Raw genomic sequence first — 72,089 nt, 5'->3', positions numbered from 1 at the left:
TGAATGCTCTTGATGTTTTATTGTTATTGATGCTGCTATATTCTTGATCAACGTAGAGGAGCTTATGTATTGTGTATGTTTTCCGCATTAGTACATGATCAGGATAATCTCTGTGAATATGTGTCATATTATTCAAAATTTCTACACACAGTGCATTCTGATCATCATGGAAAAGTGGTGTACTTCCACGATGATCGTGAAAAAAATGAACTAGAGACCTCGCGTCTGTTTTAAAAACATATGCGATGACAACGTGAACTTATTTTTTATGCAAATTACGCGTTAAATTTAGGGAATGAAGTGCTAATTAGATTTTTTCTCGACATCCAGGTGAAAATGGAATTTGTTTGGCAAGACCAGACGCATGATGACAATGATATAGAAGCTTTCGCTGATGCAGGGTGCCGAAATGCATTACAGGCATGCGGATTGCTCAAATTCTTTCTAAGTCCACATCTCCGATCACAACCTGATTTGCTGGAGCTACTGATTTGGGCCTAGAATGCCACAGATGGGAAATTCATCATCCGAGACCGGGATATCGAGTTTGACTCTACCAACATATATTTTTAACCGAGCTATCCCATCGAAGTGAGAGGCCCATTCTGGAGGGGCAGCAACCCGAGGGAGATTCCTTAGAGGTGTTGATGGCTCAAGTGTGCCCATGAGCACACAAGACAAGGAGTGGGAAGGTGGCAATCCCAACAGTGGACGACATGGTCCTCCATGCTATGCTTTTCATGGTGACACGGGTAGCGGGCTCCCAAGCCCAACATGAGGCTTCGAAGACCCATCTCTGGCTAGCTCTTGAGTGTCTCAATCCCACCATGTTTAACTAGGCAGAGACGATGACGACGAACATGAAGAGGCAACTCACCAACTACCATCGAGGAGAGACGAAGCAGTTTGGTTATGGATCCATCTTAGTCCCGCTCATGCTGGAGCAGGTGCCGGCACTGCAGTTACAGGACATGGATTTGGATTTACCTAGACCACGTGAGATAAGGGCCACACGATGGGCTCACGTCATGCCACGAGGAGGTGGCAGACGACCGGTGGCGTGGGGGACATTTTTCCGAGAGTGGCTGGAGCGCCAAACGATCTTCATGGAGGATTGGCCATATGACGGCATGGAATTCTGCGAAGATCCTGACATGCAACTTCCCGTTGGAGAGCAGTGGGATGATGGTGGTCAGACACTTGATCACACATTTTTTTTATTTTTTTTTATGATGTTTTTTTACTTTTTCATGTATATGTCCTAATGAAGAACGCTATGGTATGTAGATGTACGACCAGTGAGACCCGTCGGGTTGGCTCCAAAGGCGTGGAGGGATGCGTAGGGCATTGCAGCACTAGCCCTGGCTCCTCCAGTAGATGATACGGTGGAGACAGTGGCCCGAAACCTTGAGGGCCTCATAGCAGGGATTCCCGATTAGATGGGGATCGAGGAGGTCCCCATATCATTCTAGATCCACACAGTAGGAGTGGAACCCAGAATGCACTGCTTGTTGAGGTGGGTGGCATGGGCGGTGGTATGCTATAGGGATCATAACCCACCACAGTAGACACCTAGGTTTTTTATTTCCTACTGGTGATTTTTTGAGAGACATGTGTCTCAGATGTATGGAGAACACAGACTCTATTTGGACATGTACACTTATTTTTTGAGCGCCTCGGTACACCACACGAGATATATATATATATATATATATATATATATATATATATATATATATATATATATATATTCCTATGGTTTATTATTGTGTTTTACATGCTTCTTGTATGTTGTTTTGATTACATGTTACACAAATGTCTGTCTAATACATGATTAGCCATTGCATCAGTTAACATGTTTAATCATCGTGGAATATGCTAATATGTAATGAAATCAAAATTCCTCTCTAACAATTTAACACGTAAATACAACCTTAAAATCCGATGGTCTCTGATGGAATATAGCCCGTTGAGTTGGTGGACGACAAGCTGAGAGTCCAAGTTCACAACTAATGTACGAATACCGAGATTAATCACCTCGGCCAATAACTCAATTACAACACTATATTCAGCGACATTGTTCGTGGTACAACCTAAACAAACACCTTGAAGGTCTATCAACTCACCATGAGGATCGTAGATCACCCATGCCGCAGAGGACAAGTTACGGGTACTGCAGCAGGCACCATTAGTGAAACCAACGTAATGTGCACCAGACATCTGCACAAGAAGCAAAAGACAAAATGAGTGGCGATCACACCTTCACACCAAGCCAAAAACATGAAAACACACACACAACACACTTGCTAAAGAGACACGTATGTACAAACCAAAGTGCATGGAATTCACACATAATACGTTTTCAAGTAAAGACCATTTCGGGGCTTATCAAGAGGATTCCCTTCATAATCAATTAGCTCGTAGGCCCCTTTCTGCAAAAATCTCTTTACAATATAAGGCCCGTGCCACATGGGCTCGAATTTGCCTACCCCTAGCTTATCATTCGCTTGATCGTAGAGTAGGACTAAATCTCCCTCAACAAAAGAATGAGGATGGACAGTATGATCGAAGTGAGTTTTCACTCTCTTCTTCTGTGCTTCGATAGCTAGAGAGGCTAGCCGATGAGTCTCGTCCAACCGTTCTAGGTAAAGAAGGCATTCTTCTACCGGAGTAGTGTTGGGGAGTAATTCGACGGCCAATTTCAAAGAAGGGATCTTGCACTCGATTGGAAGGGTAGCCTCTAGTCCATAAACTAATTGAAATGGAGTGAAACCAGTGGTGTCCTTCACAGAAGTTCGGTAGGCCCACAAGGCGGAGAACAACATCAAGTGCCAGTTAGACTTGTGCATGCCAATGGTACATTGAAGCATCGTAACTAGAACCTTGTTGACGGCTTCTACTTGGCCATTGGCCTGAGGATAGTATGGAGTCGAACTATCATGTCGTAAGCCTAGCTAGGTTGTTAGCTTAGTCATCATGTGATTATGGAAATGCTTCCCATGATCAGTGACGATAGCCTGAGGGACTCCGAACCATGAAATAACATGATTAAACAAGAATTTCACCACTGTGTGACCATCTTGAGATAATGTGGGCATCACCTCGGCCCATTTTGTGAAGTAATAAACAGAAACAATGATATACCCATGCCCCCCGGTCGAGCGAGGGTTACAGGTCATATAATCAATGCCCCATTTTGCAAAAGGGCCGATGGTGACAACAAGGTGCAATGGAGTGGGAGGCGCACACATCGTCCGCTGGTAGATCTCGCACTCATGACAGGAGTGGATAGCAAGAATGAAATCCTTAAAGATGGAGGGCCAGAAATAACCGGCACGGAGGATCTTTTAAGCAGTATCATATCCAGACATGTGACCACCACAGGCGCCAGAATGGCAGTCATTTAAAACTAGCTCAGCTTCCTCGAATGTTAAGCATCGGTGGAGAACAGAGTTGGCACCGAGATGGTATAGGGTGTCCCCAAAAATACGATAGGGCTGAGACTAATGACGAATCCGTTGTCGAGCATCGTTAGACACATTGGGATGAAAAGAGGACATCTGCAGATACACAATGATATCCCTATACCAGGGATCGAGGGTGCTAATTAGGAACAGAGTTTCGACCGGGATATGGTCCTCTTATCGAGAGGGCGGGGTAGGAGATGGCAAAGAGCAAAGCAACTCAGAAAAAACGAGGGATTTCTTAGACTTGGCGGTGGTGAATTCCAAGTCAAACTCTTGGAGGATAACAATCCACTTCTAGTACTTGCCCCCCAGCAACTGACGTGATAGAACGTACGTCATCAGGTTGCAACCAGAAACCACTGTTGTAGTACGCAACAAGATATAATGGCGGAAATGTTGGACGACACAAACGGCGGCCAATGCCAACTTCTCGATGTAAGCGTATCGAGTTTCCATATCTAGAAGATTGTGGCTGAGATAATATATAACATGCTCAGTGTCATCATCGTCATCTTGAACAAGAACCATGCCAATAGTGGTATCGGTAGCGGCCAAATACAGAGTGTAGTCGTGATGATAATTTGAAGGACACAACAACGAAGCTAAAACAAAGAGACCCTTGAGATGCTCAAAGGACTCTTGAGCAGTGGCATCCCAATGAAAAGGGGTATCTCGCTTTAATAACTGTGTGAAACCTTTAGCCACCTCGGCATAGTTGGGGATGAATCATCTTAAAAAATTCGCTTTGGCCTGTAAGCTCTGCAAGTGCTGCAAAGAAGCAGGGGGAGGAAGATTCAAAATAGCCTCGAATTTAAGGGTATCCAAACGGATGCCCTCTTGGGAGACGATAAACCCGAGTAGTCTGCATGACTCAACGCAGAAGACACACTTATGAGGATTAAGCCTGATGCGATAGTGTCGATAGCAGAGAAAGATTTCGCGAAGATGAGAAGGATGGTCCTAGCGCTTGGCTGAATGAGCTGGTAGATCATCCGGGTAGGGTTGTACAATGTGTCGAATGTCATGGAATTAATAAGACATTGCACATTGGAAGGTAGCACCGGTGTTATTCAAACCGAAAGGGAGCTTTTTGTAGGAAAAAGTGCCACACGGACAGATAAAGGCAATCTTATGCTGATCTACGGGCGCAATATTGATCTAGTTATATCCAGAAAAGCCATCCATGAATGAATACATTTCGCTCCCAGCACACTCATCAATGAGCTGGTCAATGAAGGGTGTGGGGAAGTTATCTTTGGGACAGGCCCGGTTAATATCATGGTAATCAACACAGACTCGAATAGTACCCTAGTTTTTAGTCACAGGGACAATATTGGAGACCTAATCTGTGAGTGGGATGGGGTAAATAAAACCAACCTTAAGAAGCTTTTCAACTTCCACTTTAATAGCTGCAAACTTTTGGGGTTGCACAGGGCATAGACGTTGGTGAACAAGCTTAGCACCTAGATACATAGGTATCTCATGCACCATTATGCTAGGATCAATGCCGGGAATTTCTTCGTAGGACCGAGCAAAGACATCACAAAATTTGCGAAAAAGATCCGTATAGAGTTGAATTTCCTCCAGAGTACAAGTTACTCCGATATGAATATGCTCGACAATCCCTGGTTTCAAAAAGATGTCGATGGGCTGGGTCTGTGTGATGTTTCCCATATTTCCTTCAGAAGATACTTAATAAACTTGAATGGGTGTCTGAAGGGGTTGGGATGGGAGACAAGGAGCAAACCGCTCGAGACAGGTAATCATTTCCCAGTGGGCAGGGAGAAATGAGGAACGATGGTGATGATCAGACCATGGGGGTTCCTTGAGAGACATAGTCTCAATAATAGCTTCATCAGAAGGAAATATTTCCTTTAAAGGATCTGAAGAAGCGTCATCTCCAAGCCAAGGGGAATGAGTGTACGAGTCAAGAGATTTGCACGAAGCAGTAGATTCAGGAGGTGGAGCCGATGCAAAAACAATTTCGATGTAGTTTAGCTCGGCAGGACTCAACGGCATCTCATCGCCCCAAGATTCTACTTGATCAGTGGGGGGGAGAACCCACAGATCAAAGCAAATGAAAATCATATTGATAGGAGCGATGTTAGGAGGTGGGAGTGAAAAAAACCCATCAGGGCAGGATCTTTAAAAATTCCAACTCCCACACTCTCATATGGAACGGAGGTATGCTCCACAAAGGGCACGTTGCCTTCAGAAGAGGAGGCGAAGAAGGACAGTTGGTCTACTGTGACGATCTTCCCCTAATGAGGGAAATGAATAACATGAAATAGAGAGGAATCCACGGCTCGCATGGCGTATGTCCAACTGCGTCCTAAAAGGAGGTTGTAGGTAAGATTAGCATCAACTACTTCAACTTCCACTTCGACCGTCTTCCCTTCCAAAGTAATGGCCAAACGTTGGAGTATATTGTAAGGGTGAGACTCTCTCCCATCAAAGGCTTCCAAGGTTGTAGGAGACTGGCTCGGAGTTGGAGAACCAATAGCCTTCCAACAAGCAACAAACATGATGCAAGCTGAAGCACCTTCATCAATGACTGTACGATGAATCGTTTTGGAATTGATGATGACCTGAATGAGGAAGAAAATTTGGTGAGGGAGTCTCGGTATATGGCTTTCCAGGTCAAAAGTAATCATATCCGAGTCAGCCGGGTCTATGCCACAGATAGCCGATAGCAAGGACTTCCTCTGATAGGGGTAGCTCTGGAGTACTTCTAAGGCGGACATAGCTGACGAAGCTTGGGCTAAGTCCTCAATGATGTTATAGTGCTGGGCAGCATGAGCATTAGGGTTGTAAGAAGATTTCTGGAATACACCTTTAGGAGGGGGTCGGACGGGTGTCTCAGTGCTAGGTCTCTCGATATGGAGCGGACCAGAACTGGATGGAGGAGCACTAGAGGGGACCTCCGGCTCTTTCTTGGCTGGTGACAGACACTCTTTTGCTTGAGTACTAATGTGGATGGGAATCATCCCAGCCATGAATACTTGAGAACCAAAGGGAGAAGAGGATTGGCATGGATCAGCCACCATTTGCGTTTGCTGTGAGGGAAAAGGTTCTTTGAGCAAAGCAGGAGTCCCGAGAGAACCTTTCAACAAACGACTAACTTCAGACCGCCTTGGGCAGTCTTTGGTACAGTGATCCTTGTCACAGATAAGACAAGGGCACTTGGGCTTGCGTTTGGCACCTTCCTCGGGTGGAGGCTTAGGGGAATCTTGCTTAGGTTGATCTGCTTTATTCTTTCCTTTTCCCTTCTTCTTTCCTTTCGAGGCTTTGTTCGCCGTGGTGGACTGAACGGCATTAACCTCGGAAGTACTACCAGAATTGGATACAGCCTAAGAAGTATTTTCATTCAGAGCATTCGACTTTTGCTTCCTAGGGTTCATGGAAGTTTTCTTTGAAGGCAGATTAACAGAACCGATGACACCGTCAACAAATGGTGTTGGGGGGGCTTTGGAAGTTCCGGGTCTTGGGGCATCAAGCAAGTAATCATATAGCGTATCGGACTGGGAGTAAACCAAGTCAAGGTACTGAGCGCGCACAATAACCTGCTCTTCAGTTACACATGCCCCCATAGCAATGTCCTGTGCCATCAGACCGACAAATGAGGTCATGAACCAGTCGGTGAGAAGCTGGTCGGGAATCCAAAACTAATCAAATGACGATGCCATCTCCATTCATGGATATGATCAGAGATATGGGTAGTCGTTTCTGTTTCAAGGATGTCAGGATGTGTGTGCCCATTTCATATCGAATCGACAACTAAAAATGAGTTTAAAATGCCATAGCCAATGAGTTAAAATCCTAAAAAGATCCGCAAGATAACTCAATATACCATTTAGCAGCAGAGCCAGTGAGAGTCCTTTGAAAAAGGTGGAGCCGGATTGAATAATCAAGCCACGAATTCGATGAAGACCATAGATGATAAGTCATGACGTGAGCCTGGGGATCATCTCCAACTTTACCATCGAATTTGGGAAAATCAACGGGAATCTTAGTTGGGATCGGGGACCAATACAGATTATGAAGAATAGGATCATTTGTCAGTTTGGACACATCCGGTAATTCCAATGTTTCTAAAAAGGGTAACTGAGGGTTAAAGGACATCTGAGGCCGCAGGTAGTAGGTGGTACTAGAGTTCCAGCCCGCTTCTGGTCGCCCCCATTGATTTTGTCTGGATGGACTTGGCCCCGGAGGGTTTTTTCTGAAGGGATTTTGTCCATAGGGGTTATAGGATGGCTGACCCTGGATTCACCCCCAGCATTCCATTGGTTACCAACTTGGCCTGAAGGAGCAACATAAGGTTGCTGGTAATTCTGATAAGGACTCACCTACAGTTGTTGATAATTTTGATACAGGGCAAATTGAGTTTTCCCTTGGGATTTTTGGAAACCATAAGGCGGCTGGGCTCCAAACTGAACCTGAGAGGCAAGCTATGTTTGATAGGTCAGTTGGGATTGAGATCCAACCTGTGTTTGAAGATCGGATTGGGTCTGGAGCCCAGCCTGGGCCTACTCAACCGGGCACTCAAATGATTGTTGCTTCTGCCAGCTCAATGGGCGATATTCCGTCAGAGATCATCGGATTTTAAGGTTGTATACACGTGTTAAATTGTTAGAGAGGAATTTTGATTTCATTACATATCAGCATATTCCATGACGATTAAACATGTTAACTGATGCATTGGCTAATCATGTATTAGACAAACATTTGCGTAACATGTAATCAAAACAACATATAAGAAGCATGTAAAACACAATAATAAACCATAGGAATATGTATGTATATATATATATATATATCTTGTGTGGCGCACCGAGGCGCTCAAAAAATAAATGTACATGTCAAAATAGAGTCTGTGTTCTCCATACATCTGAGACACATGTCTCTCAAAAAATCACCAGCAGGAAATAAAAAACCTAGGTGTCTACTGCAGTGGGTTATACTCCCTATAGCATACCACCGCCCGTGCCACCCGCCTCAACAAGCAGTGCACTTTGGGTTCCACTCCTACTGTGTGGATCTGGAATGCTATGGAGACCTCCTCGATCCCCATGTAATCGGTAATCTCTGTTGTGAGGCCCTCAAGGTTTCTGGCCACAGTCTCCACTGTATCATCTACTGGAGGAGCCAGGGCTAGTGCTGCATTGCCCTGCGCATCCCTCCACGTCTTTGGAGCCAACCCAACGGGTCTCACTGGTCCTACATCTACATACCATAGTGTTCGTCATTACATCTGGTTGTGAACCTGGACTCTCAGCTTGTCGTCCACCAGCTCAACGGGCGATATTCCGTCAAAGACTATTGGATTTTAAGGTTGTATTTACGTGTTAAATTGTTAGAGAAGAATTTTGATTTCATTATATATCGGCATATTCCACGATGATTAAACACGTTAACTGATGCATTGGCTAATCATGTATTAGACAGACATTTGTGTAACATGTAATCAAAACAGCATACAAGAAGCATGTAAAACACAATAATAAACCATAGGAATATATATATATATATATATATATATATATATATATATATATATATATATATATATATATATATATACATATACATATACATATATATATATATATATATATATCTCATGTGGCGCACTAAGGCACTCAAAAAATAAGTGTACATGTCCAAATAGAGTCTTTGTTCTCCATACATCTGAGACACATGTCTCTCAAAAAATCACCAACAGGAAATAAAAAACCTAGGTGTCTACTGCGGTGGGTTATGCTCCCTATAGCATACCACCGCCCGTGCCACCCACCTCAACAAGTGGTGCACTCTGGGTTCCACTCCTACTGTGTGGATCTAGAATGCTATGGGGACCTCCTCGATCCCCATGTAATCTGGAATCCCTGTTGTGAGGCCCTCAAGGTTTCGGGCCACTGTCTCCACCATATCATCTGCTGGAGGAGTCAAAGCTAGTGCTACAATGCCTTGTGCATCCCTCCGTGCCTCTGGAGCCAACCCGACGGGTTTCACTGGTCCTACACTTGCATGCCATAGCGTTCGTCATTAGGACATATACATGAAAAAGTAAAAAACATCATAAAAATAGAAATAAAAATAAAAATAAAAAAAATGTGTGATCAAGTGTCTTACCACCATCATCCCACTACTCTCCAGCGGGCAGCTGCATGTCAGGATCTCCGCGGAAGTCCATGTCGGCATATGGCCAATCCTCCACGAAGATCATCTGGCACTCTAGCCACTCTCGAAACAATTCCCCCCATGCCACCAGTCGTCCGCCACCTCCTTGTGGCATGACGTGAGCCCATCGTGTGGCCCTTATCTCACGTGGTCTAGGTAAATCCAAATCCATGTCCTGTAACTGCAGTGCCGGCACCCTCTCCAACATGAGCAGGACTAAGATGGATCCATAACCAAACTGCTTCGTCTCTCACTCACAATGTTTACACAAGATTAAGGGCACTTCACAACCTTCCTTAAGCTATCAACAATCCCACACTTGTCACACTCACACCAGCTATCTAGCAAACTCACAAACACTAACAGCACTGTCAGCAACCATTCCAAAAACTAGCAGCACATAGCAATGGTGAGAGTTTAAATAGGAGAAGGAGTCTCCATGAAAGGTGGAAGAGTGAGCTTATCTCCAAGGAAGGTAGCACAAATGATGGAACAGCCACGCTAGAGAAAGGAGGGTGACATAAACTATGCCAACAACCAGGTCTGAAGTCATTTGGAAGGCCGACTGTTGGAACAAATTCGCCCAATTTGGATCATCGCAGGTACATAACTGATCTTCCACGTTGACATCGCTATTGAATAACATAGCTAGTCAGGTCATCACTTAAGGTTACAAATTACCTTGCGCCAACACATAAAAAGGGACCATCGAGGGAATCAGGTGTACTTCTATGATGGCAGTGCTTCTGGGCTGTTTTGGAGTGCCCTTCGGCACGTTTATTTAGCCAAAAGACACAATGAGGCAGAAACCTTTGGAAAAGTGGGTCATTTGGCAACATCAGAGAGCATTTGTCTAACATTAGCATGAATGACTCTGGACACATGACACAGTAGGAAGACTGGGAAGAAGACAGTGACAAATTATTGTGTAACAGGACCATCCTCGTACAGACAAGGCATCACCATTTTTGCTCTCCATATTTTTCCGTCTCATCTCCTCCATCAGAAAGGTTGAGACTATTTCATCAAACTACAAGGCAGTTGCATTGCTGCCTATTGCAATAACCAAATTATCCCATGAATCTGGTAGAGAACACAACAAACTAATGCACTTATCTTTATCTAAAATTTTAATATCAACAGATGCTAACTGACTTACCATAGTATTAAAAGCGTTCAGATGCTCTGTCACCAAGTCTCCATCTTTCATCCTCAAGTTGTATAGCTTTTTCTGCAGGAACAGTTTATTCACCAGAGACTTAGATTGGTACAAAGTCCCTAACTTGTCCACAAAGCCTTCACCATAGCTTCCCCTAATACATTTAGGAATACTAAATCTGAGACACACAATAATATTGTGCTCTTTTCCTTCTGATCCAACTTCTTCCATTCTTAATCGGACACTCCGTTGGTTTAGTACTCGGATCTAACGCGATCCACTGATCTTTATCCACCAATAGATCCTCCATCTTGAGTTTCCACAACTCAAAACTCTGACCATTAAATTTCTCGATCTTTGTCTTTCCACTGCTCGCCATCTTCTTTCACCACCAGAATCGATCTTGCAGATTTCCCACTGAACAGAGTCTACCACATGCCCGAGCGAAACCCCTCAGCAACAAAGGCGTCCCCTTGAAGCCAAATCTGCTCTGATACCAAATGTAGGTTTTAACCCCATACAGAAATTACTTGCATACAAATTCTAAAACACAGAAAATAAACAATGCGAGAGCATAACACATAAAACACATATACATAGAGATTTTCCCCTTGATCCCAAAACTGGGACTACCAGCTTGATTTTTCATTATGTTCCTTTCAATGTTATAATACATATTTATACATGCTGAAGAATCCAATACCATGGACTAAAAACCATCACGTCCAATACCATGGACCGAAAACCATCGCGTCCAAAAAACATGTGCGAGAATCATGCACAAAACCATAGGTGGGTTTGCCCAACCTAACATAGGATCCAAAACCAAAATTTTCTAGGGTGCTACCCTGGACCCCATAAAGTGGGGTTACGGGTACACCTCAAACCCCTTGTGACCCCCCCCTCGCTACACAATCGGTGCAACGAAGGGGGTGCTTCGCCCCCCCTCTAACCCCTCGGTTAACTACGTGGGCTATTCATCGAAAGAATATAACACAACCCAACACAGTATAGTGGGTGAAAAGACGTGTTGCACACACCTAGAGGGGGGCTGCAAAAGCTGAAATGGAGGAGGCGGTTCCAGGTACGAACGGAAGGATGTGCACGGAAACCAAGTTGGTATAGAATGGTCATACCTCAACGACGAAGGGTATGGGTGCTCATCAGGCAACCATCAACCCACTCGGCTCCACGCAGATCGAAGGATTGCATGGCTGGACAAGGAAGTCTCGTTACGACCAAACAACCCAGCACAGATCTAGCCCACCCTTCCAGGGACAACACCCGTAGAAGGATTTAGCAGCTTTGGGAAGCCATCTTGCGTGGTAAAATGCAAATTGGAAAGTTAGAAGCATCAGAGGCTAGACTCCGTGCAAAGAGTGTAGAGTTAGATGAAGCAATTGATAAGCTACAGTTAGAAGTCACCTATACGGAGGAACTAATGAAGAAAACAGACATGGCTGACTCTCCTGCCCTGCTACAGGCAACGACACTGCTAACATGGTTGCACCTACACCCATAAGGACAAGGATGTGCTCTCCGCAATCCGTTAGTAGATTCAAGGGAACGCAAAGGGTGCTCACAGCCTGGGCTAGCCGGGAACTGGAAGACCCGTGTGAGGGATTCGCCCACCTGACTATCCGTATGCGATCTAGTCCCAATGCCCCACGCAGTTGAAAGAGGGCGTGGGACTATAAAACAGGCTGCTACGAAGCTGCGTAACATGGCCATAGCATAAATACAAGAACCTTACTTGCGTCCTTCGAGATTCAATATCGTGAAGGAGAGAAGGAAAGCAACTGTTACCAGTATTGTTCATGATATGATGGCCCATTTAAGACACAGTGGAGCGGGTGGTGGGCAATTAAGACAGAGGAATAACCGCCAAAATCGCATTTATGAGCTGCCGCATGGGAAAAATAGCCGAGTTCAAATTTGAAATCCTATATAAGCATAGTAAGGGTAACACCCCCATGATTTACCGTCCTACTAGAAAGCCACCTTGGGTCCGATACAAGCGCAATATCAGTGAAGAGAAACTCGAAGAAGTCTATGGTTTTAGGCATTGCCAAAACATTACCGGGAAGAAATACTCAAAGCAACAAACCCTACTGTAGGAAGTCCACAAGAAGCCACAACGCTAGCATTCGAACTCCCTAAATCACCCCAGATGCCGAAGACCAGGAAGGACCCTCAAGTTCTAGAACCAGCAAGAAGGTCACCATGACACCTATACTTTGGCAAGTTTACAATGAGGAAAAGGGTAACACTGTCACAATTGACAGCAATGAGTAGGAGGAAGGTTCTCCCACATATGTCAAGGAAATAATCCCTGAAGAGGATCCCATCCAGCCAGTGCGACGACACAAGTATGTGTCTACAAGCAAGGGAAAGGTGAAAGTACCTGCGAATCTGGATGAAGTCGACACTGTACTCGTTACCCCGACTATTCCGGAAGTAGTCTCGGTGGAAAGCTCGGTGGTTGGCCGAATTACGACAATGAATTCAAAGATTGGGACCTTGTAGATACAGTAAAATTTCCCCACCTAGCGATTGATGCACTGATGGAGCAGAGTGTCTAAGAGACAGTGATAATTATACAGCCAAAGGAGTGGCTGTGGAAGGTGGATAAAACCAGGTTGTTCTGTCTCTTGTCTATTCCTCACTTTCACGGGGCCCCTATCACAATGTTCTTCATAAATCAGTTGATATGTTTGGTTCATAAGGAAATATTATGGGTCGGAAAACCTGTCCGCACCATAGCTGAACTGGTTCATCGGGTTTCGCACCTCCCCTATGGCGGGAGAGACCCCTGGGAAATTGCTGATAGAAGTGGCGATGTCGCAATGGTAGAGAACTTGAAAAAGAAGTATAAGCTAGCTAAGGGGTAGTGAGGGTACATTATTGACAGCATTTCAGATAACGCAGTCTGGATCACCACTCAATTTCTGGCTGGAAAAGTAATGAGGAAATATCATGGCACTAAGGTTCCAGTAGTAGTCATTGCACTTGCTAAGGAATGTGCAGCCGGATTCCAGTTCAATTGGTCACAGTTTCTTTGTGAAGAGTTTCTAACCAACTATCGGGATGTTTAGGAGGAGGGCAAGACCTTCCATTATGCGTCCCTGCTCCTGTCCATTATGCTGGTCGCTACTAACTTACCCAAAGATAGCTAGTTCCTGCCTTGGAACTAGAGTGGCCGGAAGCGGTTAGATATGCTTCCCTCTGGGCAACAAGGGATGCGGGATGAATTTAAAACATCAAAATCTTCTGGATACCGATGGACACGAATGTGCACCAATAGATTAATGCGTTACCCCATCTATCTGATGGGATCTATGAAAACATGAAGCATATTGTCGAGTTTAAAGCCGACATGCACCCGGCACAGGTATGGACCTCACTCCGCTTTATTTCCATCGATGACGTTGTAAACGGGGTTGTGGATACCTGGCCACCGGCATGGTGCGGACCAGAGGCAATAAAGAACAACGAGGCCACTATCTAATGGAAAAAGGAGGAAGCTAAGTGTGCCGTGCAACAAAAGAGGAATGAACAGCTCGCTGCGGAAGTTCAGGAAACTCGAGAGGCAGTGCGAGCGGCAACAGGAAAGACACCACTAGGAGGGGCTACGTCAACAATGGCCAAAACCAGTCAAAAGTCGCCCACTGAGATGACCGTGGATGCGCCACTAGCAACTGGCACGGATTCACCTTTAAAGCAGCCATTGCAACAAGATCAAGCGAAGCCACGAAAGAAGGCAAAGGCGTCCAAAATGGATAGCGGAATGACCACCCTACCGGAGGGGGAGCTAAATGATATAGAAAACACTGTGCAGGGCATTGCTCGTGATGCCGTCAATGAAGCCATATCCGAGCAATAGATTGTATTGGGGGAGCTTCGTACGTAGCTACAGGAAATTGGAACAAGGATAATACCGCTGAGCACCAATGCTACGCAGGGGGTTCTTGGTATGTCAACCACTGAACCATTGTTAAAGGCCCAAATGGCTCATTCCATCACAATTCTGGTAGGAGCACTGATCATCCCAAATGCGAAGGACCGCACTGTGATTGGATGACTTCAAGGGCTGGGACTAAACGTGGCTTTTCTATCGCTAGAATATTTGCAACAACTCCAAGATAGTGCCATGATGGAGCTCCATGCCAGGGCTAGCCGCACCGACCAAGTACTCCAGGAACATAAAATTAATATCGAACAACTATGCCTCCTGTAGAAATTTTGAATAATTTAACACATATTCAATGGAGATTATCTTGATCATGTACTATTGTGGAATACATACACAATACATAAGCTCCTCTATGTTGATCATCAATTTAGCAACATCAATAACAATAAAACATTAAGAGTATTCACACATTAACACAGTATGTAACTCGGGGAAAGCTTACAGCTGAAAACCCCACACTATCTGTATATTAATGATTGAGAACATGTAACATTACAAAGTACAATGCTTATCACAAGAAATCCAATACTATCTCCACCTGTTACACACAATACAACTCAGATCTGATCTCCAAATCTATTCCACTGCTTGCCTACCTCCACTACTCAATACCTGCTTAAGAATGAATGAGAATGGTTTAACCAAACTCATATTTACCTCCAAAGAATCACTCACACTGGGAAAGACGTGAGCAGAGGCTATAATACTGGGTATATACTAGGCAATACTCATTGGCATACTCAATCCCTTGATTGTGCAAATCCTCATGCACAACTATAGTCACAACTGATAGCAATCTGATCCTCTAACACCTGTCCCTGCTGAACTGAACATGCACTGACATGCAACTGAGTTAACTGATGTATTCTATAGTTGCATTATGAGTTAATAATTAGTTTAACAACTCATCATTAGTCTATTTGTAGTTAGACTAATTACAACTAGTTTAACCAAGTCAAACTGAACACAACTCCATCAACTCCACAATCAACTCCACCAAACTCAACTAATTGAGTTCTAACTGAAGTCATGCATGCAACAACTCAACTGACCCACAAAGAAAGCGTACTTCCTTCTGACAGTTGCATGTGCCACATCTGTAGCTCAAAATGAAGTGCTCCAAGAGAATAAGATCAAGTTTATAGTCCAAATATTATTATGAGACAATAATATTTGACTTTTCTATTTTTGATAGCCAGTTTAAAAATAGACTTTGATCACTCCTGCTGTGATCACTCCTGCTGTGATCAATCCTGCTGTGATCACTCCTACTGTGATCATCCCTGCTGTGGTCACTCCTGCTGTGATCATCCCTGCTATGATCCAAAAATAGAACTTGCGCCATAATTTTCTTGCGGGCCCACTTAGTGAAGGCGGCTCTTTTCACTAAGCTCCATCATCTTGTTGCAATCTCAACACCTCCAACAGGACGAAGTAGTCACACAGAAGCAACAAGTGGAGAAGGTAGTAGCAGAAGCCTACTTGAGTGCCCGTGAACTAGAGATTGTAGCAGAATTGCCTATCGAAGCACAAATCTAGAAATTGGCTATGAGGTTCTGACACCCAAAAGAGGAGGCCACGTGGATCCAGTGTGAACTCAGCATGCAGATTGTAGACTTAAAACTGCAGGTTCCACCGACGATGCCACCAGAGATCCTAGAGCAACGTAGGAACATTCTCACTATGGGGCACGTGATGCTTACATGTTCAATGGAAGAATGTACCGAGCTACTCACTCAGTCGATTGTTATGCTCATCTCCCTTCAGGAGGATCCAACACTTCATCGATTGGAAACCGAGGCCCAGGAACTTCAGCAATCTTATGATCAGATCCGAGGAACCACGCAGACCGTTGCTATTACGCAACTCTTGGCTAAGATACGGGAGGCTTAGGACCTAAAAATCCAAGATGATGCCACCAGACAAAAGGAAGTAGTGATTAAAGCCTGTCTCCAGCCTTGGCTGGATGAGGCATTTGCGGTTTCAACCACTATAGAGCACAAGGTAGCCCACATGCAGGCCAAGTATGCCACCATCGAGACAACAAAAATAGGGACTGAGGTGTCAGTGACACATGTGGAACGAATGCAACAAATGATGGAAGAGTTTTCTGCTAGCACCAACAATGCACAGAGGCTGTTAGCTAATCTCCGCACAAAGTTGGCAGCACCAACTGAGTGACTCGGGACGAGTCACAATGATTGTGTTGGGGGACTGTTGGGTAGCGGAAGCCCTACGCAATGGTCATGGGGCACGAAGCCCACAATTTTTGCGAAGGTGAGGATTTCGCGAGAAGCGAGGAGCATGATTTATAGTAGGTCGAAGTCAAAGGGTAGTCCACCCAAAAATAATGTAAATAAATGTAAGTTGAGTCGGCCCGCCCATGGATCATGGTCCATGGAAAAGTATAAATAGAGTGAGGCTCTAGCGGTAGGGGTAGCTATGTTTTGAGATATGATTTTGGATCTGTAATGTAATGGGTTTCTGAGGAGAACACGCTATAAGCATCTGTAAGTCTGAGTCGAGGGTGTGCGTAGTGGATAGAGGCTCTGTAGCTGTGTGTGCAGAGGCTTGGAAGAGTCTGCAACTATGTGTATGGACCCCCGCAGTTGAGTGCACAGGGAAAATCTGGATGTATTGGTGAAGAAAGTAAATAAAGATAAGTTTCTTTGATAATTCTGTGTTAATCTGAAGTATTGCCAATCTAGCTTTTTATATGGTTGATATCACTGTTTGATCTATGCACATATGCTTGCATTTTTAATACATGTGATTTTGCAGTTAATCTAAGTATGCGATTTGAGTAAGCTGATAAATGTTGCTTAAAGACCTTTCTAAGTAATACTTCATCAAATATATTAGATCTGTGAACCGCACACTAATAACTAGTAAAGATTGTTCCAAGTTTGGATCTGTGCAAAATAGGCTAGCGAAACGCTGTGGAACAGTGCGTGAACCCTCCAGATCACATCTAGACATCCCAAGGGTGTGGAAACCTGGTTCCAGCACCCTCCTGTGCTACCTTGGGTGAGACCTCAATCCGTGCTTCGCGGGCTGTTTCCAAAAGAGTTGGTAGGTATGGGATTTTCTTGGCTAAATAATTCTTCCAAACCTGGGTCGGGCCCATTTAAGCCAACACTGACCACACTCCTCGAAGAATCCCAAGCGCGCTCTTCCTCACCTGCTCATGAAGGTGAAATTAAAGGATTATTTCCTAACCCTTCAATACCTTTGTAGACCTTTCTGCTCCACATCGTTCCACTCATTAATATATTCGCATCACTCGTTTTTCACACAACAACATCTTAATCCAGGTATTCAACAATTTGATGTACTTACCTCGCGGTGCTTTGAGGAAATGTCTTTCTGCTTCGCTGTAGCTGGCAGTCATTTCTATCACAAATTCAGTGATAAAACCTCCTATTATCCTATCCAGCCAATGGTCTACGGCCCACGTGATCTTATCTTCAGATGCCTCTAGCCTGCGCACCAACTCTGGAGTCCACACTATTGGTTGATTGAGCTTGCACCTTCCCTGGCTATCTACTAGCCTTGTGATCCAATCATACATATTTGAAGAGAAGGTTGCGAAGAAGATCTCGTGGATTTTTGTATATATGAAGTGATCCAACCACCTTTTCTCGGATATCTGCAGGGTTTTGTTTTCTTGTATTATGAGATTGTGAAGCTCATGATCCAACCAATCTTCAATTTCCTTCTTCATAGGGTTCCACTGTTCCGACATTAGACATCCCTTAGGAAAATCCTAGTCCTCACAAAGGAACCATTTGTTGGCTTATTGGGGCCTAACCCAGGTTCAAAAGTGTTTTAGCCAAACAAATCCTAAAACTATCGGCCCTTTCGGCAATAGTCCGTAGAGCGTGGACTGGGGTCTCACCTGAGGTAGTATGGGAGGGTGCTCGAACCAGGTTTCCACACCCTAGGGATGTCTTGATGAGGTCTGGAAGGTTCATGAACTGATCCTACATGTTGCGCTACTTCCGTGTAGCTATCTGTTCAGTGCAAATACCTTCACGCAGCTAGGATGACTAGCGCGAATGTTATTTACCCTTTCTGGGTTTTGTATTACTATAGATCTTGAATTAAATTGAGTAGGCCCAATATTTTCAGTTACCAATTAACATAAACAGACATGCGCGTAATTATAAACCATAAACAGATGCATAAACCAGAATATAAAAATAGATACGCAATATTCCAAAACCAACTTATCTTTATTAATGCCTTTTCCAGTTAAAATCCACTTACTACCCTATGCACACAGATGCAGGGGTCCACGCACTCAGCTGCGGACTCTACTAGGCCTCCACGCACATAGTTGTAGAACCTCTATCTCCTATTACCACCCAAAACTCGAACTTATAGACTTAGATTGAATACCGTATTAAGAAAATCATATCACTTCCGATCAGCTCTGAAGACTACCTTCTACACCTAGAACCTTACTCTATTTATACATTCCCATGGTCCGCGGACCATGGGGAGGCCGACTTACTTTCTATTATTTTACCTTATTTTTGGGTGGTCTACCCTTTGACTTGACTCATTACAACTCGCGCTTCGCGCACTTCGTGGAGCCTTTACAATACCAATATCCCAAAATTGTGGGCTTTAAGCCCCAAAACTGTTACGCGGGGAATCCGCTTCCCAACACTTGTCTACCCACGTCACAGTAGGTACGTCAGCAGTAGAATAGATGTTGTGTGTGAGGATGGCCAACATGATAGTATTGCCATATGGAGCGCTGATCTCGGAAAACATGATGGATCAGGTGACACTTAATATGATGAAAGGCCTTGGAATTAATTTGGTTGCTCTTCCCTGGGACACACTATATCAACTACAGGATGGGATAACAACAAAACTCTGCACCAGGGAGAGCCACATGATCTAGGTTCTGAGCGAGCAAAAGATCAGTATAGAACAGCTTAGCTTGTAGCGCGACAAGTTGGTGTCGAAGAACCAAAAGTTGGTGCAGATAGTTGATGACGCTTGGCGGCGCATCCCAGAGTTGTCCATTGCAGCAGATCTATCGACAAAAGTGTGGATCCATTGTTTGGAAAGTGGAGTCTGCAACACGCGAGAAGAAACAAAAAGAGTGTAGCTGGAGTTGAATCTCCAGCTTGCTGAACTACGGTTAAAGGCGCAGCCTTCCACTCCCCCAGAGGTCAGAGAGCAGCACACCAATGATATTGCAGCAAGGATGGAAGAGATTGGAGGTACAGTGCACGATTGTACCAACATGTTGGAGCAGGTGCTTGAGGTCCTCACGACGTTGCAAGAGGACCCCAACATCTAGTGGCTGGATATCGAGTCACGCGAACTTCAACAACAGTATGACAACATCAGAGGGACTGTGCAGACAGTAGTCCTTACTCAGTGGCTTGCAAGAATGCAGTAATCCAAGGCACTAAAGGAGCAGGTGGATGTGACATGCCATAAGAAATCATTTCTCAAAGTGCATGTCCAGCCATGGATTGATGAAGCCTTCACAATCACAACAAATATTGAAGGAAAGCTCATGTAGATTCAGGGGATGCATGCACAGATGCAGCATAGCACACCAGAAACAGAGGGCTCAGAAGACAAAATGTAGCAAGTTCATCAAACAACAGCTCAGTGCGTTGCAGACAGCAAGACCATTCGAGACCAGCTGGAGGGACTCCGCGCCAAGATCACTGCGCCGACAAAATGACTCGAGGGCGAGTCATGATATTTGTGTTGGGGGCTTGTTGGGCATGGAATCCCCCCACAGCATGGTTTCTGGTTCAAAGCCCAAGTTTTGAGTAACATCATTGTAAAAACTCCACGAATTGTGGGCACGGAGTGAAAATTGTATGTTAGAGTCATAGGGTTGTCTGCAGCTGAGTGCGCAGGGCAGAGTCAAGTCTGTAACCAAGGAAGAGGAATAATAAAGAGAATTTTATCTGAATTTCGTGTATTTGTTCTTATGTTATTACACGTTTGATATCAAGTGCAATTATATTGTTTATTTACTGTGCACTTTTGTATGAATGGTGAATATTGTTATGTATACATGAAAGCATATAGATAAGCTAAGCTAATTGACTAATACAAAGGATTTGGGTAATAACACTATTTGGGCTCCGAGTAGGACTGCACAAAGACCGCATCACCAGATGCAAGGAACTCTGATAAATGCACGTATAAATGTGCATGCAGGGTCAAACCACCAACCTTTAGAACCCATCAAACATTCCCAGGGTGTGGAAACCTAGTTCTAGCACCCTCCCATACTACTTAGGGTGAGACCTCAGTCCGCACTCCATGGACTATTGCCGAAAGGGCTAGTAGTACTGTGATTTGTTTGGCTAAATCATCTACGAACCTGAGTCAGGCCCCAACAAGCCAACGCTAGAGGAAATATAACCCTAAGCGACTTTCTTTCAAATGACATTGTTCTCTTCTTCAAATTAATTATCCCATTCATATAAATAGCCCAATCGATTCCCAAGTGTGTAGGGTAAGGATTATTGTCATCGAAAATTTCTATAACTTCAAAGTCTTCCACCGCATTCGCACCTTCAATATCCACCGTTACCCCATATAATCATCCCATGGGGATGATTTTCTGCTAGTTCGCCATCTTGAACTGAATCGGAGACCACAGGAGTGCAAGTCTTCCCATCCTTTCCCATGTTCATTTCAATAAAACATTCGCATCGGACGCCATATCCAAGATGACCTGGTCCATCTCATAATCACCTATCTTCATTGTTAGTCTCATCTCTCGCCCTGTTCGTTCCTCATGCTTGCCAATCTTTCTAACTGTGTTGTGTACATTATGGTCCTTTTCCTTACTGGCACATTTATTTATTAGTTCATGTAGGCCTTCCACAACCTTTCTATCGCACAACATTTTCATGTAGGTCTCCAAAACATAGTGATCACAGAAGGATCAACATCTGCAAGTGCGCTGAGTTCCTATATCTTGCCCTGGCCTCCTGAGGTGGAGGCCTCTGCGAAGCTCTTCTTGGCTTCCATAAAAGTTTCCTTAGCGCGATCCAAGTCAAAGCCAGATTCTTTCTCCGGTGCTTTACAAAACCATCACTTTTCTTCAAGTTATTTACCTTTATCAATGCCAGTCATCATTCCACTTCTTAGCACAATATTAACGCTTTTATCTTCTTCGCAGGCCTCAACCCTCGCCATATATAAATTTTTCATTAGCTACTGAGGCTGTGTTTTATTCTCTTGAATTTTAGCTATTATCACCAAGAATTTTTCTATAGTATGGTCAAACTGTCTGCAGCATTGACATGATGGGTATGTAGGATTCTAGTAGTCTCGCGCATAGTGCCTCGAATGTCCGCAGTTCTAGCAAATAATATGATTGTGACCTCGACTGGGTCCTCCTCCTCCTTGGCCCCATCCTCAACCCTAATAACCTTCACACACTCCTCTGGCACCTTGATCTGGTGGCAGATTTTCTTCTTCCATACGGTACTTAGGGGTTCTTTCCATCATTAGCTCATAGCTTCGACAGTGGCGCTTATCGTGGCCCATAGATTTCTAGAAATTACAAAACAACTATTGGGGTGTCTGAACAAACTTCTGAAGTAAATGGCAATTGTTTGTCACATATTTCCCAGTAATTTGACAAATGGCAAACCACATATCTACCCCCATGCTCGGTCATGTTGGGGCTTCAGGTTTCAGGGGAATTGGTCTCCCTCCTGTAATATAATTCGCATATATGGGGCAATGATCTTTATCATGCCCATTCCCCTTGGACTTCAAACACCATACCTCTACACACATTTATGGTTTAACCTCCTTGTCTTTCTTCAAACTTTGTAACTCTAGGTTTAAGCTTGCTAACTATGAGTGGAACTATTGTACCCCTAGATTTGTATCTTGAATAGGTGATGCATGAAATCTCATCATGATCTCCAAGGCTTCTACCTATGTATCTATCTTCTATTGTGACAAAGTGATCCTCAAATGGGTCGAAGCGATGTGATAAACCAGTCACGATGTTGGAGATCTATGATCTGCATGTTATCCTGTCTGATCTGGCACTTCAACCTCTGATCAAAATCCCAAGGCTTCTCCTCAACCTTCATCATGATCTCTTTAAATTCAATCACTAAATGTGAGTTAGATTTAGGATTACTAAACTCTTTGTTCAAATCCGTCTTAGTCTATGCTAGTGTCACAAAAAGATTATCAGTGCAATACTTAATGTACCAGGTTAGCGCATGATCCTACAAAGTGGTAACCAACTACGCCTTCTTTATGTTATCATCGGTGAGCTATTGAGATGTCCATACAGCATTCGCAAAAAACCAGAACTACTCTGGATCTTCACTTCCTATGCCCTTGAAGATCTGCATTTTCATTGTGTTCGCCATGTTGAAAGGTGGCAGTGGAGGTGGAGGTGTGGGTGAAGGAATATGTGGTGGAGGTGGAGGTGGCAGTAGAGTCGATGGATGATTTTTTCTAGGAATCCCCTTAGTGATTAGTTGAACAATGTTGTGCGGTGTAGTCTTCCCCTCCCCTTCATTGTCACTTGAAGGAGTTCAATCAATGGACTATATTATGGTCCTTATCCTTGCCTATTTCTGAAGAATCTTCCACTTCGTGTAGCTCCGAACATCAAGGTAATGGCATCACCCATTTTTCACATAGCAACATTTTAATCCAAGTATTCAATGACCTTAAATACTTACCTCGCGTTCCTTTGAAGAATATTTTCTCTACTTTGCTATAGATGCCTGAGGTATCAACTGAAAACTCTATAACAAATCCTCCTATAATTCTATCAAGCCAGTGATCGAAATCTAGCGCGATCTTGTTTTTAGAAGCTTCTAATCGTCACACCAATTCTAGAGTCCACGCTATAAGACTATCGAGCTTCCACCTTCCTTGACTGTCTATCAACTTGGCTAACCACTCGTATAGTTCAATGGGGAACGTGCAAAAGAAGATTTCATGTATCTCTGTATACAGATATTTGTCCAATCACTCTTCCTTTGATAGGTGTGGATTCCTATTTTCATGCGCCATGAACTCATAAATCTTTCGATCCAACCACTTTTCAATTTCTTTCTTGGTCGGGTTCCAATGATGGGACATCACACATCTCTTTCAAGTAGATCTCGTTCCCAGCAATGAAACCATTTTTTGGCTTAGGGGGTCCTGACCCAGATTCAGAGTTAGTTGCACCAACCAACAAAACCCTACACTACTGGCCCTTTCGGTAACAACCTGCATAATGTAAGCTGCAGTCTCACTTGAAGCAGTATGGGGGGATGTAATAACCAATTTTATGCATCCAGATATTAGTGTGATGTCTTGCAGCACCTTGGATCTACCTTCGTGCAAATTGATAAACTCCTAGGGTACGTTACTGGAACTCAGTTAAAGCGGCCTTCATACCTTCGCGAAGGCCCACGACCAATCCTTGTGGACCTTTAACAGTTGGTTCACCTACTTATGTGCATCAGAAAGAAATCCTAAATTGGGGTTCATGTAGATCTACTTAATTCACTAGAAAACATAAGAAAAATCCCCAGAATATTCGCGGAAGTGGCTAAGCATTCAATTCATATATTATTAAGATAAATTCAATACAATTGCATAGCATTTAATCAATAATTCATAAAACATGTCATTTATCAGAATCATATAATATTAATAGAGATAAACAGAAATGCTGAGGAATTCATCGGAAAACTGTCTTTATTGATCTTCAAGTCACTGATTACAAACTCAAACTTCCCTGTGCACACAACTACAAGGGTCTGTGCACTCAGCTGCAGACTCTACCTAGGCCTCTGTGCACTCACCTGTGGAGCCTTCCTTCCTCTACCTAAGCACAAGAAGCAGAGCCTTCTTGCCTTAGTCTCTGCTTGATACTCTTCAATGAACCCACTTCTCTAGTTTTGTTCCATCTAGTTACCCCTTTCTTTTGCTAAGACTCAACTATTTATAGACTTTTTCATACAATTCCAAGGTCTGTGAACCATGGGTGAATCTCAAAACCAACTCAAAAATTTACTTAAAACAAGGGGCTAAGCCCCTTTGACTCTTATTCATCCATGCACTCTGCTTCCACAAATCGCAGAGACTTTACATATTTTACAAAATTGTATACAAAAAAGAACCAATTAGTTCCATTCTTCCCCTGGGGACCCCATCCCAACACACACCCACGTGTAGATATTCAATGATCTAGATCTCTAGCCCAGTCTGCATCAACAAAGCTATGGATGTCCAAAACTCTATCCAATCTTGGTCTTCCTTGGTAGCACAAATCATAATCACTAGTACCATGAAAATACCCAAAAACCCGCTTCACTGTTGTCCAATTCTCCTTCCATGTTTTTGACATAAACCTACTCAATACTCCCACTGCATGTGCAATGTATGGTCTAGTATAGACCATTGAATACATCGGGCTACTGACTGCACTTGCATATGGAGCACGAGACATGTCCTCTTCCTCTCCTTGTGTCTTGGGACACTATTCAGCAGATAAATTTACACCTATAAGAATAAAAACCTTCACCAGTTTACTATCCTTGATATCAAACCTCTGTAGAATTGTCTCAACATACTTCCTTTGGTTTAACTAGAGCTTCCTCTTTACCTAATCTTGTTTAATTTCCATGCTCAAAATATAGTTTGCAACACCAAGATCCTTTGTGTCAAATTTGGAGGAAAATTGGGTCTTCAAATCCTGGATAATTTCTTTGTCATTTCCAATGAATAACATATCATCCACATACAAGACCAAATAAATAACAAGGTCACCATTTAATTTAAAATAAGAATAGTGATCTGCTTTGCTTCTAGTGAAGCCAAGTCCCCATATATATGTATCAAATTTCTGATACCACATATTTGGTGATTTTTTTAACCCATACATAGAATTTTTTAACCTGAATACTAGTTTTTTCTTACCCTTTGCCACAAAGCCTTCAGGTTTCTTCATGTAGATCTCTTCTTGCATATCCTGTTGAAAATAGCAACAAGAAATGCTAAATATAGAAGTGCTAAAAATAGCACTGCCATAAATAACATTTCGGGATACCTTCCTGTTTTATTTAGTCCCTAAACTAAAATAGAGAAGTAAAATTCGAATTTGTTCTTAGCAATTGTTTGATTAATAATTAATTAATTCATCTTGAGTTAATTAGTTGAAGAAAATCAAACATGAAGTCTATGTGAGGACATGCAATAGTTAGCCCATTGATTGAGGAATTTATCCCTTAGTTAAAGAGATAAGGATGAGTTGTAATTTGAGTTGTAATTAGTTAGCTCAGTTAACTGAGTTAAGTCCAGTTAAATTAGTTCAAATAATTTGTTGAACTAATTGTGAGTTCGGTTAGTTAATGCATGCATGTAACTACTGCACTTCAAATAACTAAATATTCTCTCATAAATAACTCATGCATGTCAGTTCAGATAGAGACCTAGTTGAGATCAAATGATGGGACAATGTACTATCAGTTGCAGGAATATTCCTTGGAGGATATCTCTTGCATGCAGAAGGAATTCATTCCTTGGAGATTGTGTAGTTACTTTTGGGTTTGGTGAGTGTGTGATGATGCCAATTCACACAGGTGGCAGCATTGGACCCCAAGAGAAACTTTGCAAGGAAATAGGAGGCTTGGAGGGCTGAGGGAAGGCATATCTTGTGTCTATTCAATCTATGAGCTGTATTATTCAATTGTACTGAGAGCAGGATAGCTTGTGAGTTGATTCTTTGTGTAACCTGAACATATTTCTACTTGTATGATAATACAGAGATTGGGGTTTTTAGCTGAGGCTTTCCCTAAAGTATTTTTCTGTGTTCATGTGTGATTGATTTCTCATTCTCAGTTATGTGTTTTCTATTTGATCTTGCTCATATTTGATTAAGCTTCCGCAAGTTTGTTGTAGAAGTAGATCTTGTATTTTTCTTTAGTATATTGCATAATCTATTGATCTACAGTGAAATTTCTACATGGTATTAGAGCAAAGGTGATCAAAGTGAAGAACAATATACAAGAAGGGAGAAGTTTGAAGTTTGAGGTTCCTGAATATAGAAATCGAGTTCTTATGACATCTCAATTTCACCAATTGCATTCAACGATTTAAGACTCAAGTATGCCCTTGATGGCAGCTCGAATTATATAGCCTGGAAGGATCGCATGGAAGCAGTATTAGAGGATAATGGTCTAAAGGACTTCATTGATCAAGAAGTCCCTAAGACGACAGTGGCTAATGCTACAGAATTGGTGGAATGGAAGAAATGTGTGGCTAGAGCAAGGAGAATCCTTCTAGAGGGAGTTTTAGACCACATAGTCTCGAGTCTCCATGGGAAGGAGACACCATTTTTGTTGTGGAAAACATTGAAAGATCTATATCATAATAATAGTGATTAGAGGAAGCTGGCGCTGAAAGACAAGATTTGGAAAATTAAGTGTGAAAAGAGCGACACAATCTCTACGTATCTGAACAAGCTCACCATGTGCAGGGATGAGCTCGAAAGTGTAAGGATCACGACAGCTGATGATGACATGGTGAGTCTTCCGCTCCTCAGTCTTCCTAAGAGCTGGCATAGCTACCAAGACTCAGTCAATGGAAGAGAAAAACTACCATATTGGGAATGACTTTGGTCAGATTTGATGCAGGAGGAGATAAGAAGAAGCACAAGACATGGATCCTCATCAAAGAAAGATGATGAGGAAAATCTAGCTTTAGCAAGTAAGGCGAGGAAGGGGAAAGGGCAGGTGTCCCATTCCAAATCCAGTTCTTCCCATGGTGGGAAGAAGTTTGACAAATCAAAAGTGTGATGCTTTCATTATCATGAAGTGGGCCATTATGCTACAAATTGTCCACAGAATAAATCCAAGAAGGGATCCTCGAAGGGATCTGATGGTGAGGCACTGGCCTCACAGTTTGAGTTGTATTTCTCTCTTATCACATGCATGGTTTTATCCATGGTGGGATGTGTTTGGTACCTAGACAGTGGAGCTTCATTCCACATGTCAATTGACAAGAATCTTTTCAATACCTTGGAGGAGAAGGATCTCCAGATGCGGATCAAGATGGGCAATGATGGAAAGTACCATGTTTTAGGTGAAGGTACGGTTATGTTTTAGAGGGAGCATGGAGCTCCTCTCACCCTGACTGATGTAAAGTATGTACCAGGTCTGAAGAAGAATCTTGTGTCTATTTCTATGCTAGAAGATAAAGGCTATGATGTAGTCTTTAGTAAAGGAAAGGTATTTCCGAGGCATATCGGCACTGGACAGACCAAGCGAATCAAGATTCAAGTAAAGAATCTGTACAAGCTGGAGGTAGACGATTGTGCTGCATTGAGTTCCAAAGCTAAGATGGTGTAGAGCCAAGATGTTGGCGAGCTATGGCACAAAATATTGGGCCACTTGCACCATAGAGCCCTGAAGATCATGTAGTATATTTCTACCGGACTTCCCAAGGGAAAAATGGAGCAGACGAATACATGCAAAGGTTGTACCTTGGGTAAATATGGAAAATCTTCCTTTCCAGATTGAGACAGTAGAGCTGGAGCAATCTTGGAGCGAGTTCACACAGATGTTTATGGACCATTCTCTGCAGCCTCCACCACTAAACAAAGGTACTATGTTATTTTTATTGATGATTTTTCTTGTAGATGTTGGATCTATTTTATGCAAAAGAAGGATCAGACCTTCTTAAGGTTTTGTGAGTTTAAAGCCTTGGCAGAGAAAGAATCTAGAAAGAAAATAAAATTCTTGTGTAGAAACAATGGTAGAGATTATGTCTCTCAACAGTTTAATGACTTCTGCGTTACAGAAGGAATTAAATGGGAGTTGATGGCACCCCATAACCCACAACAGAATGGGGTGGCTGAAAGGAAGAATAGATCAATTGTGGGAGCAGCTTGAGTGATGTTGCATGACCAAAGTCTGCCACTGCATTTGTGTGCTGAGGCATGCAATACAGCTGTATACTTGCAAAACAGAAGCCCGCATTGTATACTAGGATTGAAGACACCTATGGAGGCCTTTTTCAGGAAGTGACCAGATGTGAGACTTCCAAATATTTGGATCATCAATTTATTTTCATGTGACCAAAGTTGCTCAGAAGAAGCTAGATCCAACATCTGAGTTGGGAATACTTGTGGGGTACATGGATACACCCCACAACTATCGGGTGTTCCTTCCTACCAATCAGAGGACATTGGTATGCAAAGATTTGAAGTTCGATGAGAAAAAAGCCTTGCAAGTATCACTTGAGAGGGAGCTCAAGTTGCATGCAAAGGAAGAACTTTCAGTTCCTAAGGAGGAGCCTCAGATTGATGCAAAGCAGCCACATGCAGAGGATCTGGGAGTGGAGACACCCACTCATGCTGAGTCTTCCAGAGATTGGAGGAAATGCTCAAGGGAAGCTGACAGGTTGATTTTGAATGCATGGGAGAATGTGGGACAACCATCTTCTCAGCGCAGATAGAGGAGGTCACCCGAGCGGTACACTGGTTACATGGCCCTGGTAGGCGAATGTGTAGAGCCTGAGCCTTCTTCATTCAAGGAGGTAGTGCAACAACCAGTCTAGGTTGATGCAATGGTGGAAGAGTGTGACTCCATCATCCGAAACTATGTTTAGGATGTTGTCCCAAGACCTCAGGACAAGTCAGTGGTGAGTTCCATATGGTTTTACAAGGTAAAGCAGGCAATTGATGGTAGTGTTGAGAAACATAAGGCAAGGTTTGTTGCCCGTGGTTTCTCATAGGTCGAGGGGATTGACTACGATGAGACCTTTGCTCCTGTATTAAGGTACTCATCTATCAGATTGATGTTGGCACTATCAGCTCAGATGGGTTGGAAGATCCATCAGATGGACGTGAAGACAACATTCCTTAATGGGAAGATTGAGGAGGAGGTGTAAATTGTGTAGTGAGAAGGTTTCGAGAGCTTCGATCATGAGTCGCATGTGTGCCGACTCAAGAGGGCTTTGTATGGGCTGAAGTAAGCACCACGTGCTTAGTACACCAGGATCGACAACTATTTCACCAGGTTGGGCTTCACCAAGAGTGAGGCAGATGCGAACCTTTACCACATCATGGTAGAAGGTAAGCCATTGATCATTTTTCTTTATGTCGATGATCTGATTTTGATAGGTGATAATCAGCTGATCCAGTCTTGCAAGGAGGACCTTGCAAGAGAGTTTGAAATGAAAGACATGGGTCTTATGCACTACTTTCTAGGCATGGAGGTGTGGCAAAAAGATGGGGAAGTTTTTGTGTCTCAAGGCAAGTATGCCAATGAGATACTCAGGTAGTTCCACATGGAGAAGTGCAAGCCCATGAAGACTCCTCTAGCTGGGAACTGGAGGAAGGAGGATGCTACTTCAGGTGAGGTAGCAGCTACTATTGTTTATTGCAGCTTGTGGATTCACTTATGTATCTGTTGAACACATGACCAGACTTATGCTTTGCAGTGAACCAGCTGAGTCAAGCTATGGTTCAGCCTACCAAGTTGTTTTGGAAGGCAACGAAGCATGTGTTGAGATACCTCAGAGGCATATCTCAATATGGATTGTGGTATAGACGAACAAAGAGAGTGAAGCTTCAAGGCTTCATAGATGTGGATTGGGCAAGGATTCCATCAGACCAGAAGATCACTTCTGGAGGAATCTTTAACCTTGGTTCAACTACAGTTTCCTGGTACAACAGGAAATAGAGATCAGTTTCACTTAGCTCAGTAGAGGCCGAATACATGGTTGCTAGTCAGGCTGCATGTGAGGCCATTTGGATGCAGAAGATTCTAGTGGGATTATTTGGTCAGAAGATGGATCCAACTGTGATCTACTGCGATAATCAGAGTTGTATCAAACTCTCTAAGAATCTAGTTTTTCATGATAGGTCCAAACACATTGATATCCGATATCACCATCTTCGAGACTATTTGGTCAAGAGTATCATGTTGTTGTTGTATGTTTCGACTGAGGAACAAGATGCAGATATTTTAACCAAGGCATTGTCAAAATGCAAGTCCCACAGAGACAAGATTGGGGTTACTTATAATCCCTTTGTTGTTGAGAGGGAGTGTTTAAAATAGCAACAAGAAATGTTAAATATAGAAGTGGTAAAAATAGCACTGCCATAAATAGCATTTCGGGATACCTTCCTATTTTAGTTAGTCCCTGAACTAAAATAGAGAAGTAAAATTCGAATTTTTTCTTAGAAGTTGTTTGATTAATAATTAATTAATTCATCTTGAGTTAATTAGTTGGAGAAAATCAAACATGAAGTCTGTGTAAGGACATGCAACAGTTATCCCATTGATTGAGGAATTTATCCCTTAGTTAAAGAGATAAGGATGAGTTGTAATTTGAGTTGTAATTAGTTAGCTTAGTTAACTGAGTTAAGTCAGTTAGATTAGTTCAAATAGTTTGTTGAAATAATTCTGAGTTCAGTTAGTTAATGCATGCATGCATGTAACTGTTGCACTTCAGATAACAAAATATTCTCTCATAAATAACTCATGCATGTCAGTTCAGACAGAGACCCAATTGAGATCAGATGATGGGACAATGTACTATCAGTTGCAGGAATATTCCTTGGAGGATATCCCTTTCATGGAGAAGGAATTCATTCCTTTGAGATTGCACAGTTACTTTTGGGTTTGGTGAGTGTGTGATGAGGCCAATTCACACAAGTGGCAGCATTGGACCCCAAGAGAAACTACACAAGGAAATAGGAGGCTTGGAGGGCTGAGGGAAGGCATATCTTGTGTCTATTCAATATGTGAGTTGTATTGTTCGATTGTACTGGGAGTAGGATAGCTTGTGAGCTGATTCTTTGTGTAATCTAAACATATCTCTACTTGTATGATAATACAGAGATCGTGGTTTTTAGCTGATGCTTTCCCCAAAGTATTTTTTTTTGTTCATGTGTGATTGATTTCTCATTCTCAGTTATATTTGTTCTAGTTGATCTTGCTCATATTCGATTAAGCTTCCGCAAGTTTGTTGTAGAAGTAGATCTTGTATTTTTCTTTAGTATATTGCATAATCTATTGATCTACAGTGAAATTTCTACAGATCCCTATGAATAAATGTTGTCTTCAAATCCATCTATTCTGTAACCTCAAAATCAAAATAAAAAACAACAAATAAAAGTAATCTAATTGAAGCTAACTTGGAAACAAGAGAAAAAATATCAACGAAATCAATTCTCGATACCTAGGAATAACTTTTTTCTACTAGTCAAGCTTTGTGTTTCTCCACCTTGCCTTCTACATTCATCTTCTACTTGAACACCCATTTTCTGCCAATGGGTTTCCTTCCAGCTGGAAACTCCACCAGATCCCAAGCCTCGTTTTTGTCCAAATATGCCATTTCATCAACCATAGCCTCTTTCTAGAGTTTTCCATACTCTAACTCCACTGCCTCCCTGACAGTTATGGGATCAGCATTAGTAATAGATAAAGCAAAATTTGAATATAAAGAAGATGGAATATACCTTTTTGGTTGCCTTCTCTCTTGAAATGATCTTCTCAAAGCTAGAGTTTGTGGCTCTTCATCTTCCGATTCTTGTTCTTCTGTAGAGTTTGATTCTTCCTCCTTTAGATCAAAATCTGTCTTCTCAGGTTCATTTAGTAGGACTTCATGTTTAATAACATCTTTCACCTATCTAAACACCACATCTCAGTTGTACACAACCTTCCTTGTTTCTGGGTTCCAAATCTTATAACCTTTTAAACCATCGTTATACCCAATAAAGATGCACCTTTCATATTTACTATCCAACTTGGTCCTTTTCTCCTTTGGAACATGTACATATGTATGCATCATAGCCAAATACCCCCATATGTGAAAGAGAGGGTTTCTTACTAGTCCATACCTCATGTGGAGTCTTATCCTCCAACGCTGGTGAAGGTGATCTGTTAACCAGGTAACATGCAGTCTCCACTACCTCTTCCTAGAATTCTTGTCCTAACTCGACACCACTGAGCATACTTATTTCCCTTTCCATCAACATCCCTGTTATGTAGGATTTATGATTTTGAACAAAAGTATCTCCCTTAGGTTTAGTGGCTAACCTAGAACACTGGAGAGACAAGGAACCCATTTCTTTCCTTAAACTAAGTAGATGACGAAATGAATCCTACCTGGAATCCATTGCACACTTTTCTTCTTCTTTAGCTTGAATGCTCCAATTCCAGCTTTGATTTCCAAAATTAGAAACCGCACAGTTAGATAACACAAGCCAAGAAACTACAAGACCTATGCAGTATCATCTAAATATTGTATTCAATAGATCAACATGGTATTGAAATACATGAAATAACATCACAGATAGCAAAATAGAGAATTATTTGCATTAATATAAATGTATGGAGTTACAACCATAAATAGATGTTGATCTTGTAGAATAGATCCTCCAAGATGACTTGCCCTTTCTTTGTTACAATGTGCACCTCCAATCACCCTAAATGCATGAAATGAAACCTCTTACAATATCAACATAAGGGTAGAATCACTCTCCAAAAGCCAACCCCTTTATTATGGAAGGTTGTAAATATATAGAGGAGTGGGGTAAGTTGGGATTTCTTATCTAATTACCAACCTAAGGTTTTAGATCCACCTTTGATGGGAGGATGGTATCAAAGCATAAGGGATGGAAACTCAAAAGTAGGATAGGATAGGATCTAAATGTTTTATCTAAGGTAAATTTTTGTGACAAATTCTAGAAGCTTCTGGAAGAAGAATCTTCTTGAATTCCTCTCTTTTTCCAAAATTTCTAGAACCAGTGCATGTGCAAAGGGGAGAAACCTATAAGTGATAAATGCAGGCCACAATTGATCCAGGTGGATGTTGGTGGCCACCCACCTATCCCATTTGGACCCCCACAATTGTCTCTTTCAGTTTTTCTGTTTCCTTAATTATAGCATAGTTTACTATTTTTAGCAGTTTTTTGGGTCCTAAACTTCTGGAGCCGTTTTGAGGCCCTAAACGGCGATTTCTTGGAAATCCACCACCAGCAATTTTTCTGACTAAAAATCGTCTTTTCCGTCGTAGTCCTCGAAGATATCTTTCCAATGGGCTATCATGCGCGTCAAACGGAGATAGTACGACCAATTCGCGACCCCGGGAAGTTGATGTACCAACTTACCCAAAAACGGGGCCCACAATTTGGCGTTTCATCTTCTAGGGTTAGGTTTTGGAATGTGAAGGGTTTTCCATTGTTTCTCAACAATAAATAGGCCCTCGAGCCTCATTGTAACACAGTTCAAAACAGTTCAGAGGCATGTAGCTGACACATCTCTTCTTAGAGATAAGCTACCATCGCCCTAGCTGGGTTATTTCTATTTGTAAGCATATTTCAGTATTCTCCATTAATGAAATGAAGTATTATTTCCATTGCATCTCTATTTTTATGGTTATCACATATCTGTATTTAGGTTATCTCTGTAATCTATTGCGTTCCTGCTTAAATCCGGATCAGTGGTATCAGAGTGGTCTGCTTTTTCTCTGTTTTTCTTTGCATGTCCCCAACGAGGTCGGGATATAAGGAGTTAGGGCTTGAATTGGTCGAACCTTTGCAAGACCAGCCTCGCAAATCTCGACGACCTCCCATGGCGGATGAGAAGAAAGATGAGGGGGTAGGAGATCCTATCAGAATCTTGCTCGAAGAAGCCCTCAAGCGGCAAAGGAACGCGATGATGGATAGCTTTGCGCAGATCCTTCAACGGCTATCCAGAGGCGACGCATCAGCTTCCAACAGCTACTCTGGAAATGCCACACCGTTTAAGGTACAAGTTAATTTTGAAATCCCCATCTTCGAGGGTCAAATAGACGCAGATGCCGTAGATAAATGGTTAAATCTGCTAGATGGGTATTTTTCTGTTCATGAATTTTCAAGTCGGGAAAAGATTGTTTTCACTCTTCTCAAAGCAGCCTCCCACGTCAAGGACTGGTGGGAAACATATTGCGAGCAGAAGGGTGAAATTACAGGCTCACTGTTTTCAGCTGCCCCCAGTTGGAATGACTTCTGAGACGCCATCAAGGAGCAGTACTACCCTGTCAAAAGCTATGAGGACAAATACATCAAATGGACCACACTGCGGCAGGGAGGAGACCAAGATGTGCCGGAGTTCACAAACATTTTTCATACCCTTCGAACACAACTGGGTATCAAAGATTCTGAGCTACATCTGGTACTCAAATACCGCGGCTGCCTACATAGATACATCCAAGAAGAGATGGAGTTCTTGAACATCTCCTCACTCGGCACAGCATACCGATACGCTGTCAAAATCGAGCAAAAGTTCAAACAGAAGAAGCGAGACTTTGGATCTGTAAATCCAAAGCCCAAAGGACAAAGCCAAGGTGGGGTGACCCAAGACAACCCGTCGAAGCCGCAAGAAAATAACAACACCACGAAGCTGAAGAAGGACACAAGAAAGTGGTGTGAGTTCCACAAGAGTCCCACTCATAACACAAGTGAGTGTCGGACCAAGCAGTTGCTAGTGGCTGAGTTGAAGGCTTCCGAATCAGATGCATGTTCTGACTCTGAGTCAGAACCCGACAAGGGGAATGACAAAGGGAAGCAGATCATTGATGTGGATCCCAGCGCCACTGTTGCTACTTCCAAGATCTAGAAAAATGAGCCCGAAGATCCAGAGGAGGGGGAACGTCTTTTCCACTCACATATTTGGGTGAAGGGTTCGCCGTTGCAATTCATTGTCGACAGTGGCAGCCAAAAGAACCTCATTTTAGCAGAGGTCATGAAGCGGTTGGGCCTACCAATTACACCACACCCACAGCCGTACAGTATCGGTTGGCTTCACGAAGGACGAGATCTCAAAGTTCGCCAGCAGTGCCGCCTTCCCTACAGCATCAAGCCCTTCACAGATGAGGTATTGTGTGATGTTACACCTCTGGATGTTTGTGATGTACTATTAGGCCAGCCATACTTGTAGAGGCGACATGCTGTGTATGAGTCAAGGCATCGCGCTGTCATCATTTCTTTAGATAATTCAATATACAGGATACCAGAGGTAGCCCCACCTACCGCCACCTCTTTGATCACTGCTAAGAAAGGCAGCAAGCTCATCTCACAGACTAGGAAATTTATTTTCTGTCTGGTTCGCTCCCAAAGTAAGGGGAAGATCGTTGCTACATCCATGACCCCCGCGAAGGGTTCCTCCACACAGCAGTAGCAACAGAAGGATACAGTCCTGACAGAACACAGGAACAACTTCTCCTTACCCAGAGGGGTACCACACAAGTTTCAGGTGGGCGACAAAGTTTGGTTACATTTGCAGAGGGAGCGCCTTACCAGAACCCATCAGAAACTCCGACCACTTCGACATGGTCCTTACATCAATAACAAGGCTACAGGAAACAATGCTTTGAAGCACAACATTCCTCCATTCCTTCGCTTGCACCGAGTGTTCAATGTGGACCATCGCCGACCATGCTCCCCACCATTTCTGGACACATCAGAGATTGCAGAACAGCTCACCAGAGACCCAGCTCAGCAGAAGCTTCCTCATCTCAAGGAGGAACTCAATGCAATGGGGACCATTGCTTCCTAAGGGGGGAGGAATGATCCAGGTGGATGTTGGTGGCCACCCACCTATCCCATTTGGACCCTGACAACTGTCTCTTTCATTTTTTCTGTTTCCTTAATTATAGCACGGTTTACTATTTTTAGCAGTTTTTGGGTCCTAAACTTCCGGAGCCATTTTGAGGCCCTAAACGATGTTTTTTGGGAAATCCACCTTCAGCAATTTTTTTGACTAAAAATCGTCTTTTCCGTCATATTCATCAGAGAGATATTTCCAACGGGCTATCATGCGCGTCAAACGGAGATAGTACGACCAATTCGCGACCCCGGGAAGTTGATGTACCAACTTACCCAAAAACGGGGCCCACAATTTGGCGTTTCATCTTCTAGGTTAGGTTTTGGAATGTGAAGGGTTTTCCATTGTTTCTCAACAACAAATAGGCCCTCGAGCCTCATTGTAACACAGTTCGAAACAGTTGAGAGGCATGTAGCCGACACATCTCTTCTCAGAGATAAGCTACCATCACCCTAGCTGGGTTATTTCTATTTGTAAGCATATTTAAGTATTCTCCATTAATGAAATGAAGTATTATTTCCGCTGCATCTCTATTTTTATGGTTATCACATCTCTGTATTTATGGTTATCTCTGTAATCTGTTGCATTCCTGCTTAAATCCGGATCCGTGGTATCAGAGCGGTCTGCCTTTTCTCTGTTTTTCTTTGCATGTCCCCAACGAGGTTGGGATATAAGGAGTTAGGGCTTGAATTGGTCAAACCTTTGCAAGACCAACCTTGCAAATTTCGACGGCCTCCCATGGCGGATGAGAAGAAAGACGAGGGGGTAGGAGATCCTATCAGAATCTTGCTCGAAGAAGCCCTCGAGCGGCAAAGGAACACGATGATGGATAGCTTTGCGCAGATCCTTTAGCGGCTACCCAGAGGCAACGCATCAGCTTCCAACAGCTACTCTGGAAACGCCACACCGTTTAAGGTACAAGTTAATTTTGAAATCCCCATATTCGAGGGTCAAATAGACGCAGATGCCGTAGATAAATGGTTAAATCTGCTAGATGGGTATTTTTCTGTTCATGAATTTTCAAGTCAGGAAAATATTGTTTTCGCTCTTCTCAAAGCAGCCGCCCATGTCAAGGACTGGTGGGAAACATACTGCGAGTAGAAGGGTGAAAGTACAGGCTCACTGTTTTCAGCTGCCCCCACTTGGAATGACTTCTGTGACGCCATCAAGGAGCAGTACTACCCTATCAAAAGCTATGAGGACAAATACATCAAATGGACCACACTGCGGCAGGGACGAGACCAAGATGTGCCGAAATTCACAAACATTTTTCATACCCTTCGAACACAATTGGGTATCAAAGATTCTGAGTTGCATCTAGTACTCAAATACCATGGTTGCTTACACAGATACATCCAGGAAGAGATGGAGTTCTTGAACATCTCCTCACTCGGCACAGCATACCGATACGCTGTCAAAATCGAGCAAAAGTTCAAACAGAAGAAGCGAGACTTTGGATCTGTAAATCCAAAGCCCAAAGGACAAAGCCAAGGCGGGGTGACCCAAGACAACCCGTCGAAGCCGCAAGAAAATAATAACACCACGAAACCGAAGAAGGACACAGGAAAGTGGTGTGAGTTCCACAAGAGTCCCACTCATAACACAAGTGAGTGTCGGACCAAGCAGTCGCTGGTGGCTGAGTTGAAGGCTTCCGAATCAGATGCATGTTCCGACTCTGAGTCAGAACCCGACAAGGGGAATGACAAAGGGAAGCAGATCATTGATGCGGATCCCAGCGCCATTGTTGCTACTGCCAAGATCCAGAAAAATGAGCCTGAAGATCCAGAGGAGGGGGAACGTCTTTTCCACTCACAGATGTGGGTGAAGGGTTCGCCGTTGCAATTCATTGTCGACAGTGGCAGCCAAAAGAACCTCATTTCAGTAGAGGTCGTGAAGCGGTTGGGCCTACCAACTACACCACACCCACAGCCATACAGTATCGGTTGGCTTCACGAAGGACAAGATCTCAAAGTTCGCCAGCAGTGTCGCCTTCCCTACAACATCAAGCCCTTCACAGATGAGGTATTGTGTGATGTTACACCTCTGGATGTTTGTGATGTACTATTAGGCCAGCATACTTGTGGAGGCGACATGCTGTGTATGAGTCAAGGCCTCGCGCTGTCATCATTTCTTTGGATAATTCATTATACAGGATACCAGAGGTAGCCCCACCTACCGCCACCTCTTTGATCACTGCTAAGAAAGGCAGCAAGCTCATCTCACAGACTAGGAAATTTATTTTCTGTCTGGTTCGCTACCAAAGTAAGGGGAAGATCGTTGCTACATCCATGACCCCCGCGAAGGGTTCCTCCACACAGCAGCAACAACAGAGGGATACAGTCGTGACAAAACACAAGAACAACTTCTCCTTACCCAGAGGGGTACCACACAAGTTTCAGGTGGGCGACAAAGTTTGGTTACATTTGCAGAGGGAGCGCCTTACCAGAACCCATCAGAAACTCCGACCACTTCGACATGGTCCTTACACCAATAACAAGGCTACGGGAAACAATGCTTTGAAGCACAACATTCCTCCATTCCTTCGCTTGCACCGAGTGTTCAATGTGGACCATCACCAACCATGCTCCCCACCATTTCTGGACACATCAGAGATTGCAGAACAGCTCACCAGAGACCTAGCTCAGCAGAAGCTTCCTCATCTCAAGGAGGAACTCAACGCAATGGGGACCATTGCTTCCTAAGGGGGGAGGAATGATCCAGGTGGATGTTGGTGGCCACCCACCTATCCCATTTGGACCCCCACAACTGTCTCTTTCAGTTTTTCTGTTTCCTTAATTATAGCACAGTTTACTATTTTTAGCAGTTTTTCGGGTCCTAAACTTCCGAAGCCGTTTTGAGGCCCTAAACGATGTTTTTTGGGAAATCCACCACCAATAACTTTTCTTGCTAAAAATCGTCTTTTCCGTCGTAGTCCTTGGAGATATCTTTCCAACGAGCTATCATGCGCGTCAAACGGAGATAGTACGACCAATTCGCGACCCCGGGAAGTTGATGTACCAACTTACCCAAAAACGGGGCCCACAATTTGGCGTTTTATCTTCTAGGGTTAGGTTTTGGAATGTGAAAGGTTTTCCATTGTTTCTCAACAATAAATAGGCCCTCGAGCCTCATTGTAACATAGTTCGAAATAGTTCAGAGGCATGTAGCCGACACATCTCTTCTTAGAGATAAGCTACCATCGCCCTAGCTGGGTTATTTCTATTTGTAAGCATATTTCAGTATTCTCCATTAATGAAATGAAGTATTATTTCCGCTGCATCTCTATTTTTATGGTTATCACATCTCTGTACTTATGGTTATCTCTGTAATCTGTTGCGTTCCTGCTTAAATCCGGATCAACAATGTAGAAACTTGAAGGTGAACATTGTCCAACAACAGGCTAGGATGCATTGGTCCTAAAACTGGCTCAGATGATGCAATTTTAGGTAGAAACTATGGGGAATGAAAGAGGCATGCTTAGGGATTTGTACAAGATGATCACAAGGGGGAATAAGATGTTGAATGATCCCATTAGGAAATCATGATCAAGAATAATCGACGAGCTTAAACTGTTACAATAAATTTTCATCGTGACATCTTTGTTGTTGAGGGAGGCATACCCATACTCAGCACATAAGCTAACATAACGTGTACAACGACTAAAAGATAGAAGACCTCGGATCTAGTTTCATCCATCTGGGCTGCAATTTTAGGAGTTATACAAAGATCACAATGTATGACGACCATGATCATACATACAATCATCCAGTCATGGGTTCACCAGTATTCATTTGTGGATGCTGGTGGGTCTTAGATGATGCAATTTTAGGGAGAAACTATGGGGAATGAAAGAGGCATGCTTAGGTATTTGTACAAGATGATCACAAGGGGGAATAAGATGTTGACTGGTCCCATTAGGAACTCATGATCAAGAACAATCGACGAGCTTAACCTGTTACAATAAATTTTCATCATGACATCTTTGTTGTTGAGGGAGGCATACCCATACTCAGCACATAAGCTAACATAACATGTAAAATGACTAAAAGATGCATCCACAAATGAATACTGGTGGACCCATGACTGGATGATTGTATGTATGATCATGGTCGTCATACATTGTGATCTTTGTATAACTCCTGAAATTGCAGCCCGGATGGATGAAACTAGATCCGGGGTCTTCTATCTCCTTCACATGACGAACCAACGTACGAGTCTAACCGTGTGAATCAATAGGTTGAGGTTGAACATGGTATACAAAATTTGATTACCGGTCAATGATGTAAGTCATTAACAGATGTGATAGAAACCATTGATGATGTTAATGGCTCTTAAGCTACTATAGTACAATATGTATGGTGTGAATAAATGAGTTGATGTCAAACACAACACAAAGTCTTTTGGTTGAAGGCCATTGATGTAAACATGTCTTCGAGAGTGGGGAAACTATCCATTGATGTATGCAAGAACCAAGGTATCAAAGGTTTGTTTCTAAGTTAACTTCCTGGATAATGTTTTGACCCGTTGCAAGAGGGCCTTGATGTATCCCCCATCAATGACACAAAATGGGTATCATGATTGAGACAAAATGAAGTTGATATGGAACTGGATCAGGAAGGGCTTAAGATTATTGTAACAGATATTAATTGAATGCTTCCCTTAAACACACTGACGAAACTGAATGGAGTTGGAAGCATTGACCCAAAACCGAAATGGAGTCTCTGAAAAGGGTATGATAACCAAAATACAAGTATATTACCCAACCCAACAACCATGAAGATGAAGTGGAAGAGTGTCATGTTCAAGAGTAACTCGCTGCCATTAGAAAATGGAATACCTTGTTTTCCCAATTTCCCCAACCATACTGGTCAGTACCTCTTTGTTTTTTAACAAGCCTGAGGGGGATAACATATGCTTAATTTCACCCTTCGGATGAATCCCTTCGAGTATTTTTAATGAACCCTGAGAAGGTGAGGTTCGACCTTGTCATCTTCAACAAGTCCAACAAAGGTAAAAATTGACCTCTTTTTCATGTTTAGAGAGTTTGAAAAAGAGGCGAAAAAAAAACTCCAAATGTCCCTTTTTGTATATAATCTCTTAAGCCCAAAAAGGTAGAAAACAATACTCAAGAGAACCTCTTAGCTATGTTCAACTAAGGTGTTCCTTTTTCGTAGATAGTTTATCTCAGTTTGGAAAAGGGTTAAACTTATATTGAGTAGACATCTTTTCATTTACTCTTACGATTTCAAAAAGACAAGTGCTCGATGATATTTTCATATTTTGGGAGTGCCAAAAGAGATGAAAGAGGACTCCAAGGGGTTCCTTTTTCATAGGTTTACAAAGCCCAAAAAAGAGATAAAAGTATACTCCTTGGTCAAAATAACATGTTTAAATCATGATAAAAGTCTATTAACAGTGGTCGACCTTCCCAAAAACATCACAAAAAGGGTTAAACATACTTGTGTCATAGTAACAATGAAGCACATCTAGTTCAAAACATTAAATATGAATAAAATAATGTGAGAAATGACCATAAATACTCAAAACGACTATTCATTTTCACCATTTCACGTTTACCTTCAATAGTGAGAATTCTAAGATATTTTTGCCCTCGATCTTCTTTAGTTGATTGCAGCCAATTCAGTGGAACATTTTTAGTACCATCTCTTCCAAGTAGGAGCTAAAACCCTTCTATTTCATTTCACGGTCCATTTTTTTTATTTCTTGCAATTTTTTTGAGGTTTTGAGAGCCTTGGGGTTCAAAGAACATGCCATAGAACCAACACACCCCCCAGAATCAAAATATGCATTGCACCTAGGTAGAAAGTCACTCATGGGAGAGGTGAAATGCTCTGTCATGCACTACTGGGGTGCGTTGGATGCAAAATTCTAAGTTGTTTATCAATTTTCCCACCCTTTTGTCAAATTTTGCATGAAAAGGAGCCTAATGAATCTCTTGTTTATGTTTCAGACAGTCATTTGGAGAGAAAGAGAACATGATGAACATGATTTAAATGCAGCAAATGATCCTACTACCATCCAGGCATTGAAAAATTGTTGATGGCTAAAATTGTAGTATTTGTAACTGAACGAGAGAAGAAGGTGTAGGCAAGTCAACGATTGCTTGTACTTTCATAGGATCAATACGAATTCCTTGTTTTGAAATGACAAAACCCAAGAGTCGACCAGAACTGACCTAGAACACACATTTGTGTGGGTTAATTCAAATGTTATAATGTCTACAACGGAGGAAAATAACCCTCAAATGCATTGGGTGATCACCCTGATGTTTATAATGAGCAGGGAGATCATCCAGATAGGGTTGTATGATGTGTTTAATGTCATGAAAAGAGTAATCCATAGCACGTTTAGACATGGCCCTAATATTATTTAAACCAAATGGGAGCTTTCGATAAGGAAAAGTACCCCAGGGACAAATAAATGCAGTCTTAGGTTGGTATGTCAGGAGAATTTTGATTTGATTATAGCCTAATAATCCATCCATGAATGAGTAAATTTCACATTCGATGCAGTCATCAATGATCTGGTCAATAAAAGGGGTCATATAGTTTTCCTTTGGACACACATGATTCACATCTTGGTAATTGAAACATACTCAGATCATGGCCTGTTGTTATAGACATTTTTGTGCCTTACATCACTGAGCATGAAATTTCAATAATCAAGGGATCCAAAGTCCCTAAACATGTTGTTCCTACCCCTAGAGGAACAAGGCCAGCAAACCACAACACTTAACAAAAGTTCTCCACCTGAAAACACTCAAAAACAAGGCAATTCTGGATCATGTCAACTGCTCCACTGAGCATCTGCGCTGAATGTCAACTGCTCCACTGTCTACCTGCGTTGAATGTCAACTGCAAAGAAGGCTACCCGCGCTGGGCGAGTTTGGACATGTGGCAGAGTCATTCCTCAAGGTGTCAATGCCCAGGAAGCTTCCAAAATGACACTTGGATCAGGGAATTCGACTGGTGATGAGTAAGAGGTTCCAAATCTCCAAGTGGAAAAGAATCTCCAAGTGGACTCAAGAACTGAAGTGGGAGAGGACACTAGTCAGCTTCATGCCAGCCTCAAGCTGACTCATCCTTTCTCCAAAACTCCTATATATAGATCTCTCTCATGAGGTCTAGGGAGGCTGGAATTTAGTATTTGCAAAGAATTGCTGTTGGTTTGTGGCTAGAAATATTGGGTGTGTTATGCTTTGAAAGGAGCTGAAGAAGGAAGTCCATTCTGCTGGGAAGGAGATGCTGGGTTGGAGCCCTATGGGTTGTATCTCTTCCTGAACACTGTTACTTTCAATAAAGCTATCTTGATTCTTTCCTATATGCTGATGTATTTTGTGTAATTGCATTAGTATATTTGATTTACTTCTAATCCTAAATCATTTATGAATATGTATATTTGCCTTTGTATTGTGTTCTTCTCTTGTTGCAAGTAGCTGCTCTCTTGTCACAGGTAGCTGTTCTCTTGTGATCTCGTGGGATTCAAGTAGCTGTTCTCTTGATCGAGCGAGGAGGCAAGTAGCTGTGGACACACAAAGAGAAGAGGATCTAGTTCGAGGGACAACCGGAAGATAACGGTAAGTCTGCCGATCTCCTCTCTTTCATATTTCATAAAGGAAGAAGTCATGATAGCTGTATTCGTTTGTTGCTAAGGCGCTGTCACACCTTAGGTGGATAGGATCGTCCTAAATAGGCATTTTTCCCCACAACAAATTGGCGACTCCGCTGGGGACGAACTTGTTTATTCATTTCATTTGTGTTTCCGTCATTTGTTTACTTCATAGACTTGACAGCAACTTTGAACTGCAAAGTAAAAAGTTGCTGCTTTGATCCAGTATGTTGGACTTGTCTATGATCTAAACTAGATCCACAAACGATTTGATTGATCCTTGTGATAGTCTTTAGTACCCTATCAAAGCATCCCTCTGTTTATACCTTGCTTGTGTTTCTGATTTGGCCTGAAACAGTGTATTTTTGAGCATTTTGTGACCCAGAAACCAAGAGAAACGAGAGTTTCTCTCTTCATTGCAGGCACTGTGAAGGCAGTCTGCATTTCAACGCAGGTCCCGAAGGGGCTACCTGCGCTGAATGTCAAACTGACAGTGTTCTACCTGCGCTGAACCAGTGTGGCCTTGTGCAGCTGGGGTTCTTTGTCCTTTATTGCCCTGTTTTGATCTCTGTTTTTGCAGCCTTTAACCAAGTATAGGTGCTGGTCTGATAACCCTTTTCTTTGCCTGAATTCCGCCTCAATTTTTGTACAAAAAGATTGTGAATGTTTTTATGTGTTTGTGGCGTCATTTACAGTCTTCCTTTGCATGAGTAAAGTAGTCTTTCTGTAGCCTTTGTTTCAGATCTGATTGAGATTGATCTTAGAAGAGAGTTCATTGGCTGTTTGTTCAGATTGACCACAGTTTTGCTTTTGCTTATTGGTTTGAGTTTGTTCTTTTCAAAGTATCAGAAACAAGTCTTTATTTTGAAAATCACAAAGTGATTGTAATCTCTTCTACCCTTGTTGATTTCGAAGAAAGAGAACTTGTTTGTTTTGATCATTGTAAAAGCAAATTCAAAATTGTGCAAAAAGCTTTGTTTGTAGGCATTTATACTAAGAAAGTGAAAACAAACACCTGCATTGTGCATTTTTCATTTGATAAGTTTGCATGTTGGATTTAGGGGAAGTGCATTAGAGTGTGCTGATTGCTCTTTGAGAAAAGATAGTCGCTATATTTTCCCTTAGTAGCTAGGATTTTCAAAGTTGAAAGATTGTAAAGCTTGCTTATCATCTTAGACTGCATTTAGGAAGTTGTATCATACATCTCGTGGTGAACCTTGAAAGGCAAACTTTAAAAAGATCAACCTAAAATAAACTGAATGAACCTAACAACGCTTTGTAATATAACGCACAACATAGAGGTCTAGGCTAGAGACGTGTTCCGGCGTCGTTAAACATAGTGATTGTCGATCTCGAAGAAGGTGGGTGATTCCTCCTGAGAGTCGGTGGCACTAATACGGATTGTGCTCCCACGTACCGTCGCGTATATATTGGGAGACTCCTATAGGCATATATCTTTTATCCTTAGGAAGCCATGTCGGCCGCCCTACTGATCGCAATGCAGTGAACACAGCATTCACGAAGATCGACCACCCGTACCGTAAAAAGTATTCTGTGGTTTTGCGAAAGGTTTGGCACACCCTCTGCCTAGATCTCCAGAGCAGTTTCTTTTGGCCTTTTTCAGACTCTATAACAGAAAAAGTCCATCCGAGCATTTGTCACTTCGGGCTCGTTAAAACATCAAAGGAGACTAGAGTCATCTTTAGCTTTTTCTCGACTCTTTAAAACTGAAAAAGCAAGTTGTGTCTAAAGCGTCGTTAACAATTTATTTTAAACGGAACAATCACCCTTTAATCCTGCGTTGATCTTTAGGTCGAAAAGATGGAGCACACCAACCAAGGAGTTCCCTGGGGTGGAAATCCTAGTCCCTTCTCCTCTTGGGGAGATGTTGGTGCGCCCCACATGGCCACATTGTCACTTCCAGGATTGACAATTGGCTTACCAGTTTGGCTCTTTTCGACCAATGTCGTTCAGAATACCACCACTCCTGAACAGTCGAGTCAACAGTTAGATCAGACAAGAGTTGCCTCCCAGCCTTCCACTTCATCTTCCTCCCCTCCTTCCTCTTCGCTTGACGGAACTGGTCGATCAAAAAATCGGGTTCCTAAGGAGAAGAAGGAGAAGAAGAAGAAAGAAAAGAAGAAGAAGGAGCCTAAGGCGACTGGGGGCAAACAATGTCATCTAACAAAAATCCACACACCGCACTTGTAAGGCCTAAATCGCCATGCATCATATGCAGGGGAGACCACTTCCATAGAGATTTTCCCTGTATCCCACGGATACTAAGAGACTGGTCCCCCCGTTTGCACAATTCGGGAGCATCGACCTCTGATAGCCATGTCGACTGCTCACCGTCAACTAGTGGGAGTGAAGCTCCAGGACAGAATGGGAAAGTTAAATTTCCCTGCAGACTGTGTGAAGGCGATCATGCCATCCACCGTTGTCCCTTCTTAGATGAGGCAAAAAGAGTTCTGGAAGATCGCCCGATTTTACGAGCGAATCTTTCTCCTGGATATCAAAGACTCCTGCCAAGTCCCTCACTAGTTGAGAATCCGGCTGAGCCACTTAGATGGTCAGCAGAAGCACCTGTCATTGAAGAAGAACCGTCTGGATCCATGCCTGACGAAAGTCAAAAGGTTGATATGGCAGTTGACCCGGTTTTGCCTTCAGAGGCTCCATCTTCGAATGACACCATCACAGAGGAGAATACGGACGACATCGTCCAAGTTCTCTTCATCAACACTGACTCTGATGATCAAGGGGGCAATGCCACCATTCCTTTGTCGCAGGAAGGAATTTCATCAGAGCGCTATCCGGCCGTATATTCGGTCCCACCACCAAGCAACCTGGTTGTATCCTTTGATTGGAATCAACTAGGCAGACCCCGATTGCCAGCCAGTGTGCCATTCAGAATTATTTGTCAAATATAAAGAATGGTAATGGCTGGCACCATCATTTATGAGGGGGCATCTGTGAGTATCCTTTCCTCTATTGCTTGGAGAGCACTTGGTTCGCCAGCACTCTTACCTGAGATGAGAAATCTATCAGGTTTTGATAAAGGAACCAGTCGACCTTTAGGGATCCTCCCCAATGTGCCCGTAACATTGAAAGGGAAGACCGTTCAAATGAATGTGATGGTCGTTCAAGGACCCTTGGATTATAACCTACTCCTTGGACGAGACTATATATATTGCATGGGAGATGTAGTCTCCTCACTCTTTAGAGTAATGTGTTTTCCGCATGAAGGAAGAATGGTCAAGCTCGTGGACCAACTTTCGTTTCCCGGATCACACATCGCAAATAGTCATGTGCCATCCCTAAATGGTCTATTCATGCAAGAAGTGTCTCAACCCACGGTCCGTCCTCCTGATGAGCGCGAGTAATCCGGGAGGATATGACCGGAACCCAGGGGGCATGCATCCTGGCCTGCTTCGGCAGGGAAACTTTTGGGTATAAGGTAGGTTTTCGCGGGAGAATATGACTAGTCCGTACCCCGTTCGTGATTGGAAGAGGGGTTGTTCTGGAATAAGATTCTCTTGTCAAAGTTATGTGAGAGGGCGGGGGTCGTCACTCACCTCTGTCTACTTCGGTAGGCATCACCGAGGAAGTGTTTTGTTTAACGAAACAATCTTTAGGTAACCTGAAAAAGGTAGGCCAAGGAAGTGTTTTATCTAACGAGACAATCTTTGGGTAACTAGAAAGAGGTAAGCCTCCCTCAATAACACAAATGTTTTGTCTTTGAGTAGTGTTCTTCTCTTGTCGCAAGTAGCTGCTCTCTTGTCGCAAGTAGCTGTTCTCTTGCGATCTTGCGAAAAATCTGTTGAAAGTTGGGCTGACGAGAAGACAAGTATCGTAGAGACCCGTTAAAATTAACGAGAAGACAAGTATCGTTAAAATTGGAATAGCAAGACGACAAGTAGCTGTGAACACCCAAAGAAAAGCAAAGGTGAGAAGGAGGAGGGGCAACCTTGAAATTGTATTTTATACCTGGGGGCATGCAAACCTTTTGGAGTGCAAGGAAAGAGCGGTTATTTATCTGTTTTTTAGGTTAGCCGTTTCCGAACTTGCATAAAGGAAGGAGAGTGAGCATAGCTTTGGTAAGGCGCAAGCTCTATAAAAAATGGGATCTTTCATGAGACACTCTTATCAAAAGACTGGGTAATCGAGCAGTTTTAGCATAAAGTCCATGCTCGTTAAAAAATAAATATAAGCAGTGAGCAATGTTTCCTCTAGTGTTTAAGCTCATTTTTAACTAAAAAATGAACCTATCCCAGTAAATAACCACTGTGATCGTAAATTTATCAACCATAAAAAGCCTTGGTCGTGTTTGCACGTGCCACCTCCATTTTCATTTGGCCGATCGTTCACCTCCATATGATTGTTTACCCATTTTGAGGAACAGCTGCGAAGAGTGATTTCACCTAGCTGTTATAGACATTTTTGTGCCTTACAGCATAGAGCATGAAATGTCGATAATCTAAGGGATCCAAAGTCCCTAAACATGTTGTTATTACCCTTAGAGGAACAAGGTCAGCAAACCACAGCACTGCAAATCAGTTCTCCACTGAAAAACACTCAGGTCAGTTTTGGATCAAAGCAGCTGCTCCACTAAGCATCTGCGCTGAATGTCAAAAGCTCTATGGTGTACCTGCGCTGCATAGCAAGTGCAACAAAGGCTACCTGCGCTGGGCGTACTTTGACATGTGGAGGAATCTTTTTCTCAATGTGCCAGTGCCCAGGAAGCTTCCAAAAAGACACTTGATCATAAGATTCGCCTAATGATGAGTTAAGAGCTTCTAAAACTCCCAGTGGAAGGTAGAAACTCCGAGTGAAGAACTGAAGAACAACTGGAGTTGAAGAGGACAACAAGTCACACATCAAGCTGACTTATCTTCACTCCAAAACTCTATATAAGGATCTCATCCCATGGGATCTGGAGGCCGGAATTTTGTGCAAAGAATTGCTGTTGGTTTACAATTGTGAGTATTGGGTGATTGCTTGAGGGAGGTGAAGAAGAGATTTCTCTCCGTCGGGAAGGTGATGCTGGATTGGACCTCTCATGGTTGTATCACCGCCTGAACCTTACTTCCATATATTAATAAAGCATTTGAGGTTCTTCTATTCGCATGTGTTTCAATGGTGTATTGTCTTACTTGCGTCTTTGATTTATGCTAATCCTTGAATCGATTATGAATGCATGCCTCTTGTAGTTTCCTTTTCTTGTCTTATTTGCAGGATCTCGTGTAGCTCGGCCCGCGAAAAGACTTGGATCTGGAAGCAAGCGGCAAACAAAGGAGATTGGATCGACCATTTGCGCAAGACATCGGTAAGTGGATCTCTTCCTTCTATCTCTTGCATGTCATAAAGAAGAAACTTTAGATAGCTTTGCTTTCAGCTGTTGCTAAGGAACTGTCACCCTTAGAGTGGGTTAGGGTCATTCCGAGTTGGATACTTTCCCTCACAACAGACTGGCGACTCCACTGGGGAATCGTGTCTTGTTGGTAGCTTGTGTTTCTTGCTATTCATTTCTTAAACAAAGGGAGTACCGAATCGAACTGCATTCGAGTCCTTCGAATGCAAAGTAGAGGGCAGCTACTCTAGCCCAGTGCTGGGCATGTTTATGATCTGAAGAGCTGATCCACAAGGACTCTTGGTAGCTCTTTGTGATAGTGTTCATCTTCCTTTAATCACCCTCTAGTGTATACTTGACTGATAGCCTCTGGTTTGGCCAAAAACCATTGATTTTTGAGCAAACTGTGACCCGGAATCTGAGAGAGACGAGAGTTGTCTCATCAGTGCAGCTGCAACAAAGTCTACCTGCACTGCAACGCAGGTCCCGAAGGGGCTACCTGCGCTGCATCTCAGATTGACAGTGCAGCACCTGCGCTGATCCAGTTTTGCCTTGTGCAACTGGGGTTCCCCACTGTCTGTTGCCCAGTTTTCAGTATTGTTTTGCAGCCTGTTGTCAACCTGTATACCCAGCTGAAACCACTTCTCTTTGCCTCCATTCCGCCTCAGTTGTATGAAGAAACCGTGATTGTTCTTATTGTATTTCTTGCTGTCATTCACAGTTTCCCATAGCGAAAGTGAACTAGTCTTGCTATGACCTCTTGGATCTAGACCTATGAGAAAGTGTCGTTGTGATTCTAAGAGTTAGTTTATTGCTGTTCATAGCTGCTTGAGCATTTGCTTTCGTTATATGGTTCGAATTTCAGTATTTCTTGTGTTGAAACGAGTGAATCTTAAGGTGTTCTTTTGATATTGGACAAAAACTTGTTTTCTTTCGCTTGAAATTGAATTCGAAATCATACAACAACTTTCTTTTTGTAATACATCAACATTAAGGAAGAAGAAAAGAAATAATTGCATTGTGCATGTGCATTTTGACAGTTTGCATGTCGATTTAGGAAAAGTGCATCAGTGTGTGCTCTATGATCTGTTTGAAAAGATGATGTCTTTCTTTTCCTTCAGTAGTTAAGGTTTTCATAAGTTGAAAGAATTGAAAAAGCTTGCTTATCATTCTTAGACTGCATTTAGGAGTTGTATCATACATCACGTGGTGATCCATAAAGGCAAACTACTAAGCAAGATCAACCTAAAAAGAACTGAATTTATCTAACAACGCTTTGAAACATAACGAAACACAGTAGAGGTCTAGGTAGAGACGTGAACCGGCGTCGTTAAACATAGTGACTGTCGATCTCTACGAAGGTGGGTGATTCCTCCTGAGGGACGATAGCACTAATACGGACTTGTGCCCCCGCGTACCGTCGCGTATATTGGGGGACCCCTATAGGAACAAAGCCTTTATCCATAGGAAGCAGTGTCGGCCGCCCTACTGATCGCGATGCAGTGAACACAGCATTCACGAAGATCGACCACTCGTACCGTAAAACGTATTCTGTGGTTTCGCGAAAAGTTTGGCACACCCTTTGCCTAGAACTCCAGAGTAGTTTCTTTTGGCCTTTTTCAAACTCTATAACTGAAAAAGTCCATCCGAGCATTTGTCACTTCGGGCTCGTTAATACATCGAAGGAGACTAGAGTCATCTTTAGCTTTTTCTCGACTCTTAAAAAGTGAAAAAGCAAGTTGTGTCTTAAAAAGCGTCTAAAATTAATTCAATTCGAAAACACATTTTACCCTGTGCATTGTTGGTTGATCAAGTAATCCGCAACCGTGGAAGAAAGTCAATCGATGAACCGTCGTTCGCGGAGGCGTACGAGTCAACCGTCTTTGTCTCCGGAATCGAAAACAACCCAGGCAAAGCGATCTCGTTCAACCGGTTCCAAATCTCCTGTCAAAGTTAGAACAAGTGTTCCGACGACATCTGAGGTTCCGGTTACTCCAAACATTTCTGGAAACCCTGCCCCTATTGAAGAAGTTCAACAGCCCCAGAAGGACAGTAACACTGATCCTAGTCTGAGAGAAAATACTTGTGTTACTGAATCGGTTCCATCAGTGATCGGTTCAGAGAGTCTTGCTCCTCAAACAACTGTCGCTGTCGAAACAACCCCTTCTTCGGCACCAGAAATATTCTACGGACCTGACGATCTTCCTCTCCCACCCGGTCTGATCGCAATAGAAGAAATTGTAGAAGATCCGCAAGCAACTACTCCAACACATTTTGGAGCAGGGATCACTCTACTTCCTACTGCATCAGAAGCTAGCCTATCACCCAGAGAAGTTCCTGAAGAATCACTAGGCAATCTGCTGGATAGACTCAAAATGTCTGAACAACCGTCAACATCTAGGACTGTGCCAAATGACACAGCGACGGCAGAACTCCCTGCAGTCATTCCGACAATGTTCGCCGGCATACCATCTGTCCCTAACTCTCAACACCTAAAGGGGGTCCCTTCGGGGGCCATGACGACAGTATGGTCTGTTCCTGTTTGTTCTCCCGGGATAATACCCGGTAACTCCTATGTTGGAACTCAACAAATTGATCCTTTCGGAAATCAGTTTGGGCAATCCGGTCCTCGAGGTGTAATAAATCCCCTCGGTTCCGGACCACCGCCGTATGGGGGGCAATATGCTTTTTCGTTACCCCCTCCGGGAGGTTACCCATACGGGAGTTCACAACCATATTCAGGTTATACTGGAATAACTACAAGTGGTTGGATACCTATGCTACCCCAGCAACCAAGAGTTGTGTATTCTATGCAACAACAAATGCCTGTGACGAACATCCCGACGACACCAGCGATTGTAACCGTGTCGCAAGTTCAAACGGTGCCTGTTGTATGTCAACCTCAGTTTTCTCAAGTTGTAATGCAACAACCCTTTGACCCTGCAACCCAACCGCAATCGCCGACTGGCGGGGCGACACAAGCACAAATGGGTACCCTTACCCCTCATCTTGGCCCAGTGGTAAGCATCGCACAACAACCAATGGTATCACAACCATGGTTGGTGCAGTATCAACAACCGCAGTTCCAGCAAGTGTACCAAGGTACCGAGCAGCAGATTTTTGCGAACAATGGACAACCGTACCTACATCGGTTGACGAACGATCCGATTGCTTATGCCCCTTGGTGGCCAGCGATTCCTCACAAACTTCCCACCGACATTCCTAAATTCAATGGAAATCCGGGCGAAGACCCGTCGAATCACGTCATGACCTTTCATCTATGGTGTTCATCGAACACTCTGAACGATGATTCGATAAGACTTCGCCTCTTCCAGAGGACATTGACAGGTCTGGCGGCCAAATGGTATATAGAATTGCCAAGAGCCTCTTTCGACAATTTCAGCTCCTTAGCCATGACTTTCTTAACCCATTTTCAATTACCAATTAGGTATGAAACAGGAACCGAAATACTGACCAACTTCAAACAGACGACAGCTACTCACATATCAGATCATATACATGAGTGGCGTCGCTATCGTAGGATGGTGAAAACATACGTTCCTGATCAGCTATTAGCCGAATGGTTTATAAAGTCATTACTTCCAGCTATAACGGAAGATGTGGCCAAAGGGGGAGTCGTAACAGAGGAGCAAGTCATTGCTCGTGCTCAATATTTAGACTTGGTATATACTCAGTCTGGCACGCTCTATGACAAAATACCTGATGCCCCCAGACCTGAATTTTCAATTCCTCCCCCTCCTAAATCGAATATTGACTCTCATGCCGGAGATGGCGTGATTGGCACTGCAAGCGCGAAGTCGAAAAAGGCTTCACCTCAGAAAACCCGTAAGACTTCAGATCGAAATGCCCATGAAGAGATTCTTGCTTCGGAAGTAAATGCCATATCAGCAGATAAAGGCAAAGAAACCAATCAACCAGGAAGCAAGAAGAAGCAAAACAAGGGGAAGAAGAAGCAACAGGATGATCCGTCACCTGAAAAAACTCCTTCGAACTCTCCTGAGAAAGGGAAAAAGAAATGGTCATGTTCGATATGTGACGAAGATCACAAGACAACAGAATGTCCATACAAAGCTGAGCTCAAGAGATTCTTTAAGAGTCCAAAGAACCCAGCTGTATTGACTGATCCTTTTCCCAAACCAGGTCAAAATATGGTTGATAGTGGAAATGCTTCCCCGTCGCAAGTGCTGATGTTGTCGATCTCTAAGCAGCAAAATGATGCTTTGATTTCGACAAGGAACAAAGATTATGGGAATCCGCAACTGTCAAACGAAAAAGGTAAAGATCAACCTAGTAGTTCGACAACAACTTCGACAGAAGTTGTCCCACCCACAATGCCAGAATTAACAATAAAACCACCTAAGGGTGTAGTACACAAGTCGACGTTTAATCCTCGTGCCAGAGCGGCGCAACATTATAACATAGTAGAAGATTTGGCTCAATCACCATCCGCTATGTCGACTCTAGAAGTACTACAAAATTGTCCATCCCAAAGGCAGGCATTGTTATCGGCAATAGGGGGGGTTGATCCTAAGGATTCCAATCTTGTGTCCTTTGATCACAAAGGGTATGACCCTCAGTTACCAGCTCAACTAGCCTTCCTTATTCAAGTGAAGGCCCTCAACAAAACTGTTCACAGAACAATTATTGACGAGGGGGCATCGACATGTATTATGTCAATGAGCTGCTGGAAGACGCTAGGGTCACCAACCTTGTCGAGATCTTCGACAACACTAAAGGCTTTAGACGGTAGGACATATACCCCTTACGGTATCCTAAGTAACTTAAAAGTTGAACTAGGTGGAAAAACAATAGAAATTGATGTTGAGGTCATAGATGGAAATCTGGATTACAACATCCTACTGGGAAGACCATGGATTTATGCCATGGCTACTGTCGTGTCGACTTATTTTAGGAAGATCGCATTCCCGTTTGAAGGAGGAATTACGGTCGTCGACCAACAGAACTTCCTCCTTAATGGTTCACAAGTTACGGGAAGCATCCCCATGATCCATGAAAGCGACCATTCAATTAAAGATATAGGAGTAGGCCCGTTGAAAGACCCCACAATGATGGGGACTTTCTCGCTGCCAAATCATATGTACATAGGAAGTGTACCATTGGTGGCCACCTGCAACATGATATCTTCCACGAAGGTCGCAAAAGATAAAGTCATCATGGATCGGGCAAGGGTTTTGCACCCGAGCCCAATCGAAATATTGTAGCAATCAATGTTTCAGGAATGGGAGGCGAGCCCAAATCAACGCTCGTCAAGCATTTGGGTAGATAGGTCAGGAGAATGTGGAACCCCTTTGGATCCTTGGTCACGAGTGCATGCAAGTGACGAAGGAATCCTGCAATCAATGATGATTGAAGGGGCACCATGGGATGATAACCACCATCGTTCCCTTCCAAAGGAAGATACTCAAGGCGACCTGTATCACCCTTCAGTATTTGAATTCCTAACAAATACTGTAAATACGGTGGATTCCGAGAGAAACCTATCCAATATAGAAGAGACTATAGCCATAAATATCTCGACCAAAACAGACATTGTAGAGAATATTTATGTCGGCAAAGGTTGTTCCCCTTCAGAACAAGAAATATATAAAGCTCTTTTCCGCGAATTTAGAGATGTCTTTGCTTGGTCATATGATGAAATGCCAGGCATTGACTCGAGTATCGTTGAACATGAAATTAAGATGTATCCTGATGTCAAACCAGTAAGACAACGGCTTCGGCAGGTACACCCCAAGAAAGCCGCTGCCATTAAAGCGGAAGTTGAGAAGCTTCTCCATGCTGGTTTCATCTACCCGGTTCCTCTAACCGATTGGGTATCGAATATTGTCCCTGTTATGAAAAAACAAGGAACAATACGAGTGTGCGTCGATTATAGGGATGTAAATCAAGCCTGTCCAAAGGACAACTACCCTACACCCTTCATCGACCAGATAATTGATGAATGCGCCGGATGTGAAATCTTTTCGTTTATGGACGGATTTTCCGGGTATAATCAAATTAATATCCGCCCACAGGACCAGTCAAAGACTGCATTTATTTGTCCGTGGGGCACATTCGCTTATCGAAAATTACCCTTTGGTTTAAAGAACGCAGGGGCGACGTTTCAGAGAGCAATGAATTATGCTTTCCACGACATCAAGAACATCGTTCAACCTTATCTCGACGATCTTCCGGCTCATTCGCAAAAGCGGACTGATCATCCGCATCATTTAAGAGCGATATTTCTACGTTGCCGACACTACAAGATAAGACTCAATCTGCACAAATGTGTGTTTTGCGTCGGTTCTGGTCGTTTACTTGGCTTTATAGTCTCCAAGGATGGGATTCGTCTCGACCCTTGCAAGGTGCAGGCAATCATTAATTTGCCTCCACCTTCGAACTTGCTTCAGATTCAGAAACTCCAAGGGAAAGCAAACTTTCTGAGGAGGTTCATTCCAAATTACGCAGAACTTGCTAAAGGTTATACCCGTCTCCTGAAAAAGGATGTACCTTTCGTCTGGGACCAGGTTGCACAAGCTTCCTTTGATGCTTTGAAAGAAGCGCTAGTCAAAGCATCATTAATGTACGCCCCAGACTATCTAAGGGATTTTAACCTGTATCTGGCTGCAGCAGATACGACCATTGCGATGGTTTTAGTTCAAGAAGTCGACGGAATTGAACACCCTATATATTATTTAAGTAAAAACTTAAATGATACGGAAAGTAAATATTCTCATGTTGAAAAGCTAGCATTGGCGGCTGTTCAAGCGATACAAAGATTTCGGCACTATGTCCTCTTTAGGAAAACCACCGTATTGTCAGATTGCAACCCCATGACTTATATACTGTCGCGACAGTTGCTTGGGGGCAAAGATTCAAAGTGGATCGCTATCCTTCAAGAGTTTGATCTGGAATTTGTGAAATCCAAATCAAAGAAAGCTTTAGTTTTCGCAGAATTATTATGCGATCTCCCATCATCATCCAACGATGAAACGTCCAAAGAATCGATCGTGGACGAAAGCTTGTTTCTGATATCAGCAAGTGATGAGTGGTATGGAGATATAATAGTTTATCTCCAAACCCAAAAGTTTCGGCCAGACACCTCTCACTCAGAACAAAAACGCATTCGATACCAAGCAAAAGACTACATGATCGTCGGTGATACGCTTTACCGTCGTGGTGTCGATACGGTCCTGAGAAGGTGTCTAACCCATGAGGAAGCCGAAAAAGCCCTGAATGAATGTCATTCAGGCACCTGTGGGGGGCATCAATCTGGATATGCTACAACACAAAGAATCTTACGAGCAGGATACTTCTGGCCAACCATGTTCAAAGATTGCATAACCGCAGTTAGAAGTTGCCATGCATGTCAGATTTTTGATAGCAAAACCAGAAGACCCCCCGCTCCTTTACAGCCCATAATAGCTGTGGGGCCTTTCGCCAAGTGGGGCATCGATTTCATGCAATGTAACCCCACCTCGACCGGGGGGCATGGGTATATTATAGTCGCAGTTGACTATTTTACCAAATGGGCCGAGGCGATGCCTACATTGGATAACACTGGTGAAACAGCAGCCCTATTCTTTTTTAATCATGTGGTCGCTAGATTCGGCGTGCCACAGGCCATAGTAACAGATCATGGATCACATTTTCGCAATCACATGATGGTTGAATTAACTGCCAAACTAGGATTGTCTCACGACAACTCTACTCCGTACTATCCGCAAGCTAACGGACAAGTTGAAGCGATCAACAAAGTCCTGAAGCGCATGCTGCAAAGGATGGTGGGGGTTCACAAAAGAAGATGGCATTTGATCCTGTACTCGGCTTTGTGGGCCTACCGAACATCGGTAAGGAATGCCACTGGGTTCACACCGTTTCAACTGGTGTATGGCCTGGAAGCAATCCTACCAATCCAGTGCGAAATTTCGTCCCTTAAACTCGCAATTGATCTCCTCCCCGGAACCTCAGAAGAAGAGGCTCGTTTCTTGGAATTAATCCAGTTGGATGAAACCCGTCGTGATGCCGCCTTGGCCAACGAAGCCCATAAGAAACAAGTCAAAGCGCAGTTCGACAAAAATGTCAAACCCCGTGTCTTCTCGGAAGGTGATTTGGTCTTGCTTTATGACCAAGAATCCGATAAATTGGGAGCTGGGAAATTCAAGTCCTTATGGATGGGCCCTTATATTGTTAAAAGGGTGTTAGCAAAAGGTGCCTACGAGTTGGTAGATTATGACGGAATTCCACTGGCGCAACCCCGCAACGGGTTGTACCTTAAGCGTTACTATGCCTAATAGTAACCTGTATGCTTTTGTTACATTTTTGTTTTCGCTAAAGCGTTTGTTCCGGTTTAAGTAATCCGCTTTTTACACTTATTGCAGATGTCAAATCCATTGGAACCATGGGTTGGATATGCTGACGGAGCGAGTCGTAGTTCGAGGAACCTATCCTCAGCAACATGGGCCATTTTTAACCCAAGCGGTGAGTTAATGAGTTTCAGGGGGGTATGTATTGGTCAATCAACAAATAATATCGCTGAGTATAGCGCGTTGATAGAGCTCCTCTCTGATGCCATCACACATGGCATACGCCGGTTAGTCGTCAGGCTAGACTCACAGCTCGCGGTACTACAGCTCAATGGTACCTACTCTGTCCGAAATCCAGCTATTTATCGCAAGTTCCTAAGAGTTAAAATCTTGGAAAGACAGTTTGATTTTATCCAATATCAACACATTTCCAGAAACTTAAACACATTAACCGACTCATTAGCAAACTATGTGTTAGATAGACATTTGCAAAATTGATAAAAAGAGAGGCATCATCGATGTTTCATACATGGATCACATAAAAACTGGAATAAACCCCGAAAATCAAAAATATATATAATTGTTTACGGTCTACATATAATGTTCTGTAACCAAGACAAAATCGGTCATACGACCCCAAAACTCAAAAATGGCTGGGGGGCACCCTAGCCTAGTGATGCTCGTGATAACATGCCACGGCCTGTGCGATCATGCGCAGAAGACGAGACCATCGTCTAGGAACACCAGCAGTATGTCGCTGCAATCGTAGAGGCAACTCGTCGATCCGTACATCCGGAATCCCAAGGGTAAGACCCTCGACCTGTTCCTGCACAGCTGCAAGAGTCTCGGCCAAGTCAAGGTCACGGAGAATAGCTCTCCCTGGAGCCTCCCCTGCTGGGGCAGCAGCCGGAGCTCTCGGACGAACTGCTGGACGGACGGGACCAACATCTGCATGCACACATGAGTTTGATTAGAGTCTTGATAGAGTAAAGCACAAGGACATTATAAATAAAAAACAGTAAACAGTGATAAAGTCAAAATATTTACCAAGATCACCCCACTGCTCACCATCCGGTAGTACCAAATCCGGATCACCCCGGAAATCCATGCCAATATATGGATACTCGGAAAAAGCCATATCCTACCGCTCGAACCACCTAAAGAAGGCATCAGTAAAAGTAATCCGAGATTGGCCTGCATGTCTAGCCATGTGGTCAACCCACCTCTGCATGCGTGGCTCAGTAGGAGATGGCAAGTCGAGGACAATGTACTGAGGTTGCATCAAGGGTATCTTCTCCAAAGCGAAGGCAGTCAAAACTGAACCAAAGCCAAAATTCTTCAGTCTCCTGTCCTTTACTTTGGTCAACTGGTTTTTCATCTGAACCAGTACTGCATCACACCAGTTAAAAACTTTCGGCTGAAGACACTCCAGGGCGTGCTGCACATATGACCTGTTGGCAACATGAGGGGATGCACTACCGGCCATCCTACAAATCGTGTACAGAATAGACCTGAGAGACCTGTCAGTAACATCACAGATAGAAATCTTGCCGTCTCTGCTCGGCTGGGATCCCTCCCTGCAATACTGACGGATATAATCTTTCACGGAATCACTCCCTTGGGCCGAACCGGACAAAGAAATGGGGGCACCCCGCCTTGACAACCCAGTCAAGAAGTAAATATCCACTATGGTCAAAGGGATGGACTTGCCCCTAATCTGGAACACTTGGTTAACAGGATCCCAAGCATCAAGCAGGTACTGTAGTAAACGTATCTGTGCCCTCATGCTAGATATGCGGAAGAATTTTAGCAAGCCACAGTTCCGCAACGCGCTCACGGTAACAGGATCATGGAGGGCAATCATGTCCTCCTCTTCATGCTCTCGTTCTCGCCACGTAAGAGTCATTCTGCTCCAATAAACTCTGCAAAACCGACAAGAGGAGGAGTAAGATCCCTGATTGAGTAAAGAAAATGGCAAAAATCTCATGAAAAATTGTGCAACCAAGATGTTTTCTGTGCCCAACGCAGGCAGGGAAGGGCCTCACCTGCGTTGGGAGACAAACTGCCTTTGAAAATGAGAACCCCCAACGCAGGTTTCGATATAGGGCACCTGCGCTGATGGCAGGGCGCCCTAAGAGAAACCCTAGGGGCTCATGGGGGCAGGAAAACAAGCATAAAACTGAGAAATAAGACCATGAAAAGATAGAGCTAGGGTTTAGCTCCTACCTGGTGGAAACGGCGCTGAAAATCGTCCACAGAATCTCCCGAAATCAGCTGGTGAAAAATCGAGAGGAAGAGGCACCTCCAAAGCTCCAACAAACCAAATGCACATGAAATGGTAAAATGAGAGGTAAAAACATCTTTTAATTGCTTTTACGTAGTTCAAAGTGAAATATTAGTATTTTTACTTCATGTTATCAATTTCTAACAAGTTTGTTGCAGCAATTGATGAAAACAGTACTATCTCTGGAAAAGAAAAACTAGTCATGAACTTGACCTTATCAAACGAGCAGTTTTGGCAAAGTTCATGCTCGTTAAAAAATAAACGCAAGATCCGAGCAGTTTTAATGCGGAAATTCATGCTCGTTAAAAAATAAACATAAGCTTGTGAGCAGGCTTTCCCCAGAGTTCAAGCTCATTCAGAAAAAATGAACCGGTAAATAACCATTTGAGACCGTAAATTCATCAGCCATAAAAGCCTTGGTCGTGTTTGTGTACCGTCACCTCCACTTTTCATTTGGCCGATCATTCACATCCACTTGATTGTTTACCTATTTTGAGGAACATCTGCGAAGAGTGATCCCACCTAGCCATCCTTGTAATACTGCCGTGATTGGAAAATTCCAACCTGTACCTGGAATCTGCTGCTATCCCTGTTTATCACTCGTTCCTCAAAAGACGAGTCTTCTTTGAGCTCTTTTCACTGACTCGTAAAATATGAAAAGTTTGCTGAGTTTTGGCCTTCCAGCTCGTTAAAAGGACCGGAAGAGCTATCCCTCCTCTAGATTTTAATCTTTTTGGACCTGAGGGATTATTGCACAAAAAGATCGAGCGCTTGTCTAATTCGGCTCGATAAAGATATCGAACATTCATCCCTTCTGTATTGTTTTATACTTTTTCAGACTTAAGGGACGAAAAAGGACCCCTGGAGTGGACTTTATGTACCCTTTTCAGACTCTCTAAAAATGAAAAGGACCGAGTTGTCTTTGTCGCTGGGCTCGTTAAAAATATTAGATAGCGACAAACTTGTCTTTAGACGAGAACGAGTTTCCCTATCGCTAGGCTCGTTAAAACATAGCGATGGGCTTGCCCGAAGGGCAGGTTATAGAACAAGCATATGTTATCCTCCTCAAGCTTGACAAAAATAAAGAGGTACTGGTCAGAAATGACTGGGGAAAAATTGGGAAGAACCTCAAAGCTTAATGGTAGCAAGTCGCTCTTGAACATGACACTTTTGCCTCCGTAAATATCGGGTTGGGTTATTATCATTCACCGGTCCCTTCACCATGGTCTCGCCATACCATCCATACATGGGGTAATGCTACCGATCCATCACAACAGTGTCGTTATATGTTCAAGAGATGTCATTCAGAAAGTGTCAACCGGGTCCCATCCACTACCGTACATCATCTTTCATCCTTCCATGACCGCCACCCTGAATCATATTTCACAGATCGTTTTCACCATCATCACTAGCTCCGTTCCGTGTCACTGATGTGGGATTCATTAAGGCCCTCCTTTGACGGATCACTTCTTGTCGACATCAGCTCACTATCCAAGAAGTTGATCTAGGGACACCCCCTCAGTACTTTGAAGCTTGCATGCCTCAATGGCAAGTTTCTCACTTCCGGTGATAGGTATACATTAATGACCTTCGACCGGGAGAGTTTGCGTGGTGTTCGACGTCAGATCCTATATTCACGCCACGTGAATTGTGCTGCAGTACCTTGAGGGTCATCATCATTATCGGTGATTCCTCTCGCGCTTGTTAACAGTTTACATTATTGACTGGTAATCAAGCGATGTCTTTCCATGTTCGACTTCAAGAAATTCTCACATGGATCGACTTGTACTAGAGTGAAGATCGGACAAGTTTGAAGACCCCGGATCTAGTTTCATCCATCCGGGCTGCGATATATTTTCAGGAGATAAAAACATAGACATGTGCAGCAGATGATCATCCTACTAAAAGGATGATAATTAAAAGCAGAGAATTATCAGTCTATTATCAGACGATCGTCTGTTTATGTACAGCAAATGTATTTATAAAGCTGAGCATGGGAAATGCCCGCATCAGCTAGATCATGAAAAGAAAGTATGAAAAGATAATGTATTGTATTGTATTTTGTTACAGGTCACCTCCCGACGATTGAATGAACTTCGGATCCTCCTAATAAAGCATTTCACCCGATAAACGACCTCATACTTTAGCGGGCAACTGTTATAGACATTTTTGTGCCTTACAGCATAGAGCATGAAATGTCGATAATCTAAGGGATCCAAAGTCCCTAAACATGTTGTTATTACCCTTAGAGGAACAAGGTCAGCAAACCACAGCACTGCAAATCAGTTCTCCACTGAAAAACAGGTCAGTTTTGGATCAAAGCAGCTGCTCCACTAAGCATCTGCGCTGAATGTCAAAAGCTCTATGGTGTACCTGCGCTGCATAGCAAGTGCAACAAAGGCTACCTGCGCTGGGCGTACTTTGACATGTGGAGGAATCTTTTTCTCAATGTGCCAGTGCCCAGGAAGCTTCCAAAAAGACACTTGATCATAAGATTCGCCTAATGATGAGTTAAGAGCTTCTAAAACTCCCAGTGGAAGGTAGAAACTCCGAGTGAAGAACTGAAGAACAACTGGAGTTGAAGAGGACAACAAGTCACACATCAAGCTGACTTATCTTCACTCCAAAACTCTATATAAGGATCTCATCCCATGGGATCTGGAGGCCGGAATTTTGTGCAAAGAATTGTTGTTGGTTTACAATTGTGAGTATTGGGTGATTGCTTGAGGGAGGTGAAGAAGAGATTTCTCTCCGTCGGGAAGGTGATGCTGGATTGGACCTCTCATGGTTGTATCACCGCCTGAACCTTACTTCCATATATTAATAAAGCATTTGAGGTTCTTCTATTCGCATGTGTTTCAATGGTGTATTGTCTTACTTGCGTCTTTGATTTATGCTAATCCTTGAATCGATTATGAATGCATGCCTCTTGTAGTTTCCTTTTCTTGTCTTATTTGCAGGATCTCGTGTAGCTCGGCCCGCGAAAAGACTTGGATCTGGAAGCAAGCGACAAACAAAGGAGATTGGATCGACCATTTGCGTAAGACATCGGTAAGTGGATCTCTTCCTTCTATCTCTTGCATGTCATAAAGAAGAAACTTTAGATAGCTTTGCTTTCAGCTGTTGCTAAGGAACTGTCACCCTTAGAGTGGGTTAGGGTCATTCCGAGTTGGATACTTTCCCCCACAACACTAGCCATCCTTGTGACACTGCCGTGATTGGAAAATTCCAACCTGTACCTGGAATCAGTTGCTATCCCTGTTTATCACTCGTTCCTCAAAAGATGAGTCTTCTTTAAGCTCTTTTCAACTGACTCGTAAAATATGAAAAGATTGCCGAGTTTTGGCCTTCCAGCTCGTTAAAGGACAGGAAGAGCTATCCCTCCTCTAGATTTTAATCTTTTTGGACCTGAGGGATTATTGCACAAAAAGGTCGAGCGCTTGTTTATTCGGCTCGTTAAAGTTATCGAAAACTCATCCCTTTTGTATTGTTTTATACTTTTTCGGACTTAAGGGATTAGATGACGAAAAAGGAATTTTGGAGTTAACTTTATGTACCTTTTCAGACTCTCTAAAAATGAAAAGAACCGAGTTATCCTTGTCGTTAGACTCGTTAAAATGATTAAATAGCGACAAACTTGTCTTTAGACGAGAACGAGTTTCCCTATCGCTAAGCTCGTTAAAACATAGCGATGGGCTTGCCCGAAGGGCAGGTTATAGAACAAGCATATGTTATCCTCCTCAAGCTTGACAAAAATAAAGAGGTACTGGTCAGTAATGACTGGGGAAAAATTGGGAAAAATCAAGAAAACTTTGATGGTAGCAGGTCGCTCTTGAACATGACACTTTTCCTCCGTATCACATTCGGGTTGGGTTGTTTCATTCACCGGTCACGTCACCATGGTCTCGCCATACCATCCATATTTGGGGTAATGCTACCAATCCATCGCATCAGTGTCGCCATATGTTCAAGAGAAGTCGTTCAGAAAGAGTCAACCGGGTCCCATCCACTACCATACATTATCCTTCATCCATTCATGACCGCCACCCTGAATCATATGTCACAGATTGTTTTCACCTCCATTAAAATCATTAGCTCCATTCCGTGTCACTGATGTGGGATTCATTAAGGCCATCCTTTGACGGATCTCTCCTTGTCAACATCAGCTCATTATCCAAGGAGTTGATCTAGGAACAACCCCTTCAGTACTTTGAAGCTTGCATGCCCCAATGGCAAGTTTCTCACTTCCGGCGACAGGTATACATCAATGACCTTCGACCAGAAGATTTTGCGTGGTGTTCGACGCCAAGTCCTTTATTCACACCACGTGAATTTTACTGCAGTACCTTGAGGGTCATTATCATTATCGGTGATTCCTCTCGCGCTTGTTAACGGTTTACATCATTGACCGGTAATCAAGCGATGTCTTTCCATGTTCGACTTCAACGCAATTCTCACATGGATCGACTTGTACTTAGAGTGAAGATCGAACGAGTTTGAAGACCCCAGATCTAGTTTCATCCATCCGGGCTGCGATATATATTCAGGAAAGATAAAGACATTTGACATGTACATCATTGCAGCAGATGATCATCCTACTCAAAGGATGATAATTTTCACCAAAATTATCAGTCTACCATCAGACGATCGTCTGTTCTATGTACCAAAATGAATTTATAAAGCTGAGCATGGGAATGCCCACCTCAGCTAGATCATGAAAGCAGTATGAATCATAATGTATTGTATTGTATTTTATTACAGGTCTCCTCCCAGCAGATGGATGAACTTCGGACCCTCCTGGATAAAGCATTTCACCCGATAAACGGCCTCATACTTTAGGGGGCAACTGTTATAGACATTTTTGTGCCTTACATCACTGAGCATGAAATGTCAATAATCAAGGGATCCAAAGTCCCTAAACATGTTGTTCCTACCCCTAGAGGAACAAGGCCAGCAAACCACAACACTTGACAAAAGTTCTCCACCTGAAAACACTCAAAAACAAGGCAATTCTGGATCATGTCAACTGCTCCATTGAGCATCTGCGCTGAATGTCAACTACTCCACTGTCTACCTGCGTTGAATGTCAACTGCAAAGAAGGCTACCCGCGCTGGGCGAGTTTGGACATGTGGCAGAGTCATTCCTCAAGGTGTCAATGCCCAGGAAGCTTCCAAAATGACACTTGGATCAGGGAATTCGACTGGTGATGAGTAAGAGGTTCCAAATCTCCAAGTGGAAGCAAGAACCTCCAAGTGGACTCAAGAACTGAAGTGGGAGAGGACACTAGTCAGCTTCATGCCAGCCTCAAGCTGACTCATCCTTTCTCCAAAACTCCTATATATAGATCTCTCTCATGAGGTCTAGGGAGGCTGGAATTTAGTATTTGCAAAGAATTGATGTTGGTTTGTGGCTAGAAATATTGGGTGTGTTATGCTTTGAAAGGAGCTGAAGAAGGAAGTCCATTCTGCTGGGAAGGAGATGCTGGGTTGGAGCCCTATGGGTTGTATCTCTTCCTGAACACTGTTACTTTCAATAAAGCTATCTTGATTCTTTCCTATATGTTGATGTATTTTGTGTAATTGCATTAGTATATTTGATTTACTTCTAATCCTAAATCATTTATGAATATGTATATTTGCCTTTGTATTGTGTTCTTCTCTTGTTGCAAGTAGCTGCTCTCTTGTCACAGGTAGCTGTTCTCTTGTGATCTCGTGGGATTCAAGTAGCTGTTCTCTTGATCGAGCGAGGAGGCAGGTAGATGTGGACACACAAAGAGAAGAGGATCTAGTTTGAGGGACAACCGGAAGATAACGGTAAGTCTGCCGATCTCCTCTCTTTCATATTTCATAAAGGAAGAAGTCATGATAGCTGTATTCGTTTGTTGCTAAGGTGCTGTCACACCTTAGGTGGATAGGATCGTCCTAAATAGGTATTTTTCCCCACAACACCTGTTTCTTCATGATAGGGAGAGTGTTCGATACCCAATTAGTTAAAGGAATGGGGTATATGAAACCATCCTAAAGAAGTTTTTCAACTTCAGTTGTAATCTCGACAGCCTTCTTGGGATGGATTAGATGGAGGCACTGCAGGATGGGTTTGGCATCAGGATACATTTTAATATCGTGCACTACTATATTTGGGTCGATGCCTAGCATTTCTTCATAAGTCTAGGCAAAGACATCCTGAGACTCATGAAATAGGATTGTGTAGATATTGATCTCAGATGGAGAACAAGGTTCTTCAATGTATAGATTTTCGACAATACCTAGTTTGATGGAGATATCAAGAGGTATCATTTATTTGATATTTGAAAGGTTATTTTTGGAGTCGACCTCATGAATGGAGATGGAATTCGTAAAAGGCTCGAAAATATTAGAAAAGTACACATCACTGAGGTTATCCTCAATGGAATCTAGTAAGGAGGGAAGATGGTGATGTTCATCCCATGGCCCATGATCTGGCATCATGATCTCGATCCACTCATATAATTCAACTGGGAAGGAACAAAAGAATATTTCGTGTATCTTTGTGTACAGATATATATCCAACCACTATTCTTTCATCAATCACGGATTCCTTTTTTCTTGCGCCGTGAATTCATGGATATTTCTATCCAACAAGTCTTCGATCTCTTTCTTAGTTGGATTCGAATGATGTGACATCACACATCCTGTTATGTAGATCTCGGTCTCGAAAACGAAGCCTTTTTTTGGCTTGATGGGCCCTAACCCAGGTTCAGCGTTAAGTAGCCAAGAAAATCCCTACACTACTGGCCGTTTCGGCATCAATCTATGGAGTGTGGACTGAAGTCTCACCCGCAGCAGTATGGGGGGATGCAGGAACCAAGTTTTTACACCCTGAGATGGTTGTGATATCGGTTATATGTCGTAACACTTCTTTTGCATAGACCGATAAGCCCTTTAGGGCTTATCAAAGTATTTCTCTTATTCATCCTTGAAGCCTCCGCGAAAGTCTCCGATCATCCTTCACGGACCCTAAATAGACAGATCAGGCACTTACGTGCCTCTGTAATTATTATTACTTCTGTATTTACTCAGATTCTCTTAGTGTCATACAATCTTAATAGGTAATTATAATTATCATGTCTAAACAGAGATTCTTACTTGCGTTCATATAACAAAGAGAAACATATAGATTCGCGCATTGGAGTAGTATTAAAACATAAACCCAGTATTCAACATAACATAATCACATGCAATTAACAGAAGTAAAATACACGGGTAATTCTAGAATACTTCTCTTTATTGATAATCCAGATTTCTAGTATAGACTCTAACTACCCTGTGCATACAGCTGCAGGGGTCCAAGCACTCAGCTGCAGACTTCTACCCTAGGCCTCTATGCACTCAGCTGCTGAGCCTCTTCCTACACTAAGACTCTTTTCTCTTAGCTATCACAGACCCATCAACTTACTCAGAACTCTAGAAAAAACTTATGAACTGCCTTAGACTCTTCTAAGACTCCCTTTTTATAAAATCCCATGGTTCGCGGACCAAGGGTGGATCTCATCAAGATGACACAAACTATCTAAACTAACGGTGGAAACCCTTTTTGACTGTTTACATATTCATGCTTTGCGACCACAAAATGTGGATACTTTACATTCTTTACCCAAAACTTGGGCTTTTAACCCCAAAATTGACCCCAAGGGACCCGTTTCCAACAACAGGGCTAAGACGAATTCGGTCACCAAAAATTTGGATGTTAGTTCCATCTGGTAAAATCCAGGTATCTTCTAGGATAATAGAGGATGATATCATGTTGATATAAGAAACCGAATATGAGTTGTTAGGAAGAAGAGGAGGAGGGAGCGAAAAGGTTCCCATAAGTGAAGAATCCTTCAACAATCCAACTCTGACATGTTGATAGGAATGTAGATTTCCCCCTACAAGAGGGACACTTCTAGTAATGTGAGAATCGAAGAAAAAAAGGTGTGTTTATCTCTGGCTACAATCTTACCTTTGTGAGGAAAGGCGATCATACAGAAGTAATTTGAAATGATAATAGCCATGGCGTAAACCCACATATGTCCTAGTGGAAGATTATAATCGAGAGGTCCGTCAATAACTTCAACTTCTATGGAAACAATTTCCCCCCCTAGTTCTACTTGAAGGGAATTCATAATCCCACAAAGTTTGTACATTCTTCCATCAAAGGCTTTCAATGTGGTGGGTGATTGATTGAGTTGAGGTGAACCAATTGCCTTTTAGCAAGACAAGGATATAATGCAGGTCGAGGGTCCTGTTGGTGGCTAGATTTTCATACTTTTACTCACCCTTTTACCCGGTTCTTTTTATCCATTTCACACCAATAGTGGTTAATCGATATCTTAAAATGCACATGTATACCTCTTGTCATGTCTTTATGGATTATTGGTCAATGAAGCATATTTGTAGGGGATTATTAACTAAGTGGCTTGCTAATTCAGTTATTTCTGCAAATTTGAAGGGAGAATGGCCAGGGCTGTGATTCACTGAATGATACTCTCAAAGTTGGTGGCATTATCCTTGGATATTGGTTGAAACGGTGAATCAATATTTCGATTGACACACTGTTGTCTTTTACATTATGCTTTGTTATGAAAACCACCATGTAGTTAAAGGCAGACAGTGTCATAATTCTAGGAGCTGTATTATTGACAAATTGTATAAAGTAGAGTTGTGGGCTATGAAAGTTATTAGTGTTAACGATCGTCAAGGTTACAGGAGAAGTACTCTAACTTCGAGTTTGTAATAGCATACTTGTAATATTTATTTAATTAATGACAGTTTGATCTTTTGAGAATATCATGATTCGTTGATTTTACCCCATCCCTGATCAGGAAGTTGGACCCACTGTCCTAATCAGGTGTTGGTGGATTAGATGTGTATTAGGTTTAATTCTGTGAGTTTATTATTGTTGTGAATGTTTATCAGTGTGTTTTTGTGAGTCCTAACTGTTGTTAAGGGTCAAGTTTTGGTAATTACTTTTTTTATAATTGTAAAATATATGCGATTTGTGGAAGCAGAGCGCAAAGATAATAAGAGTCATAGGGGCTTTAGTCCCTTAAGTTGTTAGGAGATAAGAAGTTTTGAGACTCACCCATGGTACGTGTACCATGGTATTGTAAAAGAAAAGGATATATATAGAAGTTTCATAGCGAGTCTAGGAGGTAACTCATATTTTTAGAAGATCATTGTATGGGCAAGTAAGTTAAGGCAGGGAAGTTTGTTTCATATACTTAGGCGAATGGGAAGGCTCTTGCAGCTGAGTGCACAGAGACCTTGGTAAGTCTACAAGTTGAGTGTCCAAGCCCCTATAGCTGAGTGTGCAAGGAAGAAAAGTCTTTACTTGAAAGAATACATCTAATAAAGACAATTTTGATCCATAAATTATGCATCTTTGTATCTGTATTTACTTTTGCAGTTTCTGTATTGTCGCTCTGTATATGAAATGATATGAATGAATGCTTATCTTGTGTGCGAAAGTAGTGGATCACTATGATTTATTGATGTTATGAATGTTTAAATACCTTTGTGAAGGTATAGATTCTGTTTATGTGAATTATTGCAATTATATGTTTCAAAAAGATTAGAATTCGCAAAGATAGAACTAAGCCCTAGAAGCTACAGGAAACCATCACATAGATATCTGGATGTAGAAACCTGGTTCTGTCATACCCCAATACTACTTCGAGTGAGACTGCAGCCTCTAATACACGGGTTGTTTCCGAATGGGCCAACAATTTAGGATTTTGTTGGTTGATGTAGATACCTTTGAACCTGGGTCAGGGCCCATCAAGCCAACAAATGGTTCCATTGCCGGGACTAGGATCTATCTAAGGAATGTGTGATAAGTTTTTCCCCACTAAGAAAGAGATTGAAAAGTGGCTAGATCATAAAATGCATGTTTTGTAGCTCAGGAGAACAGGAATCCTCACCTGTCGAAGGAAGAGTGGCTAAGTAGATACATATTCACAGATGAACACGAAATATTCTTCTACTCTTTCCCCTACGAATTTCATGAGTGGCTATCCAAATTGGCGGAAAGTCAAGGTACATGGAAGCTTAACAGCCCTATTGTGTGGACCCCAGAACTAGTGAAGCATTTGGAGGCTTCATAAAACAAAATCACATGGACTATCAACCACTAGATCAATAGCATTCTAGGATGATTCATTACTAAGTTTGTGATCGATACATCTGAGTTATAGTGAAGCAGAGCGTAGGTTTTTCAAGGGACTGAGAGGAACCTAGAGTCAGGTTCTGAATATAGTCCACTGTTGGGATCGTCTAATAATGATGAAGAAGGTAGTATTCTAAGGACAGTGTGAAGCACACTGCAGATGGTAAGACATGTTATCATAATGATATCTCATCCATCCACTCCACATCTTCCTCCACCTACACTGTCGCCTCCACCTCCAGCTCCATCATTTAACATGGAAAACATGATGAAGATGCTTGTATTTAAGGGTCTGGGGACTGAAGACCCTGAGAAATTTTGGTTCATTGCAGATGTTGTATGGAAGGAATGGCAAATTACTAATGATGATATGAAGAAAGAACAGCTAGTCACAATGTTATGGGACATAACGCTGAGTTGGTATATCAAGTTTTTCTCAGGTAAACCCAATGCGACTATGCTAGAAACCAAAAAAGTGTTAATTATGAGTTTAAGAAACCAAAATCACAAGCCAGGTTAGTAAAAAAAATTAAAGAGATTCAGCAGAGGGTGAACGAGTCTACATGGGACTTTGATCAAAGACTGAAGTGTCTAATTCAATAGGCTAACATGATAATCATAGATGATCAACATAGAGACTGGTACATTGCTTCGCTCCTACCTCACCTAAGATTACCACTGTCACAACAAAAAATAGGAATGCAAGTTGAAGCCTTGGAGATTTCCATGAGATTGGAGGCTTCACCTGGGTAAGATACAAACTTGGAGGTACAACAGATTCATTCACAACTAGCCAGCCTACACATGGAGTTGAAGAGCCTTGAGAAGGGAAAGGAAGTACAACTCGAGGTGCGCATGGAAGTTTTGTGCTTGAAGTGTAAAGGCCATGGTCATGATAAGGACCATTTCCCAATCTATCAGAATTACCTTATTGGGGGAGGTCCTGTCCCCCTGAAGCTAGAAAACATCGTTGGGTTGAGCACAGGAGTAGCCTTATGGTGCACTATTTGTAAAATCTCTAGGAAGCATGCGACTAATAACTGTCATATCCTGCAAACGTTTGTGCAAACTCCGTAGTAGTTGTTTTGAACTTTCTGTAAATTGGTTGGGCATGATGAGAAAAATTGCCAAAGCTATGAACTGATGATGGAGCGGACCCCTAGATATAGGATGTAGGAAGAAAATCAGCCTAAGGATTAGGGTGCGGGTGTAGCGTGTGGAGGATTCCATGGCTAAGAAAGAGGACGAGGAGGAGGAGCTAGAAGGGATCGCGGATAGGTTATTTGTTACAATTATGGAGATGCAGTTCATTTTGCACACGGCTATCAGAATCTGAGGCACCCCTCCTGTCAATGTTGTCGGCAGTTTAACCATGTTATAGAAGATTTCCCAGTACCTATAGAAAAGATGCAAGAAAAGAAAGCTCAAACACCTACGTAGAATATCAAAATGATGAGAGCGAAGCCTCATGAAGAGGAGCCTAACATTAATATCGTGACGCGAAGTGCATAGCCACTCGTGAAGATAAAGGGAAACAACTAAGAGGCTGAAGGATGGGTATGCAAGGTTGCTGAGAAGGAAGTTGGGTTTGACCTAAGCCACACAAAGGAAACCTTTATGGAAGCCAAAAAGAGCTTCGCATAAGCCTCTACATTAGGAATTCAGGAGAAGTCTGGTGGAAACAATAGTACACAAGATGTAGACCCTTCATTGTTAGCAACATTTTTGAAGACTTGTTTGAAGATTTTATAGGATAGAAAGGTGGCAAAAGGGCTATAAGAGCTGATTGATAATTGTACAGGCAAGATTAAAAATCCTCCAGAACAGCATGCAGTATGCAAAGTGGACAGAAGAAAGAAGCGAACAGGTCACAAGATGAGACTAACTGCACAAATTGGGGCGTATGAG

Source organism: Pinus tabuliformis, chromosome J, assembly GCF_031772625.1.
Source record: "Pinus tabuliformis cultivar Carrire ecotype Pingquan chromosome J, CPIR1, whole genome shotgun sequence".
NCBI lineage: Eukaryota > Viridiplantae > Streptophyta > Pinopsida > Pinales > Pinaceae > Pinus > Pinus tabuliformis.
This window is presented reverse-complemented; position numbering follows the sequence as displayed.